The sequence below is a fragment of the Esox lucius genome, chromosome 23 (assembly GCF_011004845.1).
Source record: "Esox lucius isolate fEsoLuc1 chromosome 23, fEsoLuc1.pri, whole genome shotgun sequence".
Lineage (NCBI taxonomy): Eukaryota > Metazoa > Chordata > Actinopteri > Esociformes > Esocidae > Esox > Esox lucius.
In genome coordinates this window covers 5,449,694-5,521,782 of record NC_047591.1, presented here as the reverse complement: position 1 = coordinate 5,521,782, position 72,089 = coordinate 5,449,694, and the positions used below count along the sequence as shown (strand labels likewise).

The 72,089-nt window shown below is 42.0% G+C and overlaps 1 protein-coding gene across 1 annotated transcript; it reads left to right on the top strand.

Annotated features, from left to right (window-relative positions):
* Positions 1-22,763: 22,763 nt before the first annotated feature.
* LOC105007066 (leucine-rich repeat neuronal protein 3) lies at positions 22,764-39,160 on the top strand. Its single transcript, XM_010865844.4, has 2 exons — positions 22,764-23,076; positions 34,990-39,160. Exon 2 carries the CDS (start codon positions 35,407-35,409, stop codon positions 37,525-37,527), a length of 2,121 nt encoding a protein of 706 aa, XP_010864146.2. The 5' UTR covers positions 22,764-23,076; positions 34,990-35,406; the 3' UTR covers positions 37,528-39,160.
* Positions 39,161-72,089: the final 32,929 nt, after the last annotated feature.

Sequence of the window (72,089 nt, the reverse complement as noted above, 5' to 3'; positions counted from 1 at the left end):
GCGCGTCAGCCCCGACGTTCTTACTCCCCGGCCTGTAAGTGAGAGTAAACACAAACCGGGTGAAGAACATAGCCCACCTTGCCTGGCGAGGGGTCAGCCTCCTCGCTGCCCGCATGTACTCCAGGTTCCGGTGGTCAGTCCAGACGAGGAAAGGGTGTTTAGCCCCCTCTAACCAGTGCCTCCACGCCGACAGAGCTCGAACCACGGCCAGCAGCTCACGATCACCGATGTCGTAGTTCCGCTCCGCCGCACTGAGCTTCTGGGAGAAGAAGGCACAGGGACGGAGCGTGTTACGACACCCCGTCCGCTGGGAGAGGATGGCACCGAGCCCACAATCGGACGCGTCCACCTCCACGATGAACTGGAGCGACGGGTCGGGATGGGCCAGGACCGGAGCGGTGGTGAAACGGTGTTTCAGTTCCACAAACGCCCGCTCCGCGTCCACGGTCCACCTCAACCGGGTCGCCCCCCCCCTTCAGAAGGGAGGTGATCGGAGCCGCGACCTGGCTAAAGCCCCGGATAAACCTCCTGTAGTAATTAGAGAAGCCTAAGAAACGTTGCACGTCCTTGACCGTGGTTGGGGTCGGCCAATTACGCACGGCGTCAATGTGAGGCTCCTCCATAGCCACACCTGTGCTGGAAAAGCGATATCCCAGGAAGGACACAGACGACTGGAAAAACAGACACTTCTCGGCTTTCACGTACAGGTCATGCTCCAGCAGTCGAGCCAGCACTCTGCGCACTAACGAGACATGTTTGGCGCGGGTAGCAGTGAATATCAAGATGTCATCAATATACACTACCACTCCTTCGCACAACAAGTCCCGGAATACGTCGTTGACGAAGGACTGGAAGACTGAAGGAGCATTCATCAACCCGTACGGCATCACTAAATACTCGTAATGGCCAGATGTGGTACTAAAAGCGGTTTTCCACTCGTCTCCTTCCCGGATACGCACCAGGTTATAGGCACTCCTGAGGTCTAATTTAGTGAAAAAGCGGGCCCCGTGCATCCTCTCCACCTCCGCAGAGATCAAAGGGAGAGGGTAGCGGAACGGAATGGTGATCTTGTTCAGCGCCCGGTAATCGATGCACGGGCGCAAACCACCGTCCTTCTTTTTCACAAAAAAGAAACTCGAGGAGACCTGTGACTTGGAGGGCCTAATGTATCCCTGTTCCAACGCTTCCGTAACGTAGGCGTTCATAGTCTCCGTTTCGGTGCGAGACAGTGGATACACGTGACCCTTCGGGAGTGCGGCTCCGTCAACGAGGTCTATCGCACAATCCCCCAGCCGGTGTGGTGGCAACACAGCAGCCTTGGCTTTGGAGAAAACCGTAGCCAAGTCCCTGTATTCGGGGGGAATGGGCACGGCGGGCGCACTGTCTGGACTCTCCACCGAGGTCGAGCCAACGGAAACACCCAAACACCTACCCTGGCACTTCCGCGACCACCCCGACAGACGTCGACTAGACCAGGAGATGACGGGGTCGTGTAGGGATAACCAGGGGAAACCTAAAACTATTGGGAATGTGGGTGAGTCGATTATGTGAAAGGATATGGTTTCACTGTGTCGGTTGTCGGTAACCAGGAGGAGGGGAACAGTGCAACTCGTGACCAGACCTGACCCTAGTGGCCGGCTGTCTAGAGCTCTCACGGGCAGGGGGGTGTCGAGGGCCTGGAGGGGTATGCGTGACCGCAGGGCAAAAGACTTATCCATGAAATTTCCGGCTGCGCCTGAGTCTACCAGCGCCTTACACCGGGAGAGCCGCGGAAAGCCGGGGAACCTAACAGGGACAGTGCACATAGAGAGGGAAGAGGTTAGTGGTGAATGTGCATGTGCTACCTGGGGTGATGCGGAAGTGCCCTGCCTGTCACCTCTTGACTCGGGGAGGGAGGTGCGGTGCGGCGTGGTTGTACGGCCTTGTTTCCTCTTGGAGGCACTCCGCACCTCTCCTCCCCTACACCTGCCCGACAGCGCAGCCGTCCCCAGGTCCATGGGGACGGCGGCGTCTGGTTGGCAGGGTGGAACGGGCGGGCCTCTTCCGGGACGTCCTCGGGCAGCTAGCAGGTTGTCGAGACGGATGGACATGTCCGCCAGTTGGTCAAAGGAGAGGGACACGTCTCGACAAGCCAGCTCCCTCCGGACGTCCTCGCGAAGGCTACACCGGTAGTGGTCGATCTGAGCCCGCTCGTTCCACCCCGATCCCGCTGCCAGGGTCCGGAACTCCAGAGCGAACTCCTGCGCCGATCTCGTCTCCTGCCGTAAGTGGAACAGTCGTTCACCCGCCTCTCTCCCTTCGTGAGGATGGTCGAACACGACTCGGAAGCGGCGGGTGAACTCGGCGTAGCTGCCCTGGGTGGGCTGCTCGATGTTCCAAACGGCGGTGGCCCACTCCAGGGCTTTCCCAGACAGGCAGGAGACGAGTGAAGAGATCTTCTGGGCTTCGGTCGGCGCAGGATGCATCGCCTGGAGCGCGATGTCCAGTTGTAGCAGGAAACCCTGGCAGCGGTCCGCCGCCCCGTCGTAGGCCCTGGGCAGCGGAATGGGCATCGCTCCCATGCTGGGCGATGCGGCTTGGGGAGGTGGAGAGACGGCCGGTGCTGCGGGGTTCCACTGGCTCAGCTCTAGGCGCTGCACCGCTTTCAACACAGTGTCCATCGCGGCGCCTAGGCTGGCCAGCAAGGTTGAATGTACTTTTACCACCTCCGCAACACCGGTCTCGCCTGTGGCTCCTTGTTGCTCCATATCCTTGTTTGTCGTCTTGGTGTGTGATTCTGTCACGTCTTCGGGGTTTGGACAAGGAGGAGCAGGAGAAGGCGTGGTGGAAGGATCTTTTTAATGGTATCCTCACGAACCAATACAAGATATGTCTATACAGGTGACGAAGCGTCGTACAGCTCTTTAGTAATCAGAGACAATCACACACAAAGACAGGGGGAGCAGAGGGAACATATATACCGGGGGAAACAGCGATGATGAGGAACAGGTGCACTAAACGAGACACAGGTGAAATGTATGATGAGACGGTGGTGTCAGAAGGCCGGTGACGTCGACCGCTGGGGCCCGCCCACTGCAGGGGGAGGTGAACCAGCAGAGGTCGCAGTTGTCACACCTGAATCCAATTGAACATCTTTGGGGTGATCTGAAGAGGGCTGTGCACAGGAAATGTCCTTGCAATCTGACAGATTTGAAGCGCTTTTGCAAAGAAGAGTGGGGAAATATTGCCACATCAAGATGTGTCATGCTAATAGACTACAACACAAAAAGACTGAGTTCTGCAACAAAATCAAAAGGTGCTTCAACAAAGTATTAGTTTAAGGTTGTGCACACTTACGCAATCAGGTTATTGTGAGTTTTTATTTTTCCCCCTCAAAGATTTCTGTTTGTTTTTCAACTGAATTGTTCACGTTATAGGTCACATTAAACATGGAAAAATCTCTGACATTATTTATCTTCACCTCATTCTTTTACATAACAAGAACCGGCATTTTAACAGGGGTGTGTAGACCTTTTATATCTACTATATGTACAATTTGTAAGGGAAACATGAGTTAGCAGGCAAAACACGTCTTTTATTTCTTATGGGATTCACATCCAACTGTAGGTCATATGAGAATGGTACAATCACAAAATAAAACATGGCAACAAAGATTTATTTTTACTGACCCCTGTTCAAAAGTCTGCATACCCTTAGTTCTTAATACTGTGTATTGCCCCCTTTAGCATCAATGACAGCTTGCAGTCTTTTGTAATAGATTTCTATGAAGCCCCGAATTCTTGCAGGTGGTATAGCTGCCCATTCGTCTTGGCAAAATGCCAATCTGTGGTCGTCTTGCATGAACTGCACATTTGAGATCTCCCCAGAGTGGCTTGATTATATTAATGTCAGGAAACTGTGATGGCCACTCCAGAACATTCACCTTTTTCTGCTGTAACCACTGGATGATCAACTTGGCCTTGTTGTTAGGGTCATTGTCGTGCTGGGAAGTCCAAGAGTGTCCCATGCGCAGCTTTCGTGCAGAAGAATGCAAATTGTCTGCAAGTATTTTCTAATAACATACTGCATTCACCTTGCCATCAATTTTCCCTGTGTCTTTAGAACTCACCCCCCCCAAAATATCAGTGAGCCACCACCATGCTTCACAGTGGGGATGGTATTCTGTTCACTACGGGCCATGTTGACCTCTCTCTAAACATAGCACTAGCTCTATTTTGGTCTTGTAACACCAAATAACAGTGTGCCAGAAGCTGTGAGGCATGTCAAGGTGTTCTCGGGCATACTGTAACTGGGCTTTTTTGTGGCACTGGCCCAGTAAAGTCTTCTTTCTGGCAACTTGACCATGCAGCTCATTTTTGTTAAAGTATCATCGTGATGTGCTCCTTGAAACAACCACACAGTCTTTTTCCAGAGCAGCCTATATGTCTCCTGAGGTTACCTGTGGGTTTTTCTTTGTATCCCGAACAATTCTTCTGGCAGTTTTGGCTGAAATCTTTCTTGGTCTACCTGACCTTGGCTTGGTATCAAGAGGTCCCAGAATTTTTCCACTTCTTAATAAGTTATTGAACAGTACTGACTGGCATTTGCTTTGGAAATCTTTTTATATCCTTTTCCAACTTTATACAGTTCCATTACGTTTTAACACAGGTCTTCTGACAGTTCTTTTCTGCTCCCCTTGGCTCAGTATCTAGCCTGCTCAGTGCATCCACTTGAGAGCTAACAAATTCATTGACTATTTATACACAGACACTAATTGCAATTTAATAAGCCACAGGTATGGGAAATTCAACTTGAATTGCCATTTTCCCCTGTATGTTACCTTGTGTGTCTGTAAAAAGGCAAAACATTCAAGGGTATGTAAACTTTTGATCAGGGCCATTTGGGTGATTTCTGTTATCATTATGATTTAAAAAGAAGCCAAACAACTATGTGATAATAAATGGCTTCATATGATCACTAACCTTAAGTAAAGTTTCTGCCAGGGTATGCAAACATGAGCATAACTGTAGTTCTGGAGTTGACGTATGTGACCTCCTCAATGATATAGCTAAACCATTTCAATTGCCCCGTCTCTCCCACACTTCACTAGGCCAATGTCTTAGTATACATTTGGTCATAACTGTGAAATTACAAGAGCCCATCACCTTAATTATCAACATTTTTTGCCCACAAAATCAAAACACACTTTCCAGACTACACGTCAAGAGGACTTTGGGTAAGGTGTCAACCAGGCTATGTATCTGTAGTCCTGGTGTTTACATTGAAGATTACAACCACCAGCAGAACTATACGACATCAACACAAGACTACGTTCATTTCATTGCAGAAGCGAAACATCATGTTTTAATGAAAACCTGATGAAAACAGATGATCTTCCCAATCTATCTGCCTGTGACTCCGTAACACGAATATCTACTCTGTAGCTCTTATTCACAGTTGGGGATCACTTTACTAAAAACGTCTCTGCACACATCAAAGAGAATGGCACAAGCATTGATCAACAGGCCCCAATTCCATTCTCCCATGCCGAATCATTCACAATACATACATTGGCTTTGATGTCACTGATGTATCTGAGGTATGAAGACCAAACTGACAAACAAGTGAAAAACAGGAGCAGAAAAAAAAAAGTTGAAATAGCGTCAAAGTCAAAAGTACATTGCTCCCAATCCAGATAAATGAATCATGAAACCCACATATCACCAAACAGGTTCAGTAACATCACACCAAATCACAGTCCAGCACCACAGGGCCCTTGTATCAATAAAGGATTCATGATTTGCCTAATACATCATGTATATGTTTGAAGATTTAGCTATGTGAAGAAACACACTACACAGCTACACAAGACTCTGAAAAACAACAGTGAAAACACATTATACGCACAGTATTTGCATACAACAATGCCCCCCTCCACAAAACAAACACCCAACTTGAAATGACAATAATTGGAGTAACTGCAAACTATAAAACGGATGGTACATAAAAACGTTGTTTAGTCCTTTTGTTAGGAGTGATTATTATAAATGCATGTTTTGCTATGTCAAATTGTATGTGTTATGTGCTACAGAAACCCAAAAATCATCCATTCATCCATTCCCCTGAATCGAGTGTGGTCCATGTCCAGTGCGTACACTGGCCCCATCCAGAGATTAGTTCAGTCAAGAGCAAACCCCACAAGGGAAGGATGGAATGGAACGGAGTGCTGTCCTGGTTATCATGCTCGCACAGCATGGCTGCCTCGTCTGTGGTTCTCCAACACTTCCTTCCTTCACTTCACCGGGCTCCCCTATGAAGGAAAAGGTTGTGTCTACAGTGCACCTCCCTCAAACTTTATTTACTCCCTTTCGCAGTCGCTCTCTCTTTCCCTCTCCTGGTTCTCACCATCTCTCCTTCACTTGTTTTACCCGGGCTTTCTTCCCTGGAGCCTGTCCTCAGTGAGTGTTCCCATCTACCCCATGATCCTGTTGGCATGACAGAGAGGTCCAAAATCCCAAAAGCACATATTTCCTCACAACCGAAAGAAAGCGAGACAGAGAAAGAAAAAGTGATACAGGAGAGAAAGAGTGTGAAAGAGGTGCCTCCTCTTTTCCACAGAGGGGATATCAAACAACCTGAGGCTATATTCCTTAGCCTTAGTTCTCACACGAGGGAGGGAGAGAAAGAGAAAGAGAGAGAAAGAGAGAGAGAGAAAAATTCTCTCTTTAATGTCATAAACTTTTGTTCCATTTCAGACAAATCTTAGGTGGAGGTATGCTGCTGCAGCTACTTCTGCTGAGAGCGACGAGGAATACAAATGTTAAATGCCTTTGACTGGGTAAACAGGGGGATTATTGCTGGGGTATTGGGTTGTTTCGTGTGAGGCTGGCTCTTTTGACAAGGACGGCAGAGGATGCTCTGATAGAGGCCTGTGGGTTGAGTTAAATGAACTCCAGAGCCAGTGAAGGTGCTGACACAAGCTCTGCCACCCAGCAGCTCCTTTATTACAGTATAATCACTGCCTAATGAATCTCCCTCATTTTTACTTTTAACAATGCAAGCGTGGGACATCATTTAATAAGCTAATGTGAATTAGTTGTGCAACTGACCACATTATTGAGTTTTTCAAAGAAAAGTATTTTACAAACTTACCATCTACAGCACATCGATTACACCTTAAAGTACTCCCTTTTTTTTTGTGTGATTGTGTGTGTGCACGGGCAAGGCGTGTTGGGTGCCCTAGGCAATTTGGCTGGTCCTAGAGCATAGAGCGTTGGAACAAATAGGTTATTGTCAATATTACGGATTAAAGTATTAAAACCCTTTCTAAAAAGTTCAGTCATGCAAAAGTTGTACTGGTCCCTCAAAAAACCAAAATAATACAGTTGGTTCAACCTTCGTTTTCTGATTACAAATGTCATCACTGTAATTATTTGTTATTAATTGTACTTGCCAAATGCAACAGAGAACAAGAGAGTTCTAATCTTCATCTCACAGAGCTTGAAAGGATTTACAAGGAAGAATGGGATGAAACTGCCTGAATCCAGGGGTACAAAGTAGAAAAAGGCATACCCAAGAAGACTCAAGAGATGTGATCGCTTTACAAAGTCCTGAATAAAATACAGGGATGCTTATGTACATATTTAATGCCTAATTCATATTGTTTCCACTTTATATAAATAACAAGCTATTACACAACTAAAAAAGTAGAAATTGACCAAAGTATTTGGTCTCCATCTGGACTCTAGTGATAGGAAGTTTGACTCTTTCTACTGACTCGGATCTTGTCGAGTCGTTCAATAAAAAGTTTGAATCTTGAGGGATTTTGTTCATTTCAGTCAGTAACGCCGCACAACCCCCACACCACCACACAACCCCCACACAACACCGAAACAACCGTTCATTTGAACAATAAAACTCAACGAGTCAGTCGTTCACAAGTCTTTTATTTAGGCAAAGTCCCTGTATACAATTTAATCTGTGTTTATCATTAAAATCTAAAATCAAATACTACATTAACGTTTTAGGTCTAGCTTGTGTCAAATTATCTGTTACAAACATGTCTTTATAATGCTACTGTCGTGATCTATTTTTCTTTCAAAAGTAAAAAGAACAATGTATTCCGTGTTTGGGTAGAACTCTGCTGCCAGCTGTTCAAATGAATGAAACACCATACAATTGAACGATAAAACTGAACAAGTCAGTCATTCAAGTCTTTTTGACTTAGGCAAAGGCAGCGGCACTGTGCTTGTTTTCATCTGAGATGCCCAGACTTCCCTCTCCCTAGACACTTCCTCCAGCTCTTCTGGGGGGACACCGAGGCGTTCCCAGGCCAGCCGGGAGACATAGTCCCTTCAGCGTGTCCTAGGTCTTCCCCGGGGTCTTCCCAGGAAGGTGTTCCGGAGGCATCCTGAACAGATGCCCAAGCCACCTCAGCTGACCCCTCTCGATGTGGAGGAGCAGCGGCTCTACTCTGAGCTCCTCCCGGGTGACCGAGCTTCTCACCCTATCTCTAAGGGATCGCCCAGCCACCCTGCAGAGAAAGCTCATTTCGGCCGCCTGTATCCGGGATCTTGTCCTTTCGGTCATGACCCAAAGCTCATGACCATAGGTGAGAGTAAGAACGTAGATTGACCGGTAAATCGAGAGCTTCGCCTTGCGGCTCAGCTCTTTCTTCACCACGACAGAACGGTACATCGACCGCATTACTGCAAAAGCTGCACCGATCCGTCTGTCAATCTCCCGTTCCATCCTTCCCTCCCTCGTGAACAAGACCCCTAGATACTTAAACTCCTCCACTTGAGGCAGGCACTCTCCACCAACCTGAAGTGGGCAAGCCACCCTTTTCCGACTGAGGACCATGGCCTCGGATTTGGAGGTACTGATTCTCATCCCCACCACTTCACAATCGGCTGCAAACCGTCCCAGTGCATGCTTAAGGTCCTGGCTTGAAGGGGCCAACACAACAACATAATCCGCAAAGAGCAGAGACGAAATCGTGTGGTCCCCAAACCTGACACCCTCTGGCCCCAGGCTGCGCCTAGAAATTCTGTCCATAAAAATTACGAACAGAACCGGCGACAAAGGGCAGCCCTGCCGGAGTCCAACATGCACTGGGAACAAGTCTGACTTACTGCCGGCAATGCGGACCAAGCTCCTGCTTCGGTCGTACAGGGACCTGACAGCCCTTAGCAAAGGACCCAGGACCCCATATTCCCGAATCACTCTCCACAGAATGCCGCGAGGGACACAGTCAAATGCCTTCTCCAAATCCACAAAACACATGTGGATTGGTTGGGCAAACTCCCATGAACCCTCCAGCACCCCGTAGAGGGTATAGAGCTGGTCCAGTGTTCCACAGCCCGGATGAAAACCACACTGTTCCTCCTGAATCCGAGGTTCTACTAGCCGTATTCTCCTCTCCAGTACCCTGGCATAGACTTTCCCGGGGAGGCTGAGAAGTGTGATTCCCCCTATAGTTGGAACACACCCTCCGGCCCCCCTTCTTAAAAAGAGGGACCACCACCCCGGTCTGCCATCCCAGAGGCACTGTCCCCGACCGCCACGCGATGTTGCACAGGCGTGTCAACCAAGACAGCCCCACAACATCAAGAGACTTGAGGTACTCAGGGCGGATCTCATCCACCCCCGGTGCCTTGCCACCGAGGAGTTTCTTGACTACCTCTGTGACTTCAGCCCGGGTGATGGACGAGTCCACCTCTGAGCCCTCATCCTCTGCTTCCTCAATGGAAGACGTGACGGCGGGATTGAGGAGATCCTCGAAGTACTCCTTCCACCGCCCGACGACATCCCCAGTTGAGGGCTGCAGTCTGCTTGGCCTGCCGGTACCTGTCAGCTGCCTCAGGGGTCCCACAAGCCAACCAGGCCTGACAGGACTCCTTCTTCAGCTTGACGGCATCTCTTACTTCCGGTGTCCACCACCGGGTTCGGGGATTGCCGCCTCGACAGGCACCGGAGACCTTACGGCCACAGCTTCGACAATGGCGGTGGAGAACATGGTCCACTCGGACTCAATAATCAACTAATTATATTAATTATTATAGTCTGCATTCAATTATCAGTTATAAACATGTCTTTGTGATGTTCCTGCCTTGATCTATTTTTCTCTGTGAATGTACATTGATGTAGATCAGATAACTGAGCTGGAAGATAGAGTATGAAGCAAGTGATCATGTTGTAGAAATCCGCTGTCAAACGTTCGAATGAACGATACAATTGAACGAGTCACTAGAAAAAAGGACTTCAAAATGAACGAATCGTTCAGTCCTCCGTGTTTGGCTGGGAAGGTACTCTTCTCTTTGAAGATTACATTTAGTTTTTTGTAAACAAAAAGTTGCTTTTTCCAAGAAGATCCAATTTGGTATAATCTGTCCGAAAGTGATTATTGCATATTCATGTGTATTTTGACAAATTGCAGTCAGGCTTTTTGATTTCTCTTTCAGCGATGGGTTCTTCCTGGGTCTCTTACCGTACAACCCCCTTTCATTGAATTGGCTACATGATGCAATTTCAAAATGCCGTGCCTTCTGTCTGAATATCTGCTTGAATCTGTGTGGCAGTTGGAGATGCTTTCTACACCATTCAAAGAATCCTTCGCTGCAATTGTCCATCATGTTTTCTCCTGCTGCAAAATCCAGGGTTGGCCCAAATGGCATGGGCCTCAAACCTCTTGAATACATTACATATGCTAGAATGAGGAACATAGTCTTTAGAGTTGGACTTGCAGTCTTCGGATTGTCCATGCTTCGATACCATTTCGTTTCTGTCCTTGTCAGACAATTTATTTTGTTTTCTTTCTTATATTTATGCAAACTCCAGTTCATAGTGAAACAGGCTGGAAAATTAATGCTTTTCTCAATTTAAACTGGTTGACCAAGTGATTGTCATATTGCAGGCACCTGCAACTCACCATCAGTGTGTGCAATTCCTAAGTAAAGGAGTAATTTGGTCTGGGACATTTGTGCAGTAAGCTAAGATTTAGTCAATTATTCAGATTAGTTTTTTGGTTTATTTTTTAAAACATTGTAAATTTCAATCTTTTTTTGGGAGAAATGGTGTGTCATTTTAAAGAGGTTCTGAATCTCATGTCTGAGGCATCACAGTAAAGTTACTAAAAAAATAATACTTTATGGCACAGGGAAATGGATAGCAAGGATTCTGTGGAGCTCAATCTCCTGTGTGCAGAGTCTAGACTACAGACTGACAGGAAGGGCTGAGATACGCAAGATAGTGAAAAGCGTAGTTAAATTTTTTCTTGTCACTCATTATTTGGAAGAATCACGATTGGGCAAAGATGGGTGCTTAAAGGGATAGTTTGACCTAAAATACTGCTTCAACAAAATCCCCCTTACCCCCTGGAATTGTGTTTGAAGGCCCATGATGTCATAGTTCTAGATGAGCCATTCTTTACTTCTGCCCAGCTTATAAGATTGGTCAAAATTCATGAATTGAAACAGTGCAACCCGATCTAGCATAAGTTGCATTGCCTGCAGGAATTAACTCAAAAACACTTCAAAATAAGTCTGTCCTTCCCCTTACTTTTGACGGAACAGAAATCCTAGGTTTACCAATCAATTCTAACGATACAAAGGCATCACCTTCAACACAAATTGCAGTTAGGGAGCTAATTTGTTCATTTACAATCTAATGAAGCAATATGTACTAATTGTAACATGACACCTAAAACATACAAACTCTCTTGGCTCCACCTTTTTACTATAATGCAACATGATCCTCTGGTGTGAAATGTTTATAACATACTATGTCATGTTCCTTGTTTGATATTTTAACATTGTGGTACTTTATGGCAGTTCTCCCCAATTTGCAAATTGCTGCAGATTGCTATGGCAATGTGTAAACGTTAAAACTTTTCTTGGAAAACATTACATAGCCTATATTCAGAATTCCCCAAAATGGTCAAAAGATGCGGCAAAGATGCAATGGAATGCAGAACGAGGTATAGAAGGATGCTACATCAGCACAGTCAAAACTCTAATCATGAGTTATTCATTCTAACAGGCCCACAATGTAGAGTTCTGAATTTCAGTCCAAACCCAGTGAGACTGGCACATCTCGCTCTAGTCCTCCCAGTCAGCTGCAATGAAAGGAGCAGGTGTGAAGCTGGAATTTCTATTAATGACAAATTGTTAACTAGTTTTTTACTTGGCTCTGAGTGTTTCAAGATCATAGAGCAACATTTTGCTTTTGTGTTTTAGAGATTAATGGATATAGGTGGGATGGGTGAAAAGGTTGTTGCTGTCTTTTAAAACACTATCTATATAAATAGTGTACAGGTGTTGGTCATAAAATTTGAATATCATCAAAAAGTTGATTTATTTCAGTAATTCCATTCAAAAGGTGAAACTTGTATATTATATTCATTCATTGCACACAGACTGATATATTTCAAATGTTTATTTATTTTAATTGTGATGATTATAACTGACAACTAATGAAAATCCCAAATTCAGTATCTCAGAAAATTTGAATATTACTTAAGACCAATACAAAAAAAGGATTTTTAGAAATGTTGGCCAACTGAAAAGCATGAACATGAAAAGTATGAGCATGTACAGCACTCAATACTTAGTTGGGGCTCCTTTTGCCTGAAGTACTGCAGCAATGCGGCGTGGCATGGAGTCGATCAGTCTGTGGCACTGCTCAGGTGTTATGAGAGCCCAGGTTGCTCTGATAGAGGCCTTCAGCTCTTCTGCATTGTTGGGTCTGGCATATCGCATCTTCCTCTTCACAATACCCCATAGATTTTCTATAGGGTTAAGGTCAGGCGAGTTTGCTGGCCAATTAAGAACAGGGTCCTTAAACCAGGTACTGGTAGCTTTGGCACTGTGTGCAGGTGCCAAGTCCAGTTGGAAAATTAAATCTGCATCTCCATAAAGTTGGTCAGCAACAGGAAGCATGAAGTGCTCTAAAACTTCCTGGTAGACGGCTGCGTTGACCTTGGACCTCAGTGGACCAACACCAGCAGATGACATGGCACCCCAAACCATCACTGACTGTGGAAACTTTACACTGGACTTCAAGCAACGTGGATTATGTGCCTCTCCTCGTTTCCTCCAGACTCTGGGACCTTGATTTCCAAAGGAAATGCAAAATGTACTTTCATCAGAGAACATAACTCAGCAGAAGTCCAGTTCTTTTTGTCTTTAGCCCAGGCGAGACACTTCTGACGCTGTGTCTTGTTCAAGAGTGGCTTGACATAAGGAATGCGACAGCTGAAACCCATATCTTGCATATGTCTGTGCGTGGTGGTTCTTGAAGCACTGACTCCAGCTGCAGTCCTCTCTTTGTGAATCTCCCCCACGTTTTTGAATGGGTTTTGTTTCGCAATCCTCTCCAGGGTGCGGTTATCCCTATTGCTTGTAAACTTTTTTCTACCACATCTTTTCTTTTCCTTTCGCCTCGCTATTAATGTGCTTGGACACAGAGCTCTGTGAACAGCCAGCCTCTTTAGCAATGACCTTTTGTGTCTTGCCCTCCTTGTGCAAGGTGTCAATGGTCGTCTTTTGGACAGCTGTCAAGTCAGCAGTCTTCCCCATGATTGTGTAGCATACAGAACTAGACTGAGAGACCATTTAAAGGCCTTTGCAGGTGTTTTAAGTTAATTAGCTGATTAGAGTGTGGCACCAGGTGTCTTTAATATTGAACCTATTCACAATATTCTAATTTTCTGAGATACTGAATTTGGGGTTTTCATTAGTTATCAGTTTTAATCATCAAAATTAAAATAAATAAACACTGAAAATATATCAGTCTGTGTGGAATGAATGTATACATTATACAAGTTTCACTTTTTGAATGGAATTACTAAAATAAATCAACTTTTTGATGATATTCAAATTTTATGACCAGCACCTGTATATGTAGCAGAGCAACTTTGAAGGGCAACGAGCTAACAGGATTTCTCAGGGACATAATTTTGCCAGCTCAGCGACTTGATGTTGCAACCTTTCAGTTCCAAATCAGATGCTCTAACCACTAGACTACCCGGCAACCCTAAAATTAAACTACATGAGAGTCAGTTTGGAAGAAAAGGGAAAAGAATAATGAAAGATAATGATGAAGGGGCTTGATGTCTCGTTTTGTTGTTCTCTTTTAAATCCGAGTAATACTGCCGGTTTATGAATTGTTTATTATGATTAATTGGCTCCCCACCAAACCATAGGGAAAAGACATGAGTATAGGAGGTTGGAACAGTGTTAATTCCGTCAATGGAAATGTTACAAGGAAAACTCATCTAGAAACGTTGACAATGACAAAATCTTGGAAATAAAAATTGTGATTAAAACAATTCAGTTTTTGTTTACAAAACAAATAAGACTGAAATGTTAGTAATGTACTAAGAAAAATAACACTGCCATTAGGATGTCTTCTCAGTTTTTCATTATCATCAAATTAGTTGGTAAGCTAGCTAAATGATTACACTATCGTTAGCTGGATACAGCTACTTGATGTGAGGTTTACCAATAGAAACCACGCAGGTTTCAGTCCAGTTTATGCCCTACATGTCAGGGATGTCAAACTGTTGTGACCACGCAGATCTGCACCTCTTTCTGCTCCTCAAAACTCCTCACAATGTCGATATGTTTGTTAAAACTATTGTGTAGCAAATCACATGAAATAATTTTCGGTTTGATTTAGCCTCAAATACTATAAAAGGCATGTCATTCTATCATTTATTGACTGAGTAATCTATTTCTTTGAAGGTGCAACAGACTCTTTGACAATTACAACAGCCACTTTGAACTGAAGTAATAGCATACCTACATAACAATACTTACAGTGAGGGAAAAAAGTATTTGATCCCCTGCTGATTTGTATGTTTGTCCACTGACAAAGAAATGATCAGTCTATATTTTTAATGGTAGGTTTATTTGAACATTGAGAGGCAGAATAACAACAAAAATATCCAGAAAAACGCATGACAAAAATGTTATAAATTGATTAGCATTTTAATGAGTGAAATAAGAATTTGACCCCTCAGCAAAACCTGACTTAGAACTTGGTGGCAAAACCCTTGTTGGTGTTAGAAATCTGCAGTTACGTATAGTGGTAAAATAATGTAGAAGCCGTATTAAATTGAGTTCGCTCAAGTTTATCAGAGAATTGCAGCACAGATGTAATTTGGTGAACGTTCCATTATCTTCTCACTGTAGTGTTGGTTACAAGCTAGCCTATACATTAAGGGCGTTTCTAACTAGCAAAGACCATGTTTTTAGAAGTCAACCCCCATGCCATATTGCCATCGTAAACATTCCTATGGTCATTATCTAAACAAAGATGTTTCTGTTTTTCTCATTATTAGGCACATGCACTTCCAATGAAACGTACATTCATATTGTAATTGTTAACGCTCAGATTCCACATTGGCAATCACACAGGTCAGACGTTTCTTGTAGTTGGCCGCCAGGTTTGCACACATCTCAGGAAGGATTCTGTCCCACACCATTTTTCAGATCTTCATTCATTCAGATCTCCAAGTCATTAAGATTTCGAGGGTGACGTTTGGCAACTCGAGCCTTCAGCTCCCTCCACAGATTTTCTATAGGATAAAGGTCTGGAGACTGGCTAGGCCTCTCCAGGGCCTTAATGTGCTTCTTCGTGAGCCACTCCTTTGTTGCCTTGGCCGTGTGTTATGGGTCATCGTCATGCTGGAATACACATCCACGACCCATTTTCATGGCCCGTCCATCGTCCCATTGATGTAGTAAAGTTGTCCTGTCCCCTTAGCAGAAAAACAACCCCAAAACATAATGGTTCCACCTCCATGTTGGATGGTGGGGATGGTCATGGGGTCAAAGGGCAGCATTCCTCCTCCTCCAATCTCAGGCGAGTTGATGCCAAAGAGCTCGATTTTGGTCTCATCTGACCATAACACTTTCACCCAGTTCTCCTCTGAATCATTTAGATGTTCACTGGCAAACTTCAGACAGGCCTGTACAAGTGCTTTCTTGAGCAGGGGGACCTTGCGGGCGCTGCAGGATTTCAGTCCTTCATGGCGTAGTGTGTTACGCAATGTTTTCTTGGTGACTAAGGTCCAAGACTCCCAGCTGCCTTGAGATCATTGAGAAGATCCTCCCGTGTAGTTCTGGGCTGATTCCTCACGGTTCTCATGATCATTGCAACTCCACAAGTTGAGATCTTGCATGGAGCCCCAGGCCGAGGGAGATTGACAGTTCTTTTGTGTTTCTTCCATTTGCGAATAATCGCACCTACTGTTGTAACCTTCTCACCAAGCTGCTTGGCGATGGTGTTGTAACCCATTCCAGCATTGTGTAAGTCTACAATTGTGTCCCTGATATCATTGGTCTTGGCAATGGTGGAGTGTTTGGAATCTGATTGATTGATTGCTTCCATGGACAGTTGTCTTTTCTACAGGTAACAAGCTGAGATTAGGAGCACTCCCTTTAAGAGTGTGTTCCTAATCTCAGCTCATTACCTGTAGAAAAGATGCCTGGGAGCCAGAGATCTTTCTGATTGAGAGGGGATCAAATACTTATTTCAAGGGTTTTGCCACCAAGTACTAAGTCATGTTTTGCTGAGGGGTCGAATTCTTATTTCACTCATTATTTCACTCATAGTAGAACCTCGGATTCAGGAGGAACAGTGTGGTTTTCGTCCGGGCCGTGGAACACTGGACCAGCTCTATACCCTCTACGGGGTGTTGGAGGGTTCATGGGAGTTTGCCCAACCAATCCACATGTGTTTTGTGTATTTGGAGAAGGCATTCGACTGTGTTCCTCACGGCATCTTGTGGAGGGTGCTTCGGGAATATGGGGTCCTGGGTCCTTTGCTAAGGGCTGTCAGGTACCTGTACAACCGAAGCAGGAGCTTGGTCCGCATTGCCGGCAGTAAGTCAGACTTGTTCCCAGTGCATGTTGGACTCCGGCAGGGCTGCCCTTTGTCACCGGTTCTGTTCGTAATTTTTATGGACAGAATTTCTAGGCGCAGCCAGGGGCCGGAGGGTGTCAGGTTTGGGGACCACACAATTTCGTCTCTGCTCTTTGCAGATGTTGTCGTGTTGGCCCCTTCTAACCAGGACCTTCAGCATGCACTGGGACGGTTTGCAGCCGAGTGTGAAGCGGTGGGGATGAAAATCAGTACCTCCAAATCCGAGGCCATGGTCCTCAGTCGGAAAAGGGTGGCTTGCCCACTTCAGGTTGGTGGAGAGTGCCTGCCTCAAGTGGAGGAGTTTAAGTATCTAGGGGTCTTGTTCACGAGTGAGGGAAGGATGGAACGGGAGATTGACAGACGGATCGGTGCAGCTTCTGCAGTAATGCAGTCAATGTATCGGTCTGTCGTGGTGAAGAAAGAGCTGAGCCGCAAGGCGAAGCTCTCGATTTACCAGTCAATCTACGTTCCTACTCTCACCTATGGTCATGAGCTTTGAGTCATGACCGAAAGGACAAGATCCCGGATACAGGCGACCGAAATGAGCTTTCTCCGCTTGGTCACCCGGGAGGAGCTCAGAGTACAGCCGCTGCTCCTCCACATCGAGAGGGGTCAGCTGAGGTGGCTTGGGCATCTGTTTCGGATGCCTCCGGAACGCCTTCCTGGGAAGGTGTTCCGGTCCCGTCCCACCGGAAGGAGACCCCGGGGAAGACCTAGGACACGCTGGAGGGACTATGTCTCCCGGCTGGCCTGGGAATACTTTTTTCCCACACTATATATAATACGTATAAGCCTAGATAAATTACTCAAGGTTTGAGATAAGTTACTCTAGGTTTGAGGGGAGAAAATGTAAAATATGAAGAAAGGGCACCCTGGGCCGGTGAAGAGAACATTTCATGGAAAGGTACTGTAGAATGGGAAATATAACTGGCACTAAAATAGATTCCTGAAAATAGACTAAACATTTTCAGGACTAAAATGGCATTTGTTGACTAAAAGTAGGATAAAACTAAGAATCCTCAAAATCACTAAAAATTTACTCAAATGAAAGTGCATGTTTGGTTATGAATAAATCTAAAATATCTGCCAAAATTAATTGGAAGGGTAATAAAAAATGTGGGGTGAACTCAATGCTATATTTTAGTCCTAGAATGTTATATTTCTCTGAACTTAAAAATATCAGGACAGCTTCAATAAACCTAGACATAGAATCTACAAGTGTTTTGAACTGTTGGAGGCATGAGCCATAATTTTTCGTCAGGACATTCTGGTGTTTTTTTTTTTTATTGTTGTGCAAAACGATTTCTTTGGCGCAATTCAAGTATCTTACAAGTGCTTAACTGGGTTGAGATCTAGTCTATATAGATGGAGATGGCTATGGCATATCATTTGCACTGAACTGATATCACTTTTCTTAACACTATAGCCAAAATAGTAAACAACTGTGCCAGCCAGGCACTTTAAAACACAACCCTAAGCATGACGGAATGGTAACTGCAGATTTTAGTGACTCAATTGTTTCTGTATGTTGAGGGTTACCTATATAACAAATTAGATCGTTACACAAAGATGAAATAGCGTTTTAATGTAAACCTCAACACATAATGTAGCGTAATGACTTACTAATATTCCCATGGTGCTGACTCATTGTTTTTGTCCATTTCGAGTTGGATTATGTCTTCTTATATGCTCTGAAAATACCCAGAAAACCATAAGCATGGAACCTATAGGGGGTAAACAAAATATGACCTTTACCAAAAGCCACATGCAAATAATATGGCTTATCTTTGTTTATCTCTGCCATCATGCCTTAGATTAGATATGTCACACACACAGTATACATAGTTATGTAAAATCATTGTTGTTTTTAATCACACCCATCGATAACATTAGAAGGATTATATGAAAAACTACAATTTCAGTTCATGTGTTTATGAAGAGCAATTGGTTTGATTTACAAGGATGACAACTCTTGCCTTGCCTTGCCTGCTGCTGGTAAATAAAATTATAATGCTATATATATACTCACACACAGACACACAAACACACGCACACACAGTCATGGCACAGGAGAAGCTAATATCAAGGGATAAAGAGTTTAGTGAGCAGAATGGCTGTCTGGTGCCTTCCAGGTTGGTCTTTTTTTAAGGGGCTTTGCCCAAAACACCTCCCACATGTGCCATCTTCTAGACAGCTATAATAAACCTGCATGAGACCAAACCCTGGCATGGAGAGCATATCCACCACCACCTGAGATGCTGCTTTTTTAAGCTAGCTCATACTGTGCTGTATCCAACCCAGCTTCATGCTGTCTGTGGGCATTTAGCTATGCGAATGTCAAATGCACTACGCTGTTTTAAAATGTTTTCTTAAGAAAATAGGAACATTTTGTCCAGCTTATCAGATATTACTCAGTAATTGCATAATGATGTACATCTGCGCCAGGCTGCAGTTACCGTGAGGTGTGGACTTTGTTTGAGATACTGTGAAATGTAGTTAATAAATAATTTTCTTCTCGAAAATGGGTTTCCTCCTGGGACAATGAGGTATAAATATCTTCACTAAACATCTGACAAGGGATGCTACATGGTCATTTGTAGTTTCTATACGCTCAATTAAAATGCCAAAAGACAAGGCATTGAACAGAATGTTGACATTATTTTAAATTAGGACAATTATTTTTGTCTAATCACATCTTTGGGCATCTTTTTCGGATGCCTCCGGAACGCCTTCCTGGGAAGGTGTTCCGGTCCTGTCCCACTGGGAGGAGACCCCGGGGAAGACCTAGGACACGCTGGAGGGACTATGTCTCCCGGCTGGCCTGGGAACGGCTCGGAAGAGCTAGAGGAAGTGTCTGGGGAGAGGGAAGTCTGGGCATCCCTGCTTAGACTGCTGCCCTCGCGACCCGGCCCCGGATAAGCGGAAGAAGATGGTATGGTATGGCACACAACATCCTTGTACAAAACTACTGGGATTGGAATCTACAGCGTTCTGGTTACAAGTTACAGTTTTCTGCAATACATTCAATAGATTAACACCAATGTTTAGGTGTAAGTTAAATACATTCACCTGGTTAAACTGTTTTGCACAGACATGCAGTTCCATTACTTTATGTTTCCAGTAAAAACATTTACAACCGTGAATTCACTCAATACATTCCACTGCCCTCTCATACCTTTTTCAGCAGCAAAGAAAACATGTAAAATGTCACTATGAAGCAGTCCAAGAAAATGGGCCGGTGAAAAAATAAATAGTTCACAGATCACTACTGTACCTCATAAAAAATATGACTGTCTTGAGAGTTGTAATATGAACAACTGTACAGTATATACGTGTTCTCATTGTGTGTGTATGCGCTGGTACGTGCGTCTGTTCACAGTCCCCGGGGCCAACTCTGAAGGTCTTAGCATGGGCGGTAAAAATGTGAAGCCAGCTTAAGGACAACGCCTTCACAATTCATTCATCCCTGAAAATGGGGTCGGCTCTTTTCTGAAAGCTAGTTCGTGACCACTGATGCCTGTACAAAGTGAGGACACTTTAGAAGTCATGAACTTCTCATTATAAGAAGCTTATGACGTTTTACATTATTCAGCCTGGCAGTTGACAAACAGTTAATTAACTTTTTTTTCTCTCTTGAAATAAGTAACATTTACATACTAATGACAGTTAAAATGTGTTGAATTATTCTTTGTTTTTGTAATGTACAAAAACAAAAAATTACCCATATGGTGTTATATGGTGTAAATTTTTTCCTATTCATTATAATATTTTTTATTAATGACTCACAATTATTCTAGCAGACAATCTGACCCTGAGCCAGCAAAGTGAAAAATATGTTGTTTAGTCCTTGAGTAAGGCAGTTAACCTGCCTGTTGGGCCCTGTTTGGGCCACAGTGTCACTGGTACCCCTTGTCTCAGCCACAAGGTTTTACGCTGCTATATTAGGGGCATAGGGTCAGTTCTCCTTGTCCATTGTAAATTATTGTAAATCTAAGAAATGCACTCTCTAAATGTTCCTTGTCTCCTGTTCCGTTTAAGCTTTGGAGGACATGAGGTCTTGGCCCACACCTCCGGAGTACCTGAATCGAAAGACTCGTTGCTGTCCCTATGAAAAAGTAATCCTGATTGTGTTGCAGATCAAGATGATACCTGATGATTCCAGCAGCCACTCCGCTGACAATTCCCCCTGGGTTTGTCCCTGTTCTTGTCTGTCTGGTCCTGCTTCTGACCTGGATTAGGTTTTATAGACTCCGGACACAGCCCACATTCATTTATTAATTATTGCAATCTGTAATCTTAAAATGTTCACCCGGCAGAGCCAGAAGAGGATGGCTCCCCCCTCCAAGCCTGGTTCCTCTCTAGGTTTCTTCCTAAATATTGGCTCCTTTTAGCAAGTTTTTCCTAGCCACTGTGCTTTAACGCCAATGTTTCTTGCTCATTGTGGTTTCAGGCTGGGTGTTTTCTAAAAGCACTTTGATGTTTTTTTTTTTAAACTGCTGATGTAAAAAGGGCTTTATAAATAAATTTGATTGAGTTAACCATAATTGCTCGCAGGTCATTGCTGTAAATTAAAATGTGTTCTTAGTCAACTTAAAATAAATGTAATAGCTATTTCTCTATTTGAGAAATCACAATGAATGATATGGCATTCAAACATATTATGGTTCCTAATTGTTAATTGTACATGATGTATTGACTATCCCATAAAAAAGGAAAATGCTAATAAACCTTCTAAAAATAATTTTGTTCTGTAGATAATGTTGTGGTAGTATGTCGGTGGGGAGAAAAACTATTTCTGTAACATGAAAATTTGGAAATGCATAATAGATGTTACAACATGTCTGAAATGCTATGACAGAAGATTTAAAGAGGGAATCTGGGTCCAAACAAGAACAAAGCAGCACATTTTCTGGTCAACAGCGAGGGGCTACATCTAAAACAAATGTAACCACTCTCAGATAGACAACGCTATGGAGGCAATGATTGATCATCCATGACTTCAAAATGATTTCTTTGTACCAATGGGGCTATGTGTTGCTTTGTTGTTAAAGTGGCGCTAGCAACACCAGGGTTGTGGGTTAGATTATCACAAGGGAAAAAATGTGTGGTCCCACTACTGTAGTCATCTTTGTAGGTTAAACTCAACCTTGAATGTGACATTGTCATGGACATAAAAAATTAACATATTTCATGCTTTATACCACATTGTTGGAGTTTTAATTGTTAAATATTATCCTCTGATAGAAAGAAAAATGAATAGCATGTCAATTGCCCCCAAAACCAGTAACTATTATCATATTATTAATATAACAGTCAGTTTTGAGAGTGACAAAACTCTCTTCAGAACCTGATGCACAGAGGGCATGGGCATCTCACGCATACATCTTTTTCCTATAAAAGTATTGATTGGTAGATCAAGTTATTCACCAAACCACTAGTGATGTTACTGTAAACTATACAGCAATGAAGCTCTCCATCTTTTAAAATGGAACTCCAGGACTCTGAAAGAGGAGATAGGGCCTACATCTCATTCTCTGAGGCAAGGGATAACCTTTCTGACCCCCAGGTTTGTAGAACAGTGTGTTCCAACTCCCTCGTGACTCAATCCGAGCGCGAGCTCTAATAGGAACAGATATCCATTTTCTTCCTGCACCCTCATCCCATTCCCCTCCTCATTGCTTCAAGACTCCCTGGAAAAAGAGGGTCTAATACATGACTGACAGCAGAATTCAACCAACCAGACTCGGGATGCTGCGAGCACCGCGCTTGGATCTCAGACGCTATTGGCTGTTCTCTGGAGAGCCGGGGTTGTTCCGATATTAATGAGTGCTGAGCAGACAGCAGCATGTCTCTGTGACAGCTGATCGAGGGGGAGATGCGCCGTTAACCACCGTGGAAAAGGACACGGGGGATAGAGCCTCTTCTACCAACCAAACTGCTCTCTCTGGGTGTGGACTCAGTTTTTCTCTAATCAAGAACATTGTGGCATAGCGAAACAGGAAGAAATTAAAAGCTGGAGCTGGCCTCTATCCAACTGCGTAAAAATAAGAAGCCGAAGCGTATTGTAGGCTTGCCCTATGTGTTGCGCGCTCTCCGTCGCTGGACCAGTGTGGTAGATGGGGATATAGGGATTACATATCGGTCGATGGAAAAAGATTACTATTGCGGGTAAGTTCCCATCTTTTGCCGATATTTTTTCTGTCATCTAGAGAGATTCCTGATACTTACTGTTGCACAACGGATTTCAAAGAACTTAATAGGAAATATCTGGTTTGCAATCTGGGAAAGGCTTTGACGACACAGTAGATCCTAAACAATTGCATAACGAGATAGGTGTTGCGGAGCTATAGAAAACGGGATGTGTTTAAATAGTTACTGTTGTGTTTTACTGCAAATCAGAAATGCATGGAAGCAGTCGGAATTGCAGAAAAGCAGTGAAGCTTGAAATGCCAGTGACAGTCCTCGAACCTTCGGACACCCGGACGCATTTGCGCAACTATGCAGAATGCGCTTTATGATGGAAATGGTTTACGCATGAGATCATACCAAAGCGTTATGACATGGAATGTGGAAAAAGTGGGTGCATTGGGGCACGTATATACGCTAAGATGCTCGTCTGATGTCCTGTTGCTGATGCATTTAGTGTGCACACAGAAGGCACATCTAGAAATCCTCAGAATGGTGACTAACTCCCCTCCCCTCCCTTCGATTCCCTCTCACTTTGCCCTCCGTTGAATCATCCTGTTGCAATCAGAGAGAACTCGTTCACTGTAGCTACCTGCCACGAAAGCTCGTTTAATAACCCAGGGCAACACGCAGCACACAACACAACACACACACACACACACACACACACACACACACATGCACATCACACAAACACAACACACACACACAACACACACACCAAAGAATCAGAAACACAGGCGCACACATGCGTTGCATCGTGGACCAGATCCATTCCATCCATTAGCATATCAGCGCATTGCATCCAGAGTTATTCCGTAATTATTACTGTCACTAATCCTTTAACTACAGTATATTGGGCAGCTTCCCCCCACCCCTCTCTCCATATCCCTCCCTCTCTCTTAACCTCTCCAACATGTAGGGCCCTAATGGCATATTTAAATAAGTAAACATGATAAAAAAATATAACAAAAATTGGATGGTTGATGCTTCTAACTATTAACTATAGAGAACATCTTGTTGACAGGACAATATATGGACAAAAATCCATATAGCGATACATTGCCTGAATCGATGCCATAATGATACATAGAATAATATGTTTACAACATCATTGAATCATTTAAACAACTAATTCTACTTCGTTGTTGCCATCAATGTTCCCATTAACATTGACCCATATCCACAAAACGTATTCCATTACAAACTTCACATTTCTCTAGGCTCATTAACGCAATGAACGATATCAGCAACATGTCTGGGATTAGTGATCGGTGTGAATCCTTTTCAGTTCATCATTCCAGCTCTAGTGTTGACCATTTGTTACTTTAGGCTATCAGTGAATCAATCTCCCTTATTGCTTAGGCAAACTAATGGGGCTGATAATGAACATGGGCACAATGGATCCATACAACCCCCCATTCTAGAGAGAAGCCTAACTACAACTATTCAATATGAACATGTAATTATATAGCATTGCTCGATGCTTTCTATGAAACCTAAAAACCATTATGTCCTTGCCATTTGCCCCTGATGGAGACCTCAAATGATTTGATGAGAAAATGGTAAACCAGTGTACTTGTCATGCCTATCTATTACAATCCTAGGTGTTCTTTTTATGTATTTTATCTTTTTTATGTTTATATTTCAGCTCTGCATAGCATATCACAAACTGGGTAGTTTGTGTCCAGGATGCTGAAATCCATAGGATATGAGACCATATAAACAAGGTGATTTGAACCTGGATTTCTGATTAGCTAAAAGCTAGGTATATGACCAGTATGACAAACAATGTGTTTGTATACTGTTGTAATTGTGTTGGCAACCAGTATATAATAACAATACATCTTTCAGATTTGTGATATATGGTTGATATACAACGACACTCAGCACTGTGTCGTACCTAGGAATGACTCTCTAGCCTTGGTATTTTGGCCATGTGCCACATCCTCTTGGGGCTCATTGATTAACTATAGCACAAAAGCCGGTCCTGTTTTGCTCACTTGGCATTGTGGGTCTGATTCCTACGGGAGTAGGAATCCAGTAGGAAAAAGTATGCACCATGTATGCATATGAGCAGCAGTATAGTGTAAACGGAATTGGTTAACAATTGTAGAATCCTGTACACTACTGATTAGATTACATTGATACTGGTCTTGATGTTTTCAAAGCTCAGCGTATTTACTTCATTTTCCTTAAAATTAAATTTTTATTGACTATACTAAGTTGCTAGCTTTGTGTTTAGCATGTGATTGTAAGAGCCTGTACTCTTTTCTCTGCACTAACCTACTTCTTGTAAGGTGGGAATAAAACTCATAAAATAAAATGTTATGATTATATGTAGTTTAAAATGTATCATTATGTTTTCCTCTTCCGGCAACTACCTTCAGTAAAGTACAGTGTGCATACTACCACTGAATTGCTCTATCGCTTGTGTTAGGGCTACATTACATTGGTCCTATACAACACTGGATTTTGAAAGGGTTTTCTCATTCAATTGCCACAGCCTGTGATAGATTCCAGTGTGTGGGTGTATATATTTAGAGGAGAATTTACAGGCTGAGTGCAATTTTCTAGGCTATCTATCTACAGTATGAGGAGGACCAAAAGATGTGTGGGCTCAACTCTCAGTCTTTACACTCAGTGTCAAAATAAAGACAAGCAAGTCACACTGTGGCGCACTCCTGCACCTAATTAATTGTTAAGTTACATAATGATGTATAACATGAAACCCCTGGTTTGAATCGGATATGTGACTAATACATTGGTAAACAGTGGTGCAGACAGACAGCTGGAGGGGAGAGTTTAGACTAGAGCATTCAAGCATACAGTACAGTAGAGTACAGGGCTTTGATAGCTGACAGCTTACATGTTTACAAACGGACTTGGGTGGGGCTCCACAAGCCCAAGCAAGGGAAAGAGAAATCACAAGCAAGTTAAAATCGAAAAAATCAAAATGTTGCCGTGCACCTGCATCAATGACATTTCATCTTTTCCAATCTATTCCTAAAGGTCGTTGAATCTAGTGACACCTTTTCATCCATTCAAAGGTAACTCCTATTGAAAAGTGAAAAAGGACACCATTCTGAAAGGGGAAATATGCCAGTGGCATTCTCAAAAAGAGAAGAGATGTCTGAGAATTGCTGCTGTGTTGTCCATCTGTTATGTAAAATGTGAGATGAATACATATAGTCCTGGATACACTAATGGAAAGCTATTGCTTATGAGTGACACTACTAAGACTAAATGGACTAAAGCCCGGGGAGTAGAGCAATCTATCCAATGTGATGAACGAATAGAGACACATGCATCATCATCTGCAGCCACACACATGCATAACACTAGAAACACAGGGGAAAGAATCCCAAATACGCATATACGGTATGTAAACAATACACAACATCAATAAATACATGGAAAGACGGGATGGTTGACCGCTTCACAATAAGAACGTGCACCATGCACGGATTGCGGGGTAGAAGGGTGTTGGTTGTTATGATTCCGAAAGGTCAGACAGCTACAAACAATAACAAGAAGCTGTCATCGGAGAAATCTTAGGTGGCTTATTATCTCATTATTAAAACCACATTCTCTTATTGTGAGACATTTTGACTCATGTTACATTTATGCTTGATATTTAGTTGACTGTAACCAGTGCTTTTACTAAAAAGTGCTCATTGTGCAAATATATATATATTTTCAATAAACATTTGCTGAGGATGTAAACATCTAGTCCATTCACAGCAGATTGCCTTTCCTTTCAAATGATTCCATGTGAAACCAAAACAAAAGATACATTTTGTATATCACAATGTGGGGATTTTTGTAAAGATTTAAGATCGTTCACATAGATCGGACATCTCAATCTAAAAACATAACTGATAAATGTTCCATCAATTTGGCAAATTTTAAATTATATTTTGGCCTTACAGAGGCCTTTATCTGTTTCAGAGGGACAATTAGTGTAGCAATCATTTTTTAATGCTCCCTCGGTAATGTGGGTATTATTATCATTGAAATAAAATGTTGTTACTTTAATTTATATTAGAAAATATTTGGATTAGGCAAATGTTTTTATACAATGTTGAAACCTAATATACTGTGAAGGTCTGCATGATATAACAACACAAATAATTATCACATTTTGTTTAATTAGATAAGGTATTGTAGAAGAGAAAATTCTGCATCCTGGGTACCTGCTACAAAACTTTGGAGGCAACTACATAAACAGATTAATAGGACATCAACTAAATGTTGAATAGTCTCTTGAGGCTTATTTCCACAATCTGTCATGCTCAAGGTCTGTCCACGCAAGACTAATATGGGACTGCCCCTGTCTGTATGCTTGTTAACCTACTGTTTGTGTAGTTGTTTGCCAGGGGGTGATTTATTTATCTAACTCTGCAGCCACATGTGCAGTACAGAAACTCTGCTAACCAGTATTTTTGTCGTAGTGCAATTGAATTAAAGGACATGTACAGGCAAAATAATCCATATGCCGTTTAACCATTGTTGGGGACTGAGAACATCCAGTTCATTAGCTCCTATGCTTTTGTGAGTTTAAAACATCAAAAAAACGACTTGCCCTATTTCATACAATGCCAATTCCTTTGCAGAAAATAAACCTAATACAGATCCCAGTCTGGAGCTTTGATATGCTTGCAGGGTTTAATATAATATATAACATTTCTTGATATAGATTTGTACAAAATATATATTGATTTCATTTTAGAGAAACCATAAAAGCCTCACACAACAGAACTTGTTGCTTTGTAGCACCTGCAGATAAAGTAAAGTAGAGGGATTCATTGGTAGGGCCTGCACATTTAACAAGTAGATGACTGAAAACTAAACCGACAACGGCCACCCAAAATTCCATGTCCATCACAGCTCTAGTCGTACAATAGATTCTTAAATTCTTGAACCCATGTTCAGGTTGAAACTAGCAGATTTGGATGCTGATTACCTCCTGCATTGAAATGCATTGGCTTTTTATGAAATCAGACTTTGAACTTAGACCTGATGTCAGCGCTGAATGGATTTGACTGACAGCATGAATTCCAGTAGGTATTGTAGCCTCATCTCCTCATGCTAATAGGGCAACTTGGAATTGCTTTTGTTGTCTGAGTGCGGCAAATGCTGTACAAAGTATTATGTATGTATTATGACTATGTATTTTGGAAGATGAGACATTGAGGATTATAATATTGCCTTGATGTCACCCAAGAAAGCCAAACACCCCTGAGTCAAAATGACTGCTTCATATTTCCATATCATATAACTCACTTCTTATAAAGAGTCAATGTTTTATGATCTCTATGTTTGATGTGCAGTTACAAGATGACGTGGGCTGTTCTGAATTGAATGAGCCTATTTTTGTATATTAGGATGAGAAGTGGTCGGAACAAGCATCTCAATGCACTTACGTCTCCTATGCATATTAAAATAACGATCTTTGCCTGAATTGCCTTGTGAAAGACTAACCCCGTAATATCATATTTTTATAACTTAGCTCCTAATGTTGACAATATAACAAGCTTTCAAATGATGCCCAGCTGACCCAGATAGCGATTTCAAATGGGCTGTTTTGGGATTTTGTAAACAACAACAGTAATTGTGCGATGGTAGTGTTATGTTCCATACACAAGATCTAAAATTGTGCTTGCTCTAATTCCTAAACGGCACAGCCAGGAGAGCAAAATGAAATATAAAAAGAGTTGAAGTATCTTCGTTGAGTCACAAAATGGAACTGAAATGACCGTGTCCTCTTTACAGAGGGGTGTGAAGTCAGCACTCTCATTCAAACCCTTGTCGTTTGTTACATCCTTTGAGGCACTGTCCTCACATCATTTACCTATTGTATTCTGAGTGTTTCCGGACGGAGTTATCAACAAATGCGCCGAAAAGTACCAGAGGGTCATCCGATATGAATGAAAGTACCCTCAAATTAAAGTTGACAGGCTGCACCCCTAGTCATTGTATCATTTCAGATGCTAAGTGCTGCAATACAAAGCCAAAGGGACAAAAAAAAGTGTCACTTTTTATGCCACTTTTATTTAATGAAAATAACCCAAATCACATATGGAATGACTCTTTCAGAGTAGCTATGCAGGGATGTTCTGAACCAGGTGAATGGAAGTAATAGGATACAATCACTCCCCTAGAATATCCTACCAGAGCCATCAAATCATAATAAAGAAGGCCTAGTTGGCATTAAATGCATTTAAGTGGCATATAAAGATAGATTTTTTCCTCCTTTAGAAAAAAGTGGGTCTTTACAGGCATATGGCCTCTTGAATATACATACATATACATATACACACATATATATATATATATATATATATATATATATATATATATATATACACACAAGAAGAAATATAAAAACTAAAACATAAACATAGATAGCTGTGCATCTCCAAGACATGCATGCCACATTCACACCTGCAGATTAAATTTCCTCCCGTCTATGAGTGATATTGCTGCCTGTCCCTTTTCATTCCTGTTAACTACAAGGAGTATTATGTAGATGTGTAACAGAACAGTGGTGCATTAGGATGAGAAAATGAATGTTTGGCTTGTTTCTGAACTTCTTAACAGCAAGCCTAACATGATGAGAAAAGGAAACCTTAGTCTCCATTTTAGCGTGGCTAACTTTTCGGTGCACACTTGGTTGTACATGTGCATGTATGACGTTCGTGTCCTTGCATGCAATCATGTCTGTTTCCATGTGGTCTGCAGGTAACTATAGGCAAACGTTTGTGTGCAAGTGTGCGTGTTCTCTGGTCTCTCTTACTCAGCCCAAGGGCATTGGCCAGTGGATGAGAGAAGCACGAAGCAGAGCTAGGCTGAGCTCAGACCTGGGGGGTTAATTTGGAACATTGATTCTGCATTAACTGTTGACTTGCTGCTGATTTGCAGGCATGCAAGAGCAGGTGTAAAGGGAAATGTCCACCCCCCCCCCCTTTCCACGACACCACACAAAACTTCATTATGCACACACACTGCATAGAAGGCACAGTTTAATGGACTCTCCCCTTACCTTGGAAAAAAGGCTAATGGCAAATCAATGAGGTGAAGGGCAGAGGGAGGGACAGGTGGCCCAGAACGCCACCTACCTGGCGGATTATCCATGCAGCCCTCAACCAACCAGTCAGCCAGCCATGGAACCTGAGAGGAAAGTCAGATGGTAGGCAAGCAGGCAGGTCAGGGAACCACTGTGCCTCTCCTCACACTGAGATAGTGATGCTAATGTGTTGAATGGAGAAGGGTTGAAGATGGAGAGGACACCACTGTAGGGGTTTCATCCTGAGAGTAAAAGAAAAAAGTGAAAGCAGCCTAGAGTTGGGGGATGTAAAGGAACAGGGGGAGAGCAGTTGAGAGTGGGAGATAAAAAAGGAGACAAATCTGAACGTAGGGTGAGAACAGGGAACGGCAGGAAAATTGCAGAGGTAGAGAGAGGGGTGGGTGGGTTGGAGCAAGGGAGAGAGAGCCTTTGAGGCGTATTTCTTCAATACACAAACCATTCCTCCTGTAAAAAAGAGGCAATTCTCCACTGGCCTACTTTTCAGTTACGAATATGACCTTTATGTTGGGGAAACAGTTTTAGCCCTGCAAGGGTAATGTCTACCTTTCAGCAGATAGCATGCTGTCTTGTTATTGGCTAAATGGTATAGGCTACATAATCACATCCCTGAGGGCCAATATGTTCCCTTTCAACACGTTTGGTGGAGACACATCACTGTGCATTTTGCAGTTTCTCACCCATGATCCGAACCGACAGAATGTGTTGTTTATTTCTTACCACCTACTGTATCAACGAGTGTCGACACACAACCAAAAAGAATTACCTTAATATTCCTCACTTCTCAATCCCAGACTAATTTACCTCCTTCTGACAGCAGCACATTGATTGAGTTCTTATTGTTGTTGAAAAATAGAACATAATGTCAGTATGGAAAATTGTCTTCATGTGAAGCAGCATCCATCCCGCGAAAGCATACCACCTTACTTATCCTTTGATAAATTGGCGTAAACAAGTGACTGGTACCGGTTTCAAAAGTAATCATCTCCATATACCCCTCCCCCTCGCCTCCACCCGACCCCAGCCAACCGTCCCGGACTAGAAGATTTACAATTCACTTTGAAACGAGCAGCTAGCCACAAAACAAACAGCGCAGGGCTGGTCGGTCGAGGTTAAGCTGAGCCGCTGTGGCACGGCTGAGTTACCGTCATGGAGTCAGAAGGAGCGCAACACTCTACACCACTGTACACACTCATTATTACAGTGGCTCTATTTCACAGGCTGGCCTAATCAAACCGGGGCAAGAGGGATTGCTGCTGGCCTGGACACGATAGCATAGGGGAAAGATACAGATTCCACATCACTTCCCCTCCCCCTCTGTATGACGCTGCACTGCAACAGGACGCTGATTAGTAGCATCCATCTTATAATTCCATTTGGTATCGGTATTAACTGCATTCCTCTCTGTCGGAGAACCATGAGGTGCTATGCAAGTTATTGCCACTTAACGTCAGACAAGCTACAATTGCTTTTTTCCCCCTCCTCGGATCTCCTTGTTTTCACCTAAGCTTAAATGGGTTAAAGCTGATTTCCCTCATCTGTCTTGAGCTGTGTGCTTACAGTTACAGCTTCCTTGGGTCACCAGCGGATGACATGGTGGTATTGACACATTTTAGACTGCATGTCCTACAGCAACACATATTTGTATTGATCCCCCCCACCCCTTGTTGACTACGTGAAATTTAACAGCATATTCAAACTATTCTTGTTAACAACAAGTGTAGACTACACACGACTCTACACCGACCACACTGTATGTTCTTATTATGTATGAATGTGTGTGTGCATTATAGTGTTAGTATGTGTGAATGTGTGTGTGAGTAGGGTCTAGTGTGGGTTTAAAATATAGTCAGTACTGAAGAGATATTGCAAAAAGGGACACAGATGCGGATAGCCATTTGGTTGTCCTTATGCAGCGTTGTTTAACAGACTTATGGCTGGGGGGTAGAAGCTGTGCAGGGTCCTGTCAGTTACAGACCTGAGACCCAGGCCATGTCTGCCATGCAGTAGTTAGTGGCTTGGGTAAATAATTCTCCTTACTATGGCATGATAGTAGGTCAACTGAATTAACTATACATTAACTTTGTATTAAAATGCAGGGAAACCCAGGTTGACTTGATTTCACACTGACATAGTAGTACAAGACTAAAGACTGTAGACATTCGCAATTTAGCAGTTCATTGCTACTGGCTATTTTGTCTTTGTATTTTACATGAGTTATATCTTACAAAATAAATTATCTTAATTTCTTAGTCCAGGACTAGGCTTAATCTGTGTCTGTGAAACCGGCCAAATGTTTCACAATACCACTACAGATGCATTTTGTTCATAATCTCGCTAACGCTATTTTCTTTTGAATCTGTCAGTGTTCGTAACACTTAGTACATTAATGTGGCCTAGATCTAAAGTAGGTGTCTCCTCCAATTCCTTTTCTAAAAGTCCACAGACTAATGGCTCATAATGTTCTTTTAAATAGTAGTCGCAAAGCCCAGAAACTTCCCCTAACCGTTGGGTCATGAATTAAACATTATTAAAGCAACTCATTTAACATGGATCAACCTGACATTATTAGTTAAAGACATAATGGCGAAGTTATTCATGTACTTAGTTTATAACATGAAAGGGGTCAGAGTCAGTGGAAAAAAGCGCAGTGCATGGAAGTTAAACTGAGGTCAGTTTGGAAGGGATTATCTATATTTATAAGAATATTGTACATTGAAATGTTGCTTCTTCATATCCTGAATAAATAGAATATCATTCCCTACAAAATATTACACTCCTGGTACTGGTACTCTGGTAGTATAACCTTGTCCAAAAGGTGTCAGGTAAAACCCTTTATGATTTATCGTTATGTGTGGAGGGAAGGCAACAGTGCTGCAACGTGTGTAATAATTCCAGGCTTCGTCATTACACAACAGCAGAGGCTAAGAAAATATTATTCATTGTGAAGACATCCAGAAATACATTTTTGGGCAAAATTTCAGTTTACATGAATCAAATTGGGATTATCATAGCCCAAATGTTATCACACGTGTAAGTACAGGGAAAGGCTGTTATGTTATGTAGGCACACAACACCATTTGAATCCTTAATTAAACTCAGAATTATCATATAGTAGTCCTGTGTGGGAGGGATTTGAAGGCCAGAAATTAAATGGATATGAAAATAGCGCTTTAATCCCATGTGCAGCCAATACCTTTCTCTACATTAGGCTACCTTGATAACCATTCCAACAAATGGGTGCCAAAGTACCTTGCCAAATCCAAAGAATTCCTGGGACTAAATAATGTTCCATTTAACATATTCCGGGGGACAAAAGTTTTTCGTAGACCACCAATTACTTGTTCTGGCTGGCACCGGTCTTTTAAAGCTTCCATTATGTGACCACCGTGAAGTGGTCCTGGTTGGCCCACGAAGATATCGATTACCCAACGGAAGTTGCATCCAAAATAATTCCACAATTTGGCAGAGTAACAGGCAGTGTGGAGCAACTTTCAATATAGCGGTGCCACACACCAGGCCTTGAGAGACTTACAATGGTGTCCCACTGTGATGGAAAGTACGTTGGGTGCAGTAATGCAATAATGTTTAACCCAAACACATTAAGGTGTCTCTAATTGTGATTAGTAAACACAGGAACTAGAGTAAGCAGGGGGTGAGAACCCGAAACACCATTGAAGCAAATTACCATTGTAAGAGAAAGGAGGGCCCTGTGTCTCCCCAGAGAAGATTAAGCACAGAGTTATACAATGACACTCAATGCTTCCATAGGGAGACAGTGGGTAACCATGTTATCCAGAATGCTCTGGGTGTTCCGCTTATTAAAGTGCCAGGTGCTTTGAAAAATAACAGCCCTCGCCCTTTCTCCTTGTTCTCACTTTGTCTCCCTCCTCTCTATCATTCCTACCCTCTTTCCTCATCCCTCCCTCAGTCTCATCCATAACCACATTCTCAGCCGCACGCTCCAATATGGCTTGAGGAATGAACTCTTGGCCTGGTTTTGCCACTGGGACCGACTGAAATGTTTCCGCAGCACCATTCGGACTTTGCCATTTCTGTCATCATCTCGAGGCGCTAGGGTGGAAACAGAGAGGGAGAGAGAGAGAAAGATAGAATGTGCTATCTTTTCCGCTCTTTTTCTCTCTTTCCCTTTTTCTTCTCTTTTCTTTGTGGCTGTCTGGTGTTTTTTTTGCTTTGCAGCCCAGGCTATGACAAGCACCATCAAACCCATCCATTCACTGGAAAGTGTTTATGTATGACAAATGATAAACTGTAACAGCCTAACTCTGGAGAGGACAGCATAAAAAACAGCATTTAGAGACAGGGCTGTAACATGTTAATGTCCAAATAGGGATTTGCGTAGAGGGAAGTTTTTATAAGCCCTTTAAAAGATTTTTTGTTTCCTTCTCATGTTTTGAAATGTGTTTCCCATACATATTTTCTCTGATGATATATATTCCGGTGTCTCCTCAATGCAATTAGCCATAGGGGCCAGTGTTTAAGCCTACACAATATGCCATTTAAGAATTTAATAAAGTCTCCTCTCTTTAACTCCAAAGGCACTTGAATCTCCTAAAGTCAGCCATTAATGCCATATCAGGAGGGCACAGAAAGACCCCCAAATTATATGCAATAGGTCAAGCGCATCTAAATCCATACCGCTGTGTCTTGAAGGCTGTGCGATGTAAATGTCAACATGCATCAATGTACCTCTATCACAAATGTCAATTATGCTTAAATCGCAGGTTTTCTGTCACCCACACTTTCTGTCGTGGTATTTACTGTTTTTCCCCTCTCTATCTTTACAGGGGGGAATGGACTGGTTTGAAAAGGCTGGGAGTTAGTACCGACGTCAAGAGATGGATGTGATTCATTTTCAAAGGAAATCAGAACGTTAATGGAGGCTGACCCAGATGTGCTTTGCAAGACTGGAGCTCCCTGAGGTATATGTTCATTGTCATCTATTTGGGCCTGCAAGACAGAAGCCCTGACCCTAATGCTCAGGAGGTAAAATTAAGTAGCCGGTCATTTTATTCAAGGACGCCACAACATCATCATCATCACCATCAAGACTGCAAGATAGAAACCCCCTGGGAAAGCCTTCCTATTGGTGGGTAGATATTCTCTATAGAAACAGCTACAAATGATTCATTATTTGTGAAGGCAACAGCTCAGGCCACTTAATCTACAAGGACCAATTACTTACTGGAGGGAATCGGGCCAATATGAAGGACGTGTCATTTGCGGATTGTTTCTTCATGGGCCTTGCCATGACTGCCTTTGTTCTGGCGTCGGAGGAGAAAGTAGATTGCCCTCAGTCATGTATATGTGAGATCAGACCCTGGTTCTCACCCAGCTCTGTGTACATGGAAGCCCCGACCGTTGACTGTAACGACTTGGGACTTTTCACTCTGCCTGGGAGATTACCCGTGAACACACAAGTGCTACTGCTGCAGACTAACAACATTGCAAAGATTGAGAAACCATTGGATTACCTGGCCAACATCACAGAGATTGACTTGTCGCAAAACAACTTATCGTCGATGAGTGACATCCACCTCGGGCGCCTGCCACAGCTGCTGTCCCTGCACATGGAAGAGAACTGGATACGTCGGCTCACAGACAGCTGCCTGGCCGAGCTGGCCAACCTGCAGGAGCTTTACATGAACCACAATCTGATCTCCTTCATGTCCCCCACGGCATTTCAGGGCCTTCACAACCTTCTCCGGCTCCACCTAAACTCCAACAAGCTGCAGACCATTAGCAGTGAGTGGTTCGACGCCATGCCCAACCTCGAAATACTGATGATCGGGGAGAATCCAATCACGTCCATTCAGGACATGAACTTCAAGCCCCTCGGTAACCTCCGCAGTCTAGTTTTGACCAGAATGAACCTATCACAGTTACCAGACGATGCACTGTCTGGCCTTGTCAATTTGGAGAGTATCTCATTCTACGACAACACCTTTTCTGAGGTTCCTCACACAGCTCTGAGGAACCTAAAAAACCTAAAATTTCTGGATTTAAACAAAAATCCCATTGGGAGGATACAGCGGGGAGATTTTGCTGACATGCTCCACCTCAAAGAGTTGGGCATCAATAGCATGCCGGAACTGGTATCCATCGATAGCTTTGCCCTCAACAACCTTCCTGAACTGACTAAGATTGAAGCCACCAACAACCCTAAGCTCTCCTATATCCACCCCAACGCTTTCTACAAGCTTCCCAGACTGGAGACGTTGATGCTGAATGGGAATGCGCTCAGTGCCCTACACAGCATTACAGTCGAGTCCCTCCCCAACCTTCGTGAGGTGAGCATGCACAGCAATCCCATACGTTGCGACTGTGTGGTCCGCTGGATGAACATGAACAAGACCAAGATACGCTTCATGGAACCAGACTCACTGTTCTGTGTGGAGCCTCCGGAATATGAAGGACAGCATGTCCGGCAGGTTCACTTCAGGGAGATGACAGAGATCTGTCTACCTCTCATCTCGCCCGAGAGCATGCCTGAGCATGTCAGTGTCAACAATGGAAGTTCTGTATCGCTGCACTGCCGGGCCTTTGGCGAACCTGAACCGGACATCTACTGGATCACGCCATCCGGGGCCAGGGTCTTGCCCAATACCGTTTCCGATAAATACTACATGCACCCAGAGGGAACGTTTGACATTTACGACATAACGGAGAATGAGGCTGGACTCTATACCTGTGTGGCCCACAATCTGGTTGGCGCAGACCTGAAGTCAGTCTCTGTGGAGGTAAATGGATATTTCCCTCGGCCTGCCAACAGCTCTCTAAACGTCAACATCAAATCGGTGCAGTCCAACTCGGTCCTGGTAGCCTGGAGAGCTGCCCATAGCGGTCTGGCTCCAAACATAAAGTGGTACACGGCGTCCCACCCGAACCACCCAACCGTGGCGTTCTCTGCCCGTGTCCCGTCTGACGTTAAAGTGTACAATCTCACACATCTGACTCCCGCCACCGAGTACAAGGTGTGTGTGGACATCCGCGGCACCCACTACAAAAACGACACCAAATGTGTCAATGTCACCACTAAGGGATTAGAGCTGACTGCCAAGGACACTGAGAAGTGGGATGCGGCTGTAATCGCTGTCTTTGGTGTGCTTCTTGCTGTGATTTCTGTAGCCTGTCTGCTTATTTATGTGTCTCTGAGGAAACACCACCTTTATGGGGATTTAAGGAAATGTCACTCTAAAGCGTCCCTGATGCCAGTGGCCAGCCTGCACTCTCCTTTTACGAGGCTGTGGGTCTCCGGAAAAGGACTGCCGACCGCCGTGGAAGTGAAACCCACAGTCATAAATGTATCTGACAATGCCTTTTAAAGAAGACACGCCCCGTGGAGCCTCCCACACCACCGTAAACGGAGGGAAAAGGCGAGAGACACCTGCAGAAACTGTTTAAAAATGCGCATCTGCATCCTTTTTGCCTTGACTGACATTCTGGAGAAAAAACATCTACTTCACTGACTTGGGGAGTAACCTGTAGGAGCTAGACAGACCACTCTCCCGGCTACGACAGACTATCTAAAGAGGCGGCTTTATAACAATTGCTTTACAAAATTAACAACCCCTTGGGAGGACGTTTTCCCTGCTAAAACACGGAGTTGGATATCCCTGAGTCCTTCAGTACAGACGGAATATGTTACAAGATGATGACGATGGTGCTCTCTCTCTCTTGTAATTGACTGTTAAATGTGTTATTAAGAATAGTGGAACTGTCCTTGTGGTCCCCAAGCAATAGAGTCTGTACCGTACAACACCCATAGGCAAGATAGATATGAGAACTATCTATGACGGAGGAAATATCTAGTAGAATAGACCATAACAGTGACCATGGTGTACAACTTTTGATGAAATATACCCTTTCTATTTAAAGGAGAGGATTTTTGGATTTTCATTGAAAGATTGTTATATATTCTATCCACAAATGTAAACAGAAATCCTCTGATGTAATATCTGGACAGTGAACTGGTGTGATGTTAATAATGACAGAAACAGATTACTCTCATGACATCATTATGCTTAATACAATTCTGCTGCGTATGGGTATGGTTTATAAAGACAGCATTTAGGAAATGGATGATTGCAAAAACATGGCGACTTAGAAAGTTGGTAGGGAGTATGTTAGAATATTAACAAAGCCAAACCTCAAGTTGATGGTGAATTAATGGCCTAAATGTTGTTGTATATCCTAACATGTCCCAGAAAGGAATGATAAACAGTATTTTGTTAAGCCCCGGTAAGTGCCTATTACAAGAAGTACACTGGAAGAACAATACTACAGTGATATCAACAAGGCCATGTCATAACTGCAGAATCACAATCTTGAGTACTTTTAGTGAAAATACAAGTAACAAGTATTTTTGGCATATAAACATTTGAAGGAAAAAAAACATTGCTATCTTTCTTTGGGTGTAAAGTTATAAAAGCCATTTTTATATTGACTGTACTATCTGTGATATCTGGGCACAATTGGGAGTACGATCTGTGCAAAGGTAAAAAAAAAAAAAAGAATAAATGTCAACGTTTTTTGCAATCAGTTGGCTACTCTATTGCTCCCCTTTCTTCAGTGTGCTGAAAGCATTGTTTTATCACATAACATGATAATCATCACAGTAGACTTGATGAAAACTCTATACAGCATGGTGTGACATTTACTTCAACCTTTTGTGTTCCTGACCTTTATATTGCCAGGAAACCTTGATAATGATCACACAGTATTTCACATAACAGCAACACTACTTGTTGTAACACAATGTAAATATTTGCACAAGGCAAAAGGGGATGTGGTATGCAGCTAATACATGGCCAGGAGCTGTTCTTAAGCACGACACATTGCGGAGTGCCTGTATTTAGCGCTTAGTTGTACAATATACCACAAACCCCTGAGATGCCTTATTGTAATTATAAACTTGTTACCAAAGCAACTAGAGCATTAAAAGGTGATGGGATGTAATACGGTCTCGTTTACTACAGCTATAAGCACTGGAATTGAAGTAACCTCTTTTGTCTTATATACAATGGTTTTCAGCCAATCAGCATCTACTCAGTTAAGCAACTATAGTATTTGCATAATGTATTCATGTTGCGTAATAGTCAACATTTCTATACAACTGGGGCTCAATAAGAGGTTTATTACATGTTCCTTCTTTAGTCAAAGGTCCAAAGTCTAAATAAACCAAGAAAAGTCATAGTGAGACAGTCATGTTCAGAACCTGAAAGGAAAAACACAATGTCCCAGTGAAGTCAGCCAGTTAAAACTTGCTCAAAAGCAGTCAGACTCAGGAAAAATCACATTATTTCTGTTTCATTAAGGAACCCTGAAATAAAAATCACAGACATGATGAATGTCCGTCAGCGGAAGAGTGACACGGAGGATTTATCAGACAAGACCTTCCTCATTCATCAAGGCAGCCTTCAGCACCATGAACAGGGCTTTTAGAGCTCAGCCATTTGTCAAAGACAAAGGGAGCTGAAATATGACCAGAGTCCCTCCGCTCAAGAAGTGGATTGGGTCAGTTTGAGCCTCTTCTGGTAGTCTACCCCGTTCTTGTGCACAAACACACGCACATGTTCGTGTTGCTATCCTCGTGTGGACAAAGAAAGTTAATTTCCTTTTGAATTGCCTGTAAACTTCAACATCAAATCTTAATAATGTTCACTTGATATGTTAGTTGAATGTCATTATAACCACCCACCAAGATCAACCCACCCTATAATGGAAAATAAGTATTTAAGCTTTATTGCCTCTTCAGACAGTTCAGCTGATGCCACATCATGCATTTTATCATCATTAATAGATATAACACTTTGATGTCACACAATCAATCTCTTTTGGCAAATCTCAAAAAAACGTAGCACCATAGATGTTACCTACTGCAGTGAATCCATGCGCAGTGCAAAACCTGGCACAAGGTTATCTAGCCTTTATTGTAGATCAGAGCAGAATTTTTTTTGTGTCATTTTATCTATCTAATGTAGTGCGGGATTGCAAGCTAATACAAGCTAAAGTCACTTCCTTGTTTAGCTTGTAATATCACTAACTTGAACTAGCTAGCCATTATATACTTCAATGCATAGTACTAGTCAGTCAGCTATGCAAAAAAAAGAAAGATATATACTGAACTAGCTTTGAGATTAGCATAAACTAATTACATGTATATCAAGCTCTACTGACATATCCTGTGGATCCTGTTGCATGGGTAGTTGGACCAAGAGATATAGCCCAAACAACTTGGGTCAGTCTGGCTAATCCAGTGGTCACCTGGTGTAAAACTGTCAGGGGAGAAATGGCCACCGTACACCAGAGGTGTGGACTCAAGTCACATGACTTGGTCTTGAGTCAGACTCGAGTCACAAATATATTGACTTTAGACTTGACAAAATCCAAAAAAGTATTGCAAGTTGACTTTGACTTTAACACAAATGTCTCGTGACTCGTGAGCCTTTTGACTCAAACTGACTTGATACCCTCACCAAGCCCAAATATTACAAATTATGCTGTTAAAAAAAAGTTTGATGCATATCAACTCTTTATTTAACGGATTACGGTTTGAATCTGACAGCAGCAAATCAAATTGTGTAAGCAGAGAAAAAGTTGAGCATGGCAGTGCAGAGGAACATCGGCAGGTGAATTCAGACAGAACCCTTGGAAAGATGATATCCAAAAAAATAATGTTGGATATAAAGACTATGCTGTAGTCAACAAAAAATGAATTGCAACTTGCAAAACATGCAGGAAGAAAATAACAGATGGTGGCGCAACAACTTTGTTAGAAATTTGAAGCTTCCCAAATAACGGTAAGTCGTGGCTAATACAGCCGACAGCTGTACATAACTTTGCTAGTGTAGCATGTAGGCTAACGTAATGTTAAATCAATGAGCCCCCACACAGTCAGTAAGTGTAGGAACGTGATCATTGCACCCAAGCTATAACCGGCTGGGCAGTTGGTAGCCTAAATCCTGCCTGACGTTACTGCTGTTCCTAAAATCATTGGCATACGTAAGCCTACTCTAACCACACAGAGAGGAGACAGGGCCTCGACAATACAAACCCTAAATGTAACTTTTACTTTGAAGTACCTGTACATACACAATCATCATGGAGGTGGTGCCAACTGTGTTTTAGCTCAGAGAGGAGACCTGGGCTAAGAGTAACCAGAGCAAACAGTTTGTCCTTAGCAAGCTGCTATCTGAGTATTAGCGGTATTGCTTATTTCATTGTTTTTATCTCAAACTCCTAATTGAATTACATCCTTGGATTAAAAGTCTAAAGACCTCCAGATGCCTCGACCAAACTTCCCCCTCTACCTTGCATGCCACCTCTGCGCCCATCTCTTGCTCTCTTTCTTTCTCACTCTTTACTGAAGCAGATATGTAACTCAGGTGATAGCTTTTTTCCATGTAATTGTACATTCGCAGCCCCCTATATGAGAGACCTTGGGATTTAACTTGGGATAAATCCTACATGAAAAGAGTCACCGAGGTGTCGTCATTTAATCTATAGAGAGAGCGGAGAGAGTTTCTGATGAATCTTCAAATATTTTTCTTTGAACCACCTTGTAATATTCAACGTCCCATCTGCACTGCTGAGATATTAAAGCATTCTCTCTATCCATATGAAGGTACTGTATTTCTGCACATAGCAAAATCACTCATGTTTGAATCAACACTGACAGTTGGTTCTGTGTGGGTCAACACTTTTCAGGATTAAATTAACACTTTGCTCAATACTGATGCTGTCACAGTTCCTCAGCATTAGTAAAATATTTTTTTTAATCAAATAAAACCTTATATGAGGCAATGTCTGTTAACACCAATAGTTTATTTACAGCTTAAATTTACAGTGGTATACACACTAAGTAACATTTTAAAATACTGTCCTTTTGCCAACATTCCAAAATATCTGTGAATATCTTTTTACATATTCCCTAAACTTTTTACATATTCTTCCAAAAAGGATTTATGGACAATCTGCTAACTATGGCACTTGTACATTTGTCATCTGCAAACACATTTTTGGTGAACATTGGGAACTGAATTGCAATTGTGAATTAGTTTTTTATTTGGCTCATTGATTAGCATACTGTACTATAACTACTGTACTGCTTTTAAAGTAGTTTTTTGTTGTTTATTTTTGCATCAAGTAAAGAAATTATGATGAATTCTCACTGTATTTTTGCAGGCAATCTAATTATTTGGCCTGTTAAAACATTTATTTGAATGTGCTTATTACAATCTGACATAATGGTAACCTACTTTTGGGGTTTTCTATAAGAGATTTGCATTTTGTTCATGGTTCTGTGTTGAATTTCAATCATATTGAATGAAAAGCAGTTTGGGAGCCTAGATAAGGTATGCTGCTCTTTTAAGTGAATGGAGCCATATGATGCAGCTTACCAAAAAGACTCAGTATGCCTATCTTTTCCACACAATCTGCAAGTCACATTATGCTAGCTTGCAGCGATATATAATTCCTAATGGAATCCAGCCATGCGTTAGGATACATAATTCGATTTTTTTGTCATTAATCTGCAACCTGCATTCAGAATGAGTAGAGAGTATCTAAGCCATTAAAATTGGACCATAACTGGTGCAAAAACAGAAGAATTCTTGTTATTTATAATATTTAAGTGAATTAATCAATGTACATACAAAAGACACAGATATTAAAAACAATCCTAGAAACTTCTACCTACGTTTGATCATTGTGCCAGTAAATATGATACTGATGTGCGGTTTTGATGGGAATGTTTCATTTTCTTGGGTGCTCTATGGCAAAATGTTTCATCTTCTTTAGGTGCCCTATAGCAAACTCCAAGCAGGCTGTTTGTGCCTTTTACAGAGGAGTGGCAGCTGTCTGACTAATCTACCTTAAAGGTCTTATTGGTGCTGCAGAGATGGTTGTCTTTCTGGAAGGTTCTCCAATCTCCACACATCAGGTTCACCTCCTTGGCCAAGGCACTTCTCTCCATTGTTCAGCTTGCCGGGCGGTCAGCTTGAAGAGTGTTTGTGATTCTAAACATTTAAGAATGATGGGAGACACTTCTCTGGATGGCTTACGATACAGAAATGTTTTCGTGTGCCTTTCCAAATCATGTCAAATCAATTGAATTTACCACAGGTGGACTCCAAGTTGTAGAAACATCTCAAGGATGATCAGTAGAATATGATGCACCTGAGCTCATTTTAAGTTCATTCTTTTTGTTTTATAATTATAATTACATTTGCAAAAATTTCTAAAAAACTGTTTTTGCTTGGTCATTATCGGGTTTTGTGTTTAGATTGATAAGGAACAAAATCAATTAAATCTGTTTTAGAAAAGTGATGGGGTCTGAATACTTTCTGAATGCAAAATATACAAGGATCCGCACCAGTTCAAACTCCATGGAAATATTATTTATCATCATTATAAAATAACAGATGTATAAACAAATGTTTTAAATGTTTTAAGACAAAGTAAATAATAATGAACATCCATAAAAATATATTTGCTTTCTGTAGTTTCTGTTTTACTGTATACACAATAAATATCAATGCACAGTTGGTATTGGAAAAGTATTAGTTATTTAGAAATGTTATTGTATGTATTAATTCATGAATTGAAGTATCCTTAATGCCATAAGTAAATCAGTGGGATAGTCAGCATTACAACATATTCATTAACAACCCTGTGATAAACAGAAAGCCCATTAGAAATAATTGTCTATGATCATCAAAGAAAGGTTAAGTGTTCATTGAATGTCTATTTTGAGCACAGATAATGATTACAGATGAGATGGCATTTTGTTTTTAGATCAAATCGAACTTGGTGTACTATTCACTAGTACACCAATTTCAATTTAATAACCCCGAAAGTAATTAAATAACTCCCGAAAGCAATATGGATTTTATTTGTAAAATATATAGAGAAAACTATTGGTGTCCACTGTCTGTAGTTGTTTGTGTAGTGGGAAAATGTAACTGTTTTGAAAAAGAATGCATTAGGTGCAAGAAATGTTTATAAATTCAAATCACCCAATGTATGATGTTCCTGGATGGTCAGCCACGGAATGTTCAAACTCTGCCGAATTGAGATGCGAGTCTCCTCCAGGAAGAGCTGCTCATAGATTCTGGGATCAGTGGCACATTTTGAGGTGTGAAGATGTATAAAGGTCAAGGTCAGGGTAGATGGTATGCGAACAATCAGTTCTCGTAGTCAATGTGTTGTATGCAGGAGAAATGGACACGAGTAAAGACCTGGGTGACTTTGACAAGGACCAAATTATGACCAAAAAACTAGGTCAGAGCATCTCTGAAACAGCAAGGCCTGTGGGGTGCTCCTGGTCAGCAGTGGTGAGTACCTACTGACAGTGGCCCGAGGAGGGACAAACCACAAACTGGCAACAGGGCTAAAATGTATATAGTATACATTGATGAGCAGGTGAAGTGAACACCGCCGAAAGTGCCTACAATGTGCACACGACCGTCGGAACTGACGGTCGTTTGCAGTGGAAGAAGGTTGCCTGGTCCGATGAGTCCTGTTTTCTTTTACATCAAGTGGAAAACCGTGTATGTGTGTGGCATTTACCTGGGGTAGTGATGGCACCAGGAAGCACTGTGGAAAGACAAGGCGGTGGAGGGTGAGTGATGCCCTGACCAATGTTCTGCTGGGATACATTGAGTACAGGCATTCATGCGGATGTCAATTTGATATGTGCCACCTACCTAAACGTTGTTGCAGACCAGGTTTGGCAAAGTTTGGCACCGATCATGGTAATGGTATTCCCTGATGGCAGTGGTCTCTTTCAGGAGGATAAAGCGCCCTGCCACACTGCACACATTGAACGCATGCTAGGCAGGTGGTCATAATGTTTAGCACAACGTACACACCCTATTTCTGTGTTTGGCTCAGGTTGACAAATCACTCATGGCTTGCCCCATGAATACGCTACTGACAATTAAGTGATGTTGTCGCTAAAAAGTTTTCAGAACCCTTTGGAAATAATCTTAGTAAGACAATGTAGCAGCAGATTCAGCCACTTTTTAGGCTGCCCCAGTGAAACGTGATTACGTTTCCGAGTGTGCGAGTGTGGCGTCCATCTTGGGGCTCCTGCTCGTCTGTATTCATTACTGCGCCTGCCTCTCCTGCAACTAGAAACATCACTTCACTTGTTTTAGTGACAAAGAAATGACCCTACTTTTTTCCAGTCACAGATAATTTAAAATCTTAGGCTACTGTTGCTCTTGTCATTCCACCTGCCCTTCGTCGACAAAATGTTTCATGACCCCAATCACTATTTAACCTCCCATGGTGTAGCTATTGGTGAGTAAATAACTAAAAGCACATCCGCTGCTCAACAAATCCCTTGATGACAATGGGGCAGCTGTATGTGTATGCAGGTCACAGGTTTCCCTGTGTTTGCTACATTCATCTGGCAGATGTTAGGATATAGCAATCAGATGCATGCCTATTTCTATTTCCATTAATTTAGCAAATGAAAATTTAGAAGACATATACGGAACAAGGGAAATATCTGCAGCCTTCAACAGTAAAAAATAATAATTGTAAAATGAAAAAAAAGACCCACCAGTTATTTCTAGGGAGGTCAGTTTTCCATTAGTTGATCAAAGGAGGCAAAAGTCCCTTCCAGGAAGATCTCCTGATGGAAAATCTATACTATAACCTAATAGTATATTTAATTTTTTTACATTTCACATCACAACTTTTAGTGCCGGTTTTGTGGACAGAAATTGTCTAGTCTAAGACTAAACAAATCAACCTCAATGGAGTTCTTTATGACCTTGATTTTTTTTGTACTAGAAAAAGGCTTTTAATCTTTGTCCACAAAATCGGTCTTCAGAGATAAAGCCAAAAACATTTATAATTATGGAGTTCACTGTATGTTGTGCATTTTAGTGAAATTAAACGCTGTTGTTTTAAGAAGTTGTAAAAACTAAGACAACTGGTAAGGAATGTCAGGAAAATTAGGAACTTTTCTGTCAAATAAATAAATAATGGATCTCCAGAAAAGTTTAAATATGTGTTTGCTTTTTAATGCATATCCCAACCATATGATTTGTATATTTAAACCCATGAATGGGATTTTTTAAAATCCTTTTATGTTATTTCACTCCATGAAACACACATCTACATTCCACAATTAAGTGCTATACAAAGAGCTTGAATAAATCCATAAGCTCTTCACGTATCTTACTCTTTGAATTATGTTCTCATTACAGCTAGGTATTCCTACATAGGTCAGCCTGTGCAGCTACAGGCAACATTTCCAATAAAAAGTGAAATGTCAACATTTATTTTAAATCCTGGCACAGCTATAGCACCCAAGGATTAGGCTAAATGTAATTATTTATCTTAGAGGTCACTTGAGTATCCAGCAATCACAACAACCACCAAACTGACATTTTACGAATTAATGTCACACAAAACGTTTTTCTTCTGTCACATTAGAAAATGAATCTCAATCTCTTAGGCAGCTTTATACATTTTGCATTTTCCATTAAGCCTATATGACAAATTAATTTGCATCACAGACATTTGAAGGCAATTGTATTGTTTGTAGATTACCCACCCAGTCTACAAACGTTAACATAGAGCAGATATGTTTATAATAAATGCAAACGACAGAGCTAGACATTTTGTGTACCCCACACTAAGCACCTTTGTTGTCTACTCTACACTAACCTAGCATTAGTCCAGACAATCTTCATCCCTGACATGCATTGCAATGTATTTCCTGAAAAGTAGAGACAGGATGTCATGGTGAATTTTCCGCAGCTTGTCAAAAGGAAAGTGGTCAAAAGCCATTAGTCTGTTTCTTTCAGTTCTGCCTGTCCTCATGCTATCTCCATTTCTATCGTGTTTCTGTGCATAACCGTCTCTTTCAAATGTTCTTCCCTAGCACAAAAAGGCAGACTCTGTGAATTGGTGCCAATCTTACTGCTTCCCACCATAACATTTGGACGGATACCCATGGCTACGGGAAGATGTTTTGATCAGGGGGTGCTGCGAATTTTGGAATCTCGTCGGGGGTGCTGCGGATACGACATGGTCTGCACATCCCAAGCACCCGGACTTCCCTTGGCGTGTGGATACCTGGTGTAGTTTAGTTTTCAGTAGGTATAGTGAACTACAACCATTGGTTAGAATTGAAGTTTTCTCAGTGTTACAACTGGGCTAGAAGTTTATATAGAAAGGCTGGTAAGCTCAGTTCTGGTGACATTTTCAAAGGAAACACGACTCCAAAAATCAATGACATTAATCTATTTCTGCTGAAACTATCTGAATTATAATTTCTTGATGATAAAATATGCTCAATAAAATAATACTGCTCTACGCAAAAAACATGATAAAATATGATTTTGATGTCCATTTCACCCCAAGTAACCCTACAATTGACACTCTTATGGACATAAGAAAAAGCTATAGTGCTTAACCATTCCACTGCTGAAACCTCCTAAAATCTGGTCTTAAAACATGAAGCTCGTTTGTTCATTATGTAGGCTTTGAGAATAACCCCCCCCCCCCCAAAAAAAACTGACCACTTAAACTATATCCAATGTTGAATGGTATTATCAAATCAACTCTACCACAAAAAACCACAATGCACACAGCCCGTGAATCCACCTGTACTGAAGCAAGACAGAACGAGAAAGGTGAGTTGAGCAGCCTGTGGCAATGGGTTGTTTGGTTGTTTGGTCCACCTGAAAGGGGGAAAAGGGGGGCCTCAAGCAGAGAAATTACGCACATACATATTTTAATATCATATATATTTTTTTAATAATGCCCAGTTCAGAGGCCCCTTGATGATGTGAGGCCCCAAGCAATTGCCTGTTCTATGTAACGGTAAGTCCAGCAGTGCATACACACACCCATGTGTGCACACACGCACACACCCACACACACACACACACACACACACAACAAGCCTCCAAAGCACATCTGCTATCATCAGTCGCTTTCTTTCCACGGAGCTGTTTTGATTGGAGCTTGGCTGTGAGGCTAAAAGAGTGTTGATTCATAGATGAGGACTGTTATCACATTTGCATGTTTCTCTTGATTAGCAAACTGACCTTGCTAGGAAAGATTCCACACATGCATACTTTAGAATTTTTGACAAAAGTACATTTGGAGTATATTTTGAAAACAAAATGTTATTGTACGATTTGTAATTAAATAATATGAGAGAATAGGTTGTGGTTTGAATTATTTTGCATGTGAAAAAGTAAACCCCTTGAAAGTAGTCATATATGTATTTAGACATATGGAAGTCGCTGCTCAATTCCAACCACATACAAACATTCACTGATAAAGGTAATCCAATTCAAGAAACCCCACAAAAACGTTTTGATCATTAATGTCATTATGAAATGCCATTTCACCTCTACCTTTACATAAAATGGCAAAACATTGAATCAGGTGCACAAAACCAGGTGCAAATGATTACACAATCATTATAGAGTAACTTGGGAGGGTCCATCTTTCCATAAAGATTAGAAACTTAGCTGGATTTGTTGTTAACCATATGGGGGTGTAACACGCCAAGATCAAAAAGAGCTATCCAGGGCCCTCAGAAGAAACATTATGGATGCCCATGAGTCAGGAAGGGGTTACAAATCCATTGCCAAGCAATTTGAAGAGCTAAACACCTCAATGTTTTTGGAGCATTGAGATTTTCTATTTGCTGGTCAGCAGTTTAGTCAGATAGATTTGGGGATGTGTGTTGGGTTAATATAATTAACCCAACTCGGCACATCACAAGTAAGTACAATTCCAAAGTAAAGCAGAATTACATGCTTGAAATCAAATTATTTCTAACTACATATTAAAGGTACAGTTCATTATTTGAATGAAGTGCAAGAGTGCCAACACCTTGGACCATGACAGTATCTTTCCATCATTGAGAACATCAGACCCAAAGAAATCAAAGGCAGATGAGACAGTAAGGATTCTTTCGCACTAATTGGACATCCCATCCTCCCATCTCCAAATGGATTGTTGGTTCCCTGGTCATTAATTAAATGACTCCTCTCTTTGTTTTTCGGTGCACAGCCATGCCTGGACATGCAGCCATTATGGAGCGATCGGCTGCAGGGAGCCTAATTAGCTAGACTCTACATGTGTCCTTGCAATAATGGAGAGAACGAGTGAAACAATTCGGCGCATGAGTCTGCAACCCAGTAATGATTATAGAGGACTGTCACAATGTCATGGCTGTCAGCCATGGTTGTGTTCTACATTAAACCTGCCCCAAGAATACGCAACCATCGCCATGACATGGCTGGTCTTAATGGAACTTTGTGTGTTCCGCTTTCAATAAGAGGTGGCCACATTCCGGTGATGTAGTGATGAAAGTGTCTCGAGGTCTTGTGGAGAGATGGATTTTGCTAGACCAGGTTGGTTGGGCAGAGAGGGAAAGGCTCTGCAGGCTTGTTTAATATAGGAAAAGAACACATCCGCGGTAAATACAGTGTGGAACACAAGTCCCCTACGGTGGGACTGAGACTCCTAATGTTACCAAAAATCATCTTTAGATTCTCTGTCACTGCCACACAACCACCAAGGAACACGCAGACACACTGCTTTCAAAGCCGGCAGAGCCTGATGTTGTTTCAGATCCTTTGCACTTTTAGAATAGGTAAAATGCAGTGGTAATTATTAGTATTTTTACTACAATATTATAATTATGTATACCTTTTTTATAGAAACCAATATAACAATAAAACAAAAAATATAATTCTTTCAATTCCGTGTTTTGCTGGATTCTGCGATTCGGTCCGCGTTCTCCACAACCTGGAAATTATAGGGCCCTAGATATAGAAGTGCTTTTCATGTTTTATATATTTACAGTCTAGGGGTGTGTCTTGTTGCTATCTGTGATTCTGTTGAGGGTCATTCTATCTAACAAATTGGCTTCAAAAAACATCCTAAAAGCAATGAATAAACGTTTTTATAATAATGTACTGGCATACAAAACTGGCTCATAGAATTTCCTTGTGAACTAACAGGAGCATGCAGAAATAACAGGTTAGAAAATGTATTATACTACTCGAGTTTTATATTACCATCATTCAATTTGCAAATTTATCACACAATTGGATGATATCAAAATGGCCAACCTCAATTTGAAGGCAATATATAGTGCATTAATCATTTATTTCCAACCTTCCACACTTCTTTTTTTTTTGTTTAAACAAAAGCAGAGGATATGTCCAGTATGTCCCCAGAATGTTGCCATTCTCATGCATTATTCTCTTTGTTGACAAAAATAGATGCCTCATTAGATTTTGATAGATTTCATTTAAGCCAAAAGCTTCTCTGTAGAATCCTTTGTGATCATTTCCTGTTATTAACATTGCCACCATAATCCATATATAGAATCTATATGCATTGGCGCATTATTTACTGTATAATATCCGCTGCCGTGGTCGTCCTTTTGATGCTTGCCAGTGCTGCTTCCTTCGGCTTTTGTGTTAATTAAACTCTCTCCGGTGCCTGTTGGTAGTGTCTTCACTCAGGTCTTGTTGTTACATACAAATACCCTACCCATGCATTAGAATCCATAATATGCAAAGTACCCATTATGTGCAAGCAGGACAAAATATGGATTCTAAATAGTTGTGTAAAACTGACAATCTTTTATGCTTTCAGTTCATTACAAAGTTCCACACCAAAAAACAAAAACATTTGAGAAAGTGTTTGATGTTCATTATCATTTTAGATTTCTTTCTCCCTTCCCTCTCTCTCACACTTTCTCTTTTTCCTTCTCTCCCTCGCTTTTCTTTCCAGCTGTCTTCTCTCATCCCTGCTAAGACAAATCCTCCAAATTAAACCAGATCACTGCAAAAATGAATTGCAATTTCATATTGATGATAATTGCATTTACCATTAATGATCTATTCAGATTATTTGGGTGTGGAAATGAGGGAGAAGAGGGAGTTAACAGCTCTCTCGATATGATGACATGCATGTCACTGCAATCTGCTTCTCAAACTAAATCTACACACTCAAAACAATATTTCTAAAAGGCAATATAAACTGTTAATCTAAAGGATGAAGGGAATGATTGTGTGACCTATTAAAATATGCGGTGATGTGAATGCCTGCTCTCAAACAACTTCATAATGGAAGAAAATTAGCACTAGCATTCAAAACCCTTCTCAATCGGTCATTACAGATCGGAATCTCCATTTATGAATGCATATTAGTGCTGAAGATTCATGCATGCATAATGCACACACCACTAGATGCTGCGCAGAAAAAAGTACTCATGACCAGCACAGTAAAAGCCTCAATCCAGTTGGTAGAAAAGGCCCTCTGATGTCCTGTGACTTGTTTCCAAGAGAACATTGATGATAACGAGGATCATCCTCTCTCTGTGAAGCCACAAGCAATTAGCAGCTAGACAGTGTCCACTTCCTTTGTCTTTTCCTTAGCCTAGTTCAACAGTCTGGATCCAAATTCCACAATCTGAAGGCACTGCCATCATTAAAATCAAAGTAGAAATGACTATTTTAAGTGACTTCACTGGTCTTTGTTAGAGATCTCTTTCTCTCTATTCAGTAGCTGTATTTAAGCCACTTTTGGTCCTGAAGATCTATTCCTAGCACTCACACAAAAAGAGGGGGTGGATGTAAGTTTGTGACACCTTTGATGGATTTCGACATGGATTAGAGAGGTGAGATGTGAGAGGGGGCATTAAGCCTTGTTTAGAATCAAAAGGGGCGCCGCTAATGAGTGGAGTCAGAGGAGAAGGAGAGTGAGTCAACTCTCTGAACAACTCGGAACAAATAAAGCTCCGCTGACAGAATGACAGATGTTTTGACAGCCAGCATAAATGGCTACAGTACAGACTCCCTGTGTATGACAAACATTACAAAGAAATTCGTTATCTCTGTTTAGCTATCATTATTGTCATTGGGGAGTCTATTTTTACAGAATGTCTCAGAACATGAATAAAAGACCAAAAAGTGTATTCAACTTCATTTTTGCATCTCTGTCTCGAGTGAGTAGGTAGATGAGGTTATGTTTGTGGGTGCGGTACACATGTCCAAAGATACTGCACCATAGGGAGAATGCTGCGTGCACGTTTGTGAGTGTGTGTAATTTATTAGGAAACAAAACCAGAACCGCCTATTGCCTACACAGAACAAAGTAACAATCAAATCAAACTAATCCCTGAGTACACCATCAACCATGTCGCTTTCTTAGCAGAACAAATGACTATGCTATATTTACACCAGCATGGCAGTGTCACAAATATTGATGACCCAAAGCAGAAATTAGCCTTCTTGTCAAAACAGAATACTGCAAACGCTAGTATCCCACGTAGTGAAACGGCATCAACAACACTCATCAAGTCAGAAAAATGTGATTGCACATGCACAAATCCCTGACACGTTACATTGTGGTGGATGGCTCTAAATTTAAACTAAGTACATCTGTCGTAAGTCTCACTGACGTTGGCGTTTGCAAAAAACATTGAGGTGTTTGAAATTCTTTATAGACTTAAAGGGGTAGTTTACCCATTTGTGACCTTATTTTCACTCTCTGTACTTATAGTTATTCAATGTCTTGATCTTTTTGTATAATTTGTATTATTTGTGCATGTCACATGCTTTTATACAGCGCTGCTTAAAAGTATGTGAAGCCCTTGTGCAATTATAGATTATTTAACTGTTGAACTTGAACAGTCGGAGGGTGTCAGGTTTGGGGACCACACGATTTCGACAACGATGTTGTTGTGTTGGCCCCTTCAAACCAGGACCTTCAGCATGCGCTGGGACGGTTTGCAGACGAGTGTGAAGCGGTGGGGAGGAAAATCAGTACCTCCAAATCCGAGGCCATGGTCCTCAGTCGGAAAAGGGTGGCTTGCCCACTTCAGGTTGGTGGAAAGTGCCTGCCTCAAGTGGAGGAGTTTAAGTATCTAGGGGTCTTGTTCACGAGTAAGGGAAGGATGGAACGGGAGATTGACAGACGGATCGGTGCAGCTTCTGCAGTAATGCGGTCGATGTATCGGTCTTTCGTGGTGAAGAAAGAGCTGAGCCTCAAGGCGAAGCTCTCGATTTACCGGTCAACCCATGTTCCTACTCTCACCTATGGTCATGAACTTTGGGTCATGACCGAAAGGACAAGATCCCGGATACAGGCGGCCGAAATGAGCTTTCTCCGCAGGGTGGCTGGGCGATCCCTTAGAGATAGGGTGAGAAGCTCGGTCACCCGGGAGGAGCTCAGAGTAGAGCCACTGCTCCCCCACATCGAGAGGGGTCAGCTGAGGTGGCTTGGGCATCTGTTTCGGATGCCTCCGGAACGCCTTCCTGGGAAGGTGTTCCGGTCCCGTCCCACCGGGAGGAGACCCCGGGGAAGACCTAGGACACGCTGGAGGGACTATGTCTGCCGGCTGGCCTGGGAACGCCTCGGTGTCCCCCCGGAAGAGCTGGAGGAAGTGTCTAGGGAGAGGGAAGTCTGGCCATCTCTGCTTAGGACTGCTGCCCCCGCGACCCGGCCCCGGATGAAGCGGAAGAAGATGAATGAAGGATGAAAAAAAAATCTTTATTAATTTAGAACCCGTCTTTTTTATCTGCAGTGACAGTTTTATATTTACCAATTCCATATGTTGGTTAAGAAAAAATAATGCATGTAGTAGAAAAACTAAATTAAAAAGAAATTAGTGCAACCGCAAAAACAAGTGAACCTCAAGTTGTATTGGTTAAATCAAGCAGGTAAGTTGAATCAAGTGGTAAAATTATTGACCAAATCACCAAATAAAACCGATAAAAAGGTGATACATAATTTTTTTTAAATAATGCCCATCCATTTGTGGTTCACATACCATCAAGCAGCACTGTATAATGGCCATGTTCACCTGTGTAGTTTGGTAGAAGGTTTTGTTGCAGGGGACTGATTGTAATAGATAGTAATTCAAAATTGCATAACAATGTCTAAACAGCCGATCCTTGCAATATTTAGCACAGTATTCAATTAATTGATTCAAATCTTAGATCAGAGATGCACAGTTTGCAACTGAAGCATATGCTCTGCGTGGGAAAACATGTACCCATTAAGATTACTAATAGCAAAAAATACTAATAAAAATGAACATCTAAAGGTTTACTCATTAAACTATATCTGCATTTAATCAATAATCAATAGATTTAATTATTCTCAAAGGGAAATGTAAAATAGTACACGAAAAATTTAAAATGTAAAATAGTACAATCAAATTAGAACTGCTCCACTTTGGACTTTTGACAATTGAAACAGGACAGGAAACCTTAAAAACATTTGAATGCAATGAACACACATTCGGCTTCACACCACCTTTGAACATAACAGCATTCCGGCAGACAGTTCTAAAGCAAAAGAGACAAAATGATGATACAGTCGGAAAAGGGTGGCTTGCCCACTTCAGGTTGGTGGAAAGTGCCTGCCTCAAGTGGAGGAGTTTAAGTATCTAGGGGTCTTGTTCACGAGTAAGGGAAGGATGGAACGGGAGATTGACAGACGGATCGGTGCAGCTTCTGCAGTAATGCGGTCGATGTATCGGTCTTTCGTGGTGAAGAAAGAGCTGAGCCTCAAGGCGAAGCTCTCGATTTACCGGTCAACCCATGTTCCTACTCTCACCTATGGTCATGAACTTTGGGTCATGACCGAAAGGACAAGATCCCGGATACAGGCGGCCGAAATGAGCTTTCTCCGCAGGGTGGCTGGGCGATCCCTTAGAGATAGGGTGAGAAGCTCGGTCACCCGGGAGGAGCTCAGAGTAGAGCCACTGCTCCCCCACATCGAGAGGGGTCAGCTGAGGTGGCTTGGGCATCTGTTTCGGATGCCTCCGGAACGCCTTCCTGGGAAGGTGTTCCGGTCCCGTCCCACCGGGAGGAGACCCCGGGGAAGACCTAGGACACGCTGGAGGGACTATGTCTGCCGGCTGGCCTGGGAACGCCTCGGTGTCCCCCCGGAAGAGCTGGAGGAAGTGTCTAGGGAGAGGGAAGTCTGGCCATCTCTGCTTAGACTGCTGCCCCCGCGACCCGGCCCCGGATGAAGCGGAAGAAGATGAATGAAGGATGAAAAAAAAATCTTTATTAATTTAGAACCCGTCTTTTTTATCTGCAGTGACAGTTTTATATTTACCAATTCCATATGTTGGTTAAGAAAAAATAATGCATGTAGTAGAAAAACTAAATTAAAAAGAAATTAGTGCAACCGCAAAAACAAGTGAACCTCAAGTTGTATTGGTTAAATCAAGCAGGTAAGTTGAATCAAGTGGTAAAATTATTGACCAAATCACCAAATAAAACCGATAAAAAGGTGATACATAATTTTTTTTAAATAATGCCCATCCATTTGTGGTTCACATACCATCAAGCAGCACTGTATAATGGCCATGTTCACCTGTGTAGTTTGGTAGAAGGTTTTGTTGCAGGGGACTGATTGTAATAGATAGTAATTCAAAATTGCATAACAATGTCTAAACAGCCGATCCTTGCAATATTTAGCACAGTATTCAATTAATTGATTCAAATCTTAGATCAGAGATGCACAGTTTGCAACTGAAGCATATGCTCTGCGTGGGAAAACATGTACCCATTAAGATTACTAATAGCAAAAAATACTAATAAAAATGAACATCTAAAGGTTTACTCATTAAACTATATCTGCATTTAATCAATAATCAATAGATTTAATTATTCTCAAAGGGAAATGTAAAATAGTACACGAAAAATTTAAAATGTAAAATAGTACAATCAAATTAGAACTGCTCCACTTTGGACTTTTGACAATTGAAACAGGACAGGAAACCTTAAAAACATTTGAATGCAATGAACACACATTCGGCTTCACACCACCTTTGAACATAACAGCATTCCGGCAGACAGTTCTAAAGCAAAAGAGACAAAATGATGATACATAACCCATACAATACCGCAGTGCATATTGAAATACTCTGCCCGTAATGAGAAATGGATCAAGTCTAAACACTACTGATTAATCCACACAATAACACACCTTCCATCCACACCACTCCCTCAAGAGTTGATGATAATGTGATTGATAATGTGATTGTGCTTACAGTAGGTGTTGCTCACTGCTTTCTGATGCAAATACACATTTTGTCATTTAACAGACACATGTATTCATTGACAATTCTTTTGCCTTTGGATTCCAATTCTTGGGATTAGTCATTTTGCATAATAGTGGGGTTAAATTGCAGAGCCCAAATTTCAGGGTGCCAAAGTGTTTGAACAGTTTGGTTTGCATGATTTGTGTAGGTATAAAGAACTGTCAACTCTTTTGATACCTTTTTTGTTGGTGTTATGATGGCAATTCCATTGATTAGAACTCTTTTGGAAGTACAGAAACAAGATTCTCTTGACACAATTAGCGTTTTTTATTTACTTGCAAGGAGAGAAGAGTAAAAGCTTATAGAATCTCTAAAGTAACACAGACAAATCATCATGTACTTATACAGTAAAAGGGGTGTGGTAAGATACTGCACAGCTGTCCTGTGTCAACAATACAAGATCCCTTTCTTCCATCTATACCTAGGTTTTACCCACAAGGGCAGGCTGTCCCCCACCTTATCCCAGGGAATTAAGGACGTTGTAGGCAACCTTTTCAACTCAGAAGGGACACAAACCATCTGGACAAAGAACAGATACACGGATGGTTTAAGCAGATCTACTGATACCATTTTATGATGACCATAAATATATAGACAGGGACCAGATCCCCCACTCCCACATTTACTTTTCTAATCTAAACATGGGGACTCAGTACCATTTCACGAACCTGATACTAAAACCAGTAATTCCTTTATACATTTATAGAATTAATATATCAGTTCAAGAAATTCCACGACAGTGTCTGTCAGCATGAGGTCTAAAGATGTACCAATGATAGTGGAAAAAATACATTATGACAAATCATCAAAAATATTGCCAATAATTTAGGCAAGGATTTCTTAATCCTGGTCCTGGTCCTTGTTTTTGCCCTAGCACTCATACACCTGTTTCAAATGTTGCCCTATGTTGTGAGTGCTAGGGCAAAAACAAAAATGTGCACCCCTTTGGGTCCCGAGGACCAGGATTAAGAAACTCTCACCTCACCAAAAAATGGTTTGGGATATTAATAAGTAGAAGGAAAGAACTGGTACTGTAAGCACAGTAGAAATGTTGGCCAACTGAAAAGTATGAACATGAAAAGTATGAGCATGTACAGCACTCAATACTTAGTTGGGGCTCCTTTTGCCTGAATTACTGCAGCAATGCGGTGTGGCATGGAGTCGATCAGTCTGTGGCACTGCTCAGGTGTTATGAGAGCCCAGGTTGCTCTGATAGTGGCCTTCAGCTCTTCTGCATTGTTGGGTCTGGCGTATTGCATCTTCCTCTTCACAATACCCCATAGATTTTCTATAGGGTTAAGGTCAGGCGAGTTTGCTGGCCAATTAAGAACAGGGATACCATGGTCCTTAAACCAGGTACTGGTAGCTTTGGCACTGTGTGCAGGTGCCAAGTCCTGTTGGAAAATGAAATCTGCATCTCCATAAAGTTGGTCAGCAACAGGAAGCATGAAGTGCTCTAAAACTTCCTGGTAGACGGCTGCGTTGACCTTGGACCTCAGAAAACACAGTGGACCAACACCAGCAGATGACATGGCACCCCAAACCATCACTGACTGTGGAAACTTCACACTGGACTTCAAGCAACATGGATTATGTGCCTCTCCTCTCTTCCTCCAGACTCTGGGACCTTGATTTCCAAAGGAAATGCAAAATGTACTTTCATCAGAGAACATAACTTTGGACCACTCAGCAGCAGTCCAGTCCTTTTAGTCTTTAGCCCAGGCGAGATGCTTCTGATGCTGTGTCTTGTTCAAGAGTGGCTTGACACAAGGAATGCGACAGCTGAAAACCATGTCTTGCATACGTCTGTGCGTGGTGGTTCTTGAAGCACTGACTCCAGCTGCAGTCCACTCTTTGTGAATCTCCCCCACATTTTTGAATGGGTTTTGTTTCACAATCCTCTCCAAGGTGTCAATGGTCATCTTTTGGACACCTGTCAAGTCAGCAGTCTTCCCCATGATTGTGTAGCCTACAGAAATAGACTGAGAGACCATTTAAAGGCCTTTGCAGGTGCTTTGAGTTAATTAGCTGATTAGAGTGTGGCACCAGGTGTCTTCAATATTGAACCTTATCACAATATTCCAATTTTCTGAGACACTGAATTTGGGGTTTTTATTAGTTGTCAGTTATAATCATCAAAATTAAAATAAACACTTGAAATATATCAGTCTGTGTGGATGAATGTATACATTATACAAGTTTCACTTTTTGAATGGAATTTCTGAAATAAATAAACTTTTTGATGATATTCAAATTTTATGACCAGCACCTGTATTGTCCCTGTTTTAAATATATGTGCTTATAAACCTTTTGAATTTTGAGCATTTTCTAACATGCATTCACATTTCAACCCAACCATTTGGGGGATGAAACTACAGTTACAGTTTTAGGTTTTAAAATAATTGTCACACAGTATGAATAGGACCTCCTGGCCATAATGTGGCAAGTACAGTATTTACACTTCAAGAAAAATGTATTCGGGTTGGGGAGTGGAGTGTTTAAATTGAGCAGTAGTAAACAGTAACAGTTAAATAGTAAAAAGGAGTATATTAGCAGCAGCCATGTAGTGTGTCTGTAGCAATAATGTGTGCGAGTGTGTGCAGTCAGCCAGGCTAGTTCAAGTGTTGAGCAGTCTAATGGCTTGTAAATAGAAGCTGTCACTGAGACTGTTGGTATGAGATCTCATGGTCCGATACAGACCCAGTCTGTCCGGTAAGCAGATGAATAGCGTGTGGCTGGGGTCTATGGGGTACTTGATAACGCTGCCAAGTTTCTCCAGTAACTGTTCGGGATAGGCGGCCTGGTAATGTACGAGGCCATCTTTACTACCCGCTATAGGGTCTTACGGTTCTGTTAACGTGGGGCACCTCACCTTTCTCAACTCAACAATTCATGACGTTGTTGGAATGGTTGTTGTTCTAGCCTCATGATGCCAACAAGTTCACCTCTTACATGTAGGCTGACTTTGATTGTTGGTCATAAGGCCTACAACTGTGCGTGGCCTTATATATGGGGGCGTGTAAGAGCCACACAGTTGTGAGAGGACAGGGAGCAAAACAGAGGGCAGAGGACACACCTCTGGGGGCCCCAGTGTTGAAAGTCAGTAAGGAGGAGTTGTTGTTGCCAATCCACACAGACTGTGTTCAGCCCATCTGAATGTCCAGTATCTAATATTATCTCATGTTGGTGTCCAGATCTAGTGCTCTATGGTGTGGATGAGTTTGAAGGCAGCAGCTGCGTTGAATGCTGTACAGCCTCTACAGTTGTGCCCGAAAGTATTGCACATATTCCACCATTTCCTATAGAGAACTGTTGGAATGCTAAATGTATTTGGTATCCAGATATTCATACATTATTTTTTGCAGTTGAACAAAATGCCCAAATCTAAAAAAATAAATCCTATAATGGCCTGGCCAATATTATTGATACCTTCTAGAAGTAGTTAGCATGGAGTAAAAGAACAAAAACCAGAGAATTATCTGAGAACAGACACAAGATTGAAGCCAAGCATGGACAATTTTCACCGCATATAATGTTATCAACAAGTTTAAGGTTGATGCTACTGTAGCCAAACTCCTTGTACGTGGCTGCAGGAGAAAACATGATATCACAAATTATTGTTTGAATGGTGGGGGGGGGGGGTCATGGATCTTACAGAAGGAAGTGAGCAACTGCAGATATTTTGGCCAAAGGCCAATTTGTGATTTTTTTAAAATGTAATTTCTGTTTATTTTCTGATTAATGTGGCCACAACTGTAGATCATCCTGTCTTCCAGAGCTGTTGTGAAAGTGTGGATAGCAATGGAAATACCATCCTCAGTGGGGCTGTTGTGGGGGGAGCCAAATTTCAGTGGGTCCAGTGATCTTGGAAATCTGCAGTTGTTCTGAGGAATGGTATACCTCTTGAAACACTTAATGAAAGGGCCAATAGCCATTAAGACACGTTATCTAGGTTTCTAGGGCAATGAAACAATGGTGGTCTCCTTGACACTGTGAGGACAACAGCCTGTGACTAAGAGAGGTTGAAGATGGCAGCAAAGACATCCACCAAGCTAATTAGCACACGGTGAGATCACAACTGGCCATCTGGGCTAGTGGCTTGGGAAGCATTCACCCCATTGGGATAAACGCCTCACATCAGCCTCAGTGAGCAAGAGCACCTGAATGTCTGCAACAGCAAGAGCTCATCTGGGAAGGAGGTTGGCACCTTGCAGCTGGATTTGCACTACTTACTAAGACGGTGTAATTCTTTCCACATGTGTCGCAAGTCCAATTTGTCAAACATTAATACCACTTTGAGCCTGTGTTCTCTTTTTGCATTTCTGATGGAATTTTGGAGCTCATGCCAGCTTGCTTTGTAAGCGTTGCACACCACCGGGTCGTTGGGGCATATTCTGCTGACATGGAATGCTAAAGAACGGGTTTCACAAAAAAAACACATTAGCTCCCGCTGCCAATTTTGGGGTGTGTGTTTCAGCATGAGAAACTCACTGTCAGGTAAAATGGAATTTGAGATATTTGTTTCAGCTTCAGTACACCAAGACTTGTTGATGAGGAAGTACGAACCAACAAAGCCACATGTAATGAAGCCATGTTGAATGTCCCCTTTAGTGGAATATTAGTATTTTAAGTTTAGTTTATGGGACTTGGGAGGGTTGTTATTGCTCACACCATACTTGAGTGGTTGGCTTATACCGAATATCCTTCAATTCTTGTATGACTATAGCATTTACTCATTATTCTGTTCTATTTTAGCATTGATTGTGGCCAATGTGTGGGAGGCCCAATCCAAAGTGGTTCGCAGACTTTTGGAAGAATCAGATGAAGCTATTGATTTTCAAACTCCAAACAATTTCTCTCCTTCCTTGGCCCACACTCTGGAAGCGCACTGGCACGTTCAGCTGCAAAGCCAGCAAAACAAAAACAACATCCCACTCAAAAGCCATTGGCGATTGATCAGGCGTTCGGCTGAGGCACTTGCTCTCCCTATCACATTCATTAACTCTCAGGCTGCTCTGACATTTCCATTTGCACACTTCAATTGACAAAATAAAATACCCCTGTTCTCCTCTCATCCCTTCAGCTCAGTGTGGGTAATCACTTCTCCATAACATCAGTGCTCCCCTTCTTCCATCCCTGTGTCTTTCCGCAAGCTGGCTTATGACTGACTATGAGAGATGAACTAAATTCCCTGTCTGGCATGTGAAGTGGGGGGGGTCTCACCTAGCATTTCCATGTAAAAAGATCCCTTAGCACAAACATCAAGTGCAAAAGGATCGATGCCAACATCACATTAACGGTCAGAAATGATTTGGTAAAACAGCTAATTATTTTAATGCACTGTTATTTTTTCAAATTCAGGGTCACATTTTTTATAGTTTCGCCATTTTCCAACCTAAATATTACAGCTAAGCAAATGCCTTAATTTTTAAACTCAGGGATAAGTATTTAACAAAGACTTTAAGGGTATAAGAAATCATTTTGAAGGAAAAACCAAAATAAGTTTTTAGATATTTTCTCATTTCTTTCTCTCATGAGGATTGAATATAATGAAAGTTACCAGCAAAAGTCGATTTACAAATTATTAATTGTTTTTATTGACTTTTTTTTTGCCTTTAACTAAATGTAATCCTGTTATATAAAAATCAGTAACAACATTAACTGAATTGGCTTTCCACTAGCAGACGGTTGTCTCTAACTGACAACTTTTTACTTTCTCTTCATGTCTTCTGGTTATTAAAGTAAGACAGTGAGAACAGGACACCCTCACTCATGTCACCTGTCCCAGCTCCCACTAACACCTAACCACGACACTTAACACCTTCCTATTTCCCTTAACTGAAAAGTGTCCTTACCCACAAAGATCAGACCAACATGAAAAGTACATTAACATTAAGTCAATCTGTTCTGGCCTTGATCACTCATCAAATTATAATAAAGTAGTGCAAAGTCTCTCAAAATATAGTATTGTAAAGTAGATGATAGTTTAGTGAGGCCTCACCTTATGTTCCATTTCTGACCATATCAAGTTGCACACACAATATATCGGTATAATTAGAATTGCATAACAACCATAAGGTCTTTATCAACTATTCATTCAGCAGCCTTTGATCTATAATCCCAGTTCTTAGGGTGGGATAAACATGACCAGTTATGATGTTCTCATCGGATTTCTCAAAATAACTCCAGCACCTAAGGAGTGCTCTGGGCAACCAACAATAATTATTGAAAAGGTACATCAGTTACAAGAAACCTGTGCATTTAGTGACATCCAGTGACTTTCATTAGTACCACTACATTTGTGGCTTGAATAGAACTGCTTACTTTTGATCGCACTAAAATGTATCTCGGCCACTTTCCTCCCGGCTTGGCAATATTTTAATGTTCTTGCCTAACCACAACATATTTTAGAGGGTATAGTGCCTGTTTTGAAGTCAAAGCGTAATCACAATACATTGGAATTACTTTTCTACAAATCACATCGGTGAAGGTAAAATATGAACATAGTATCTTTTTATTTATCTGTCTCACATTCTTTCTCTCCATTGTTTTCTGCTTTCACTTCTTTTGCCTACTGCAAACCAGACGGCTATGTGGGGAATCATTTCTCAGTCGAATTATTGACTTGGCTGCACAAGATCTCAGCCATTTCATTTAGATACAACTTCTGACTCCTCCGTTTCAGGGGTCGTCAAACTGGAGCTTTCCGCCAGGGACCGAACTGAGGTAAATTATACAAATTGACCGGCGTTGAGATGTGGGCGATGGTGGAAGACGATGGACCTGTGCAACTCTTTGAACCTTGGTAACCCACCTCCTTCCCTAATAATGTATCTCCCAAGCCAAACAAAAACATCATCCTATTACAGGAGCAGTTTTTAGTATCACTAAAGACTATAAAATTCCATGCCTCCAAGACTGCGTATGCTGAGACTTTAGCGATCTAAAGATGCCCTGCTTCGATGGCAGTTAATCAATCGAAATCCTGTTTTGGATAAGCGGAGAAAGAAAGGACGTTTATTATTTCCCCTCTAAGAATAAAGCCATAATAGGATAACACGGACCAGCACCCTTCTCACAAGAGACTAGGAGCAGGCAGAGAGAAACATTTGTAAATTAAAGTTTACTCCTGAGCATGTTTGTTTTCGGTGTCTTTTTTAAATGATAAAAAACCTAAAACAATTCCAAAATAACAACAGTGGTACATACAAGCAGAGTACCGAACTATGTTTTCATGAGAAAAGGCTAAAGTAGGGCACTACAGAACTGAATGATACTAGCTAAACCTCAATAACAGGAAGAGCTCATCAGCTCAGACATCAGACTTAGAGAGAGTGTGAGAGAAAGGGAGGTGCTGGATGGGCATGGGAGAAACAGATGGACAGATGAATGGTGGTCAGGTGTCACCCACATTGAATCCTTTCCTCTCAAGCTGACTGATGACGCTGATGGCTCCCATGTTTGGCAGGTCAATCCCACAGATGGCGTGTGCCTGGCCATCCCGCTGCATCCCAGTCGGACGTGGGATCTTGTGCGAGGTCTGAAAAATCGGCGGAGTGTATTCATAAACACGGGAAAGCCTTCCACTTGGATTAGCGATAGGCTGCTCTCGGCAACAATACGCAGTGTTGGTGGTTGGTGTAGGACTCGATGCCAACATCACTTTAACAGTCAGAAATTACTTGGTAAAACAGCTAATTATTTTAATGCTTTGTTCTTTTTTCACCTTCTTTAAAAAAAAAAAAGTATTGCATTGAGTATGTGATTTTTTTCACCTCCTTTTTCGCAGACTATTACGCTATACACTAGCTGACTCTGTAGGACAACAAATAGCCATAAATAGCGCAGCTGACAGCCATAAATATTCTTCTCTCTCCCTTTTCCTCCTCTTCTAATCAGTCAAAATTAACTACATGGAATTCTCTCTATATATGTCACATTCAATTGATATAACAACACAGAGCTTGTGTGTAATTGTGCTCATTTAAACTTGTTTGCATTCAACAAATACAATGAACGGAGAATAGACTCGGCTATGATTGGAGTAGCAATGACCTTTGTTGTATTGATTTTGGCGGGGGCTGACTCGTTTCTGGCTGGCTCCACCTCTGGTTGGCTGTCCCTGTGTGTGTGTGTGTGTGTGTGTGTCCCAACGGCAGAGATCAGAGCTCTGGATGCTTATAAAACAAAGTATTCTGATATTCTGAACAGAGCAGTCACTAAGGTCATCAGACCCCAATGGCAAAGAGAACCGATGGGCTAGTACTATTACCTGTGCTAAAGCTAGATATACTGAACAAAATTATAAATGCAACACCATTTATAATTTTGCCCCCATTTATCATGAGCTGAACTCAAAGATCTAAGACTTTCTTTATGTACACAAAATTTCTCCCAAATATTGTTCACAAATCTGTCAAAATCTGTGTTAGTGAGCACCTCTCCTCTTGCAGAGATAATCCATCCACCTCACAGGTGTGGCATATCAAGAAGCTGATTCAACAGCATGATTATTGCACATGTGTGCCTTAGGCTGGCCACAATAAAAGGCCACTCTAAAATGTGCAGTTTCACTGTATTGGGGGAGTCCGGGGGGGGTCAGAAAACCAGTCAGTATCTGGTGACAATTCCTGGAAGCTGAAAACATCCCAGTTCTTGCATGGCCAGCAAACTCACCGGACATGTCACCCATTGAGCATGTTTGGGATGCTCTGGATCGGCATATACGACAGTGTGTTCCAGGTCCTGCCAATATCCAGCAACTTCGCACAGCCATTGAAGAGGAGTGGACCAACATTGCACAGGCCACAATCAACAACCTGATCAACTCTATGTGTTGCACTGTGTGAGGCAAATGGTGGTCACACCAGATACTGACTTGTTTTTGCCCCCCCCCAGACCCCCCCAATACAGTGAAACTGCACATTTTAGAGTGGCCTTTTATTGTGGCCAGCCTAAGGCACACATGTGCAATAATCATGCTGTTGAATCAGCTTCTTGATATGCCACACCTGTGAGGTGGATGGATTATCTTGGCAAAGGAGAAGTGCTCACTAACACAGTTTTATACAGATTTCTGAACAATATTCGAAAGAAATAGGCCTTTTGTGTACATAGAGAAAGACTTAGATCTTTGAGTTCAGCTCATGATAAATGGGGGCAAAAACCAAAGTGTTGCATTTATAATTTTTTTCAGTTTATAATTCAACAAACTTAGAGGCATCTGTTGTAAGTATATAAAGAGGCCATATTTATGCATCTTCAGCGGTACGCTTGCAAATTAACACAGTACCCCATACATCACCGTGGCCAAAAGTTGTTTTTTCCTGCAGTAAACCAACCCTAATAACAATGCAAAATGCAGACAACAGGAAAAAATACATGGATTTGCAATTTCATAGTCTATAACAGCTGCAGTTATTATTGCCATTGTTGTTGTAATGATGGTGTTTAGTTTTCTTTTTTACCCAAGGGAATGGTACTGTAGCTTCCCTTAAAAACACACAGCTTCTGTAGCGAACCCTACGGCTGTGTCCCTGAGACGTCTATCAAATGACTAATGCTGAAGGATCACAGGCAAATAGTTGCCTAATTAGACCCGGATCTCCTTCGTTCGCCTGCTGAGCTTAAAGGGAGTGGTTTGTTTGGTTGTTGTTGAGTCTCTGTGATGTAGGTCCAGTTCTACAGAGCTTTGAGCACAGTGAATAAAAGCCACACTAGACTGAAGGCAATGACGGCAGAATGAGGATGACCCCTCGAGTTAGAGAATGTTGTGCAGCTCACGCTGTTGTTATTGTCCTCATTCTAGTTAGTAAGGCCAAATGAGAAGTAGACAAGACCAGGAAACAGCTTGGAGAGGAAATGTTAATGAGTGCAGGGAGAAAGAAAGGGTAGAAATGCCAATGGGCTGTGTTGCCAGTTGTTGGAAAAGGTTTGACGGTTTAGGTTCCATTTTCAAGAAATGTTGATAATGAATAATCTGCCTATTAAAAAAATAGCCACCTTCAGGGGTAGTTTTGGTTCTCTGGTTGATATGGCATAAAAGGAAAGAAAAACAAGTAGAGGGGCAGATCAGATCATTTCCATATGTTTAGGTGTATCAAGCCTTGACTAAAATAAAGTGAATGTGGTTTAGGCTGTATGGCAATGCTAGATGGATGGCCTCAACTATTGAACCAGTGGAAATATGAGCCTGTTCTCAGCAGATAATAGAAAATATGAGAAGATTGTTAAAATGTTTATATACAGTATGACTTTAAAACAGTCTGCCGAGGGGAATATAGTTTGCAGTTAGCCTAAAATAGACTTCAGGTCTGTTAGATGTGAACGAGGATAGACTAAGAAGATCTACACGTTTCAAACCAAGTAGAGAAAGATTACAGTCATCCCTTAACCATAATACTCAACTTTAATAATCCTTTTGCAGGGGACATGCTGTTTCTTCACCTAATTCATATTTGTGCAGGCTAAATGTCCCTATATCTTCTTTCAGTTCAAATCCAGCATCCTATTAGGTGTGGCCAATTACAGTTCAATGACTAACATTAATTAAATGCAAAAATTACAAATTGATCACAACACTGATTCAGAGTATTGTTTTTTTTCTGTATAGTTAATTACTAAATAAGCAGCTGAAAACACAGGCCAGTACTATGTGCAATCATGTAACTAGAAAGAGAAATGTGAAAGACTGACAAAACAGAATAATCCAAAGTCAAATGTGTGGTGCAGTCACAATAGAACAGCATGCATGCATTAATTAGATGCAAAACTATAAATTAAAGATACCTGTCTTTGTCAGTCATGCTCTATGAAGAGACCCAGAATCATATTCAAAGAAGAGAAAAGCAAAAACCTAATTCCTTATGATGTAGTATGTACATAGACAATTTGCACTGCTAAGCACATGGATCACAGATGAAGACAAACAAACTCTGTCACAATGTATGTGCAGAGTAGTTTAATCAACTAAAGTAGCTGAATGAATATCAAGATGAGGCAGGACCTCGTTTTCCAGTGGCAGTGCAACTAAGGCATTACAATGATAATACCAGATGCATCGTTATTTATGAGGCAACTATTTGTTCATGTTTTCTGAACAAGCATATAGGGAACGTTAGCTAAGTGTGTTGTTAGCAGTGACAGACTTACCATAAGGCAGAAGAGGAGATTGCCTAAGGCCGCACATCAACAGGGGCCTCATGAACTGGGCATTGATAAAAATGTATAAAAGTAATTAAAATAACAAACATAAAGTACTTTAATTTCTCCACCCAAGGCAATCACATTTTCTGCTCGAGGCCCCCTCTCCCAGATTAAACAACTTCCTACAACTGTAGGTGCTGCTTCAGCTTAGTTCATGCACAGTGTTGCAAGCTATTGATTCATTTTAAATTAATGTAATTTTCACCTACACAACAGGCTATGAATGAACCGTTTCAGAAAACCAGAAAAGGAACCAGGCAAGCCTAGTTCAGCCGGCCCGCAATTAAAAGTGACAACTGTTGTGCCCTCACTTAACCATTATGCCACAGTGCTATTGATTTGCCCAGTGTCAGTATAGCATCTTGACATTAGATAATTTTGTCACGCATTAACATCAAGCCAAGTTTGAATATATCGCTAGACACCATTAATCACTGTATTAAACTGACCAACGTTTCTTATTAAGTTTACCTCCACCACAAATAGCATCTATAAAATGCATAGCTTTTGCCACTGGCCATTGTAACAGCTTATTAGCCAGTAACAGGCTTACTAGTATCTACTTACTCACTACTTGGAATAGTCATAAGAACTGAACAATTGCTAGCGAGACTGAAGATGAACTATACATTGCCAAAGCTATGTCATTTCATGGCACACAAATGACATGGATTCAATAACTATCAATTTACGTGACGATAACTGACTTTTTATGTGACGATAACTGACATGATAAGTGGAACGTGCAGTGAAGGCAAATGCGGTGCAAATGGCAATGCAAAATGTGCAATTAAGGCAAATAGAGGAGGGCAGAAAGTTTATTAGGTATTGTATTAGGTATAGTGTATGTTACAAGTGAGATAACAGTTGTTTGGGTACAAATGGCAATTTCTAAATGGCATTCTAGAAGTGCAACGAGGCAAATAAAAGAGTAATGTAGTAGGTTAGCATGAGCAACCGGGGTGCAGAGATTGCAGCGCTAAGGTCAACGAGGTAGACGTGTGTGTAACAACTGTAAAAAAAAAAATGCAAGCACAATGGCAATTCTAAATGTGCAAAGTGGCAAATTTTATGTACAAAGGGCATATAACACTGAAATGTAGGGATAGCAGCGGTGAGGTTCCTGAGGTAGATACGTACCTGCAACAACTGAAAAACCTCAATCTCATCTCACTCAAAGAAACTTCCGGTTGTACCTCAGATTTATGGACATCCCAAACTGAATACACATTAGTCCATTGGCTATTGGAATGAATGTGACTTCCTATGTACAGATCAACAGATGGCCTTTTGCAATCTAAAAATAAAGAAGCATACATTCATATATTTCAACACCAGCCTAGAGGGGATGACAGTGTTGAATTCTGAGCTGAAGTCTATGAATAGCATTCTCACATAGGTGTTGGTTTTGTCCAGGTCGGTCAGAGCAGAGTGTTGAGCCTAGGAGATGGCGTCCACTGTAGACCTGTTCGACCGGTAGGCAAACTGGTAGGGATCCAGTGTTGGGGGGAGGCAGGACTTAAGGCGGGCCAGAAATAATCTTTCATGATTGTGGGGGTGAGTGCAACCATTCAGTAATTCAGGGTAGATGTGGTCGACTGCTTCGGCACTGGCACAATAGTTGCAGTCTTGAAGCATATAGGGACAACCGTTGGGGCCAGTGACATGTTGAGAATGTTGGTAAAGACCTCCGCCAGCTGCCCAGCACATGCTCATCAGAACCACCAACCTTGCATGTATTCACCCTGCTCAGTGCAGATGACACTTCTGTGGTGGAGAGTCGGGAGGGCGGGGGGCTAGCTCTTTGTTGACCCTGTCGTAGTGTGCGTAGAACAAAAAATTCTACTATGAGGAATATAATAAAACTAAAGAAATAGATTTGAATGAGTAGGTATGTCCAAACTGCATATATTATCAATAATGAATAAGTTGATAACACAACAAAATGTAGAACAAGTGAAGGGGTCTGAATACTAATACCTAGTTAGTTAGTTGCTTTGTTGAACATCATTTTGTAGCTAGCTTCACATGGGAAAAGAGTTGAGTGCAATGTAGACATGGACTCTGTAGTAATGGTAATCTGGGACAAAACACTGGCCTGCAGCAGTGTATAATTTAAACACATTACCTGTCAAACATAAACTGAAATCACAACAGCTTGCTTGCCTTAACATCCACTATTTTCCAAAAATGTCATAAGAACTAGTCCAGGGTTCCCCTTATTTCCTCATTTGTCGTTTGCCTTCCACTGCTCCTTCATGTGATCCAAAGTGCAGAAAGATCCGTGGATCATTGTTCATTTCATTCATCGTTCCTTTCGGTGAACGAGATTCGAAGATCTATGGATCATCGTTCGTTTGGTAATCGTTCCTTCCAGTGAACGAGATTCGAAGATCCGAAGATCCTACTGAGATTAATCATGATTCACCAAAAAGAGTTGTTCAAAAAGAACAAATCATTCACAAATGAACAATCACTAATTAATTACCTTTTAAATTAATAGTTTATTTGATAGCATTGTATACTTATTCTTGGTCACGAACGACCATTGCCAGTATGTTTTTGAAATTTCTATGCTACAAAACCATTAGCATGTGACTACCTTGAAACCATTTTTTGCAAATCGTGGAGGTGTGCTCACCGATTCTATGTTAGTGATTTTCAGAGTAAATTTGGCCTACGGGCCGCAATTAATTGTACAGCAGGATTTTACCAGCAACTGCATGTGCACTTAGATAATTAAAGGTACCACTGACAGGACACGTTAATTAATAACTGAATTAATTTATAGACACACTTCATAGAATCACAACACAGCCAACATTCATACTTGACAGCAGAAATGTGCTGGGGTGTTGCCACAGTTTGTGAATAATAATTTCCCTTGCGGCATTCAAGCCAAGAGTTCACAGGCCTGTTGTGGCCGCAACCAGATTTATTTTCAAAAGTAGGCTATCAATATTAGCTGCACCTTATGATCATAAGAAAGAGAGCTGCATGAGTTTGGAAGAGATGTGCTTGGTGGTACCAGGTCAGGTGGAACTGTTGTAGGCTACAACCTCAACAAACACAAGAATAAATCTGGCATGCAACATTAAAGGGGTATACACACTGTTTTTAATGATAGCCTAGATACATTTTTTAGGTGTTTTATATTGAGCTGAACAGTTAAAGGTGCCTTATGCAGCATTTCACATTTAAAATATCCAATAATAACCAGGGGCCGGTGCGAAGAGGATCGGGCGGCAGTCGAAGGCAGGGGCCTAGACAACCCGATCTCTGGACACGGAAACTAGCTCTAGGGACGTGGAATGTCACCTCGCTGGCGGGGAAGGAGCCTGAGCTAGTGCGTGAGGTTGAGAGGTTCCGATTAGAGGTAGTCGGGATCACCTCTACGCACGGCTTGGGCTCTGGAACCACACTCCTTGAGAGAGGATGGACTCTTCACCACTCTGGAGTTGCCCATGGTGAGAGGCGGCGGGCTGGTGTGGGTTTGCTTATAGCTCCCCAGCTCTGCCGCCATGTGTTGGAGTTTACCCCGGTGAACGAGAGGGTCGTTTCCCTGCGCCTACGGGTCGGGGATAGGTCTCTCACTGTTGTTTGTGCCTACGGGCCGAACGGCAGTGCAGAGTACCCGACCTTCTTGGAGTCTCTGGGAGGGGTGCTGGAAAGTGCTCCGACTGGGGACTCTATTGTTCTACTGGGGGACTTCAACGCCCACGTGGGCAACGACAGTGAGGTGGAGAGTGCCTGCCTCAAGTGGAGGAGTTTAAGTATCTAGGGGTCCTGTTCACGAGTGAGGGAAGGATGGAACGGGAGATTGACAGACGGATCGGTGCAGCTTCTGCAGTAATGCGGTCGATGTATCGGTCTGTCGTGGTGAAGAAAGAGCTGAGCCGTAAGGCGAAGCTCTCGATTTACCGGTCAATCTACGTTCCTACTCTCACCTATGGTCATGAGCTTTGGGTCATGACCGAAAGGACAAGATCCCGGATACAGGCGGCCGAAATGAGCTTTCTCCGCAGGGTGGCTGGGCGATCCCTTAGAGATAGGGTGAGAAGCTCGGTCACCCGGGAGGAGCTCAGAGTAGAGCCGCTGCTCCTCCACATCGAGAGGGGTCAGCTGAGGTGGCTTGGGCATCTGTTTCGGATGCCTCCGGAACGCCTTCCTGGGAAGGTGTTCCGGTCCCGTCCCACCGGGAAGAGACCCCGGGGAAGACCTAGGACACGCTGGAGGGACTATGTCTCCCGGCTGGCCTGGGAACGCCTCGGTGTCCCCCCGGAAGAGCTGGAGGAAGTGTCTGGGGAGAGGGAAGTCTGGGCATCCCTGCTTAGACTGCTGCCCCCGCGACCCGGCCCCGGATTAAGCGGAAGATGATGCGATGCGAATAATAACCATTACATACCATCAGTTTACATTAAAAAAACAGTTTCTTGCAGAGTGTCAGGACTGACACTATCCCCAGTGCCATGGTTGCAAGTAAAACGTATAAAGCTGGGTTGTTTGTAGGCGTGTACTTCCTTGAAGGTATGTGAGGTGAAGGCCAATGACAAGCTTTGC

Excerpts from the sequence above, each read along its gene's own strand:
- LOC105007066 (XM_010865844.4), top strand. The coding sequence starts at position 35,407 with ATGAAGGACGTGTCATTTGCGGATTGTTTCTTCATGGGCCTTGCCATG.